The following is a 60,948-nucleotide window of genomic DNA, read 5'->3' as shown; positions in this document are numbered from 1 at the left end:
CCATGTTGCTTCAGTTACTGGTTACAGTTCCTCAAGAAAAAATCAAACACTAGCCATATCAGTCAGATAAGGAAAGCTTTAACTTGCAGATATTTTCATACAATTTGTAATTGTCTGATAAAATAATGGGACATGCCCACTTTTCTGCACCTTTGTTACACGAGAAGTTATTGAAGTGCCCTCAACGACCAGCAGATGGCAGTAAAGCAGCAGAGGCAAAATGACAACGATACTCTCGCGATACTTGCAACGTTACGTCATTCCATGATGGCTGAAGATCCTGGCGGAACATTTTTCAATTTCTCTCTCATTTTTCGTTCTTTCTCTCTACCTCAGCTTGCCATAGAGACATGGCAGGACCCACAGGCCAGTTAAGCGTCCGCAGATTATCAAGGTTGACATGCCCAAGAAAGGGAACCGAAAACGGCTGAAATTTAGGGCCGGAGACGTTTGTTCGGAATCAGGTAGGTCAGTTTTGCATTAGCTAGCAAGCTAACCCGCCCACTGTTAGCACGCCTCAGACCGCTGTAATTGAAATAGCTGCCCTCTTCACTTTACAACGTTGGGGTTAATTATATGACTGAAATGTTTTATTACATTATAGGCTAAGGTGAGGACTTAGTATTATAACCTTTAGTGTTTGCTTTCTGGTATTTGTAAGAGCCAAAGTGCAGATAAATCTAACGCTACCGCTAAAGTCAAATGAGAGAGGTGTTGTTTACCAGTGCTTATGGCTTGTTTTGCTGATATATGATCAAAGAAATATGACTTCTAAACAGTATAAGTATTAAAAAGTATATATGTCTGTTTTACCCAGTGACCGTTGCTGATTATGCTGATGCCGACCCAGCCGTTGTGAAGTCAGGGAGGCTGAAAAAGGCTGTTGCAAATGCAGTTGAAAAAGAAGGTAACTTGTGATCATATGCAGTCAGTCATGTCTGTTTATGAATGATTGCAGTGTCACATGGTCACGTCTGGACAGGTGATCCATGTGCTAAACTTAACACTGTGTTTTTCAGTAAAATTACTCTGCGGCCTGGAGGCATCTCAGGGTGCTGTAGAGGAAGTCCTCTCGTCTTCAGCGAGTGTCACAGCCGACGCTTTGGACAGCAGTGATGATGTAGACCCTGAAGAAGATGGAGAAAACGAAGCTAAAGGGACGCGCAAGAAGAAGAACAAAAGGAGAAAGGGTATTATTAGCAATCTGTTAAGGGGATGCACATAGAGGAATGAGTTGAAAATGTGCAGTGTTATCAGAGTGTTCTGTGATATTTGCATATTGTCTTGCAGAAAGCAGTGAGAGCAGTGATGGTGGGGAGTATCCAGTGGATATTTGGCTAGTGCTTGCCTCCTATATTCGGCCTGAGGATGTGTGCAGGTTCGCTCTAATCTGTAAGAATGCCTGGACGGTCACTTGCACTGCAGCGTTTTGGACCAGGCTCTATAGAAGGTGAGGAGGCTTTATTGATCAACTGTGTACAGTCAGGATTGAACAGTGCACAGGTTATTAACTTCTCATCAACCAGAGAGAACTTGAAGAGGCTGTCCACTCCTCAGGGTCCAATTTAAAACTGTGAACTGACAGCAATTGATGGGATTTTTGTTGATTGGTGTGTTATATGTAAAATGAATTTGCTGAGTCACTCAAGGGCCAGAGGCAGTATCAGTGCTGCTTGGAAAAACAGCTGTATCACTGCCTTCCATGCTTTCACTTTCCTTATTTTTTTAATCTAAGTAAAACAGAAACACATAAATTACCAGAATGACAATTAGCATACATGTAAAGTACATGATTTATGGTACTGTATCCATTATTAGTAGTGTGTAAGATGAGACAAATTTTCTTGAATGTGGTCCAATAAATTAGCAAAGTAATGGAGTAGATAGGCACTTTGTATAATAAACATGTTTCCTTTCTCAGGCACTACAAGATTGACACTGACCTGCCGTTCCGTCTCCAGCCTGACTCTATTGACAGGATGTGCTCTCTACGGGCCCGTGTGATTCGCTCCCTTTTCCATTTGTATGAGCCATTCAGCTTGCGTGTCTCGAAAATTCCTGCCCTGCCAGAATCCACGCCCACAACCTTGCTCAACTCTAAGGTAAATTATCTGCTGTGTAGTCAGATGTGGAACTAACATTTTTATTTTGTTTATGATTTGTTAGTATTGCATGTGATTAGCTTGTAGTTAAGAGTTTACCTTTTTCATGCTAATGCACGCATGGCTAGGTAGGAAAACTCTGGGCTAACTGAGCCTGTTTACCAAATTTGTGATATCTAGGCTATCCATGACCACTGATGTTAGATGTAGTGGAGCCAGGTAGCTCAAAGAGCCAGACTTTGTTGCTGTTGTTGTTGTTCTCTGCATGATAGGCAAGGCAAGGCAAGGCAAGTTTATTTGTAGAGCACAATTCATACACAAAGTAATTCAAAGTGCTTTACAGAACAAGAAAATGCATTAAAATCACAATACAAAAAGATAAAAACATAAATAATCATTATAAAATGAACTTTAAAAGAGAAGAGTGCAGATAAGACCCTTTCAGTCATATGCACAGTGAAATAGAGCTGTTTTGAGCCTAGATTTGAACATTGTCAGAGTAGAGGCCTGTCTCACATCTTCAGAAAGACTGTTCCAGATTTTAGGTGCATAAAACTGGAATCCTGATTCCCCATGTTTAGTCCTGACTCTGGGCACCAGCAGGAGGCCGGTCCCTGAGGTCCTCAGAGTCCGAGATGGTTCATATGGCACTAACATGTCAGAGATGTACTTTGGTGCTAGGCCGTGGAGAGACTTGTACACAAGCAGAGCTGCTTTAAAGTCTATTCTCTGAGCCACAGGAAGCCAGTGTAGAGACCTGAGCACAGGACTAATGTGCTCGTACTTCCTGGTTCTGGTCAGGACCCGAGCAGCAGCATTCTGGATGTACTGCAGCTGTCTTACGGCCCGTTTGGAGAGGCCAGTGAGCAGGCCGTTACAGTAGTCTAACCTACTAGAGACAAATGCATGGATCAGTCTCTCCAAGTCAGGTTTAGACACTATACCTTTGATTTTGGCAATGTTTTTTAGATGGTAAAAAGCTGTTATTGATTTGATGTGGCTGTTAAAGTTCAAGTCTGAGTCCATTATTACCCCGAGATTTCTAACCTGATTTGTAGGTTTTAGAGAGAGAGACTGAAGGTGACTGCTGACACTTTCTCTTTGTTTCTGTGGACCAAATACGATGACTTCAATCTTGTCTGAATTTAGCTGGAGAAAGTTGTTTTGCATCCACACACTGACCTGTTGGATGCAGTGACAGAGTGAATCCACTGGTCCATATTCACCTGCTGTCAGTGAGACATAGATCTGAGTGTCGTCTGCATAATTGTGGTAGGACACATTATTACTTTGTATTAACTGGCCTAAAGGCAGCATGTAGAGATTGAACAGAAGGGGTCCCAGGATTGAACCTTGGGGCACCCCACAGGTCAAGGCCATGTGGGCTGAGACACAGTTACCAATTTCAACAAAGTACTTCCTGTCTTCTAGATAGGACTTCAACCAATTTAGGGCAGTGCCAGAGATGCCCACCCAGTCCTCTAGTCTCTGTGAAAGGATCTCATGATCGACAGTGTCAAAAGCAGCACTCAGATCTAGCAGGACTAAAACTGAGACTTTGCCTGCGTCAGTGTTCAGGCGGATGTCATTTGTCACCTTAATAAGAGCGGTCTCAGTGCTGTGATGGGGTCTAAAACCTGACTGGAAAACATCAAAGGAGTTGTTCTTTAGGAGAAAGTCAGTAAGCTGTTGGTAAACAACTTTCTCAAGGACTTTGCCTAAAAACGGCAGATTTGAAATGGGCCGGTAGTTCTTCAGTACTGTGGCATCAAGACTGCTCTTCTTTAGGAGAGGCTTTATGACGGCAGTTTTCAAGGCCTTTGGGAATGTTCCAGATTATAGTGACATGTTAACTATGTGAGCGAGTCGTGGTAACAAACTGCTCAGCACAGACTTTAGAAATCTAGTGAGTAACACATCGAGGCAGCATGTAGACGAACTCAGACTGGTGATGATCTCTTGGACAGTTTTGTCAGTTACAGGTGCAAAATGAGTCAGCTCTAAGTGTCTAAGGGGCTGCAGGGTTGTTATTGGTGTTGTGGAATTGATGGCATTTTTAATGGTCTGAACCTTGTCGCGATAGGGGCTCCTTATTTAGTGTTTGGTTGGACTAAAAATTTTGACCTACATGGCACATGGTTTCACACCTCTGGGTCATGTATATGTATTAACTAAGTCTAATTTTGCATTTTTATTTTCAAAACAAGAAAAAAACCAGGAAGAAATACACGTATGCATGTACGTACAAACTTAAACAAACCTTTCACTCTGGAAATATTGATTTTCTTTTTGTGCTTTTAATGGTTCCTGTTGCAGTGTTTACTCTTCTGGGTCAGAAAGCTGCCAGGGACTCGGTCTGAGGCATTGTGGGAGTTTAACTTCAAGTTTCTAAAGCAGGTAAAAAAGGGTTGTTTAAAACCAACTACGCCCCTTTCCTAATATGATCATTTTTTACATAATCAGTAATAATCTGTGGTGTTGCTGCCTTTGTTTTTATTGTTATGTATTTCTGTGGTTATCTCCATCCAGCAGGGACACAATAAGAATGGTTGTGTCAAGTCTTTGCGGATGCCCACACAATACAAAGATGTCCACACGAACCCAGACTCTGACTGCTACATGCTTCAGGTCACCACCCTCAACTTCATCTTTACCCCTGTGGTTATGGGCATGACACTGTCCCTGGTTAGTAACTCTTGGGTTTTTTTGTATTTGGTAGAGAGCACAGACTGTTCTTTTAACTACTTGCACATGTTACCCTGTAGCTGACCTGTGCTGTGATGGTAGAAACAGGATATCAAAAAGAAGAATTTTAATGGCACCTAGGGAGCAGGACATCACTTTTTGCCAGTAGTCTGCATGAACTTTATTAACCTCTGCACCAAAGATTAAGATCCATTTTCGATCATGACCTGGTGCACCAAGTATCCTTCACTCCTCTCCTAATCCAAACTGGTCTGTCTCTGTCTTTCTCATAGTTCACAATCAACGTTAGCACAGACATGCGCCACCACCGTGTTCGTCTGGTCTTCCAGGACTCGCCGCTCCAGCGGGGCAAGAAGAGAGGGGATCAGGGCGGGACCCAGGTGGTGTTGGATCCTGTACACAGTGTAAAGCTCATGGACTGGTGGCACCCACAGTACCCCTCCTCACCCTACACATAGGAGACCTGCCCTGCAGAACGACACACCAAGAACCCTGCTGTTATCTAATCCCACTCACCAAACAGAAATATTATACTGGATGATTCTGCAGAACTCTGGATTATGATCATTCACATTTCCTAGACCCTATTAGATGTTAAAGGCAGAATGAGTAGGAAAAAAACGGTGTTTAGGTTTATAAAGAGTAACCTACATATCCTACTCATTTTGCCTTCAGAGAAGGCCTGAGATGGGATGCAAATTCCAACTGCCAGTGTCACATTCAAATATGTTGCATGCCCATCCACCACAACCGCCACACTCTACTTGTTTTTTAAACATCATAGGTCTTTGTGAATCTAAATGGTGCACTGCAGAATTGTCCAATATGAACATTATTCCTGGGAGACAGGGCTTGTTATGTGTGTTTTGAAATCTGCCATGTCCACATAGGAACATTGGAGTCCCTCTGCACTTTCAACACTCCTCGGCTCCAGCAGTTCCGTAGTCTTTCTGAAAACATGAAGAAGTAGGGCTGGGAAACCAGAAAACCATCATCTGAAATTAGTAACTGTTTTGATCAGGGATGTCCCGATCCGATTAAGGTATTTTTTAACCAATTGGGATCAAGAGCCCAATCCGATCCTTTGTTTTACATTGGCTTATCACATAGGTGTTTGTACTTGCTATGCTTTCATTCACAGCGATGCAACAACTCTTCATTGTCAGTTCTCCTCCACTTTTCTGAGCTCACGTGTGTGTGTGTGTGTGTGTGTGTGTGTGTGTGTGTGTGTGTGTGTGTGTGTGTGTGTGTGTGTGTGTGTGTGAGCTTTGGCTGAGCCCCGCCCACCACAAAACACTGCAGATCATAAAAGAAAATGCAGTATGTAACTGTTTAGTTACGTTATTCACTGAAGTTACGTGCACTCGTTTCATTTTAGCTCAGTGCTAGTATCTTAGCTTCGCTTTCAGCCATGACGCATAGTGTTTTACTGCTCTGCTCAACAAAAATAAACACTCGATTGAATACAGTTTATTCAGGTAACTCAGACACAGGCCTCACCAAAGCCACTGGAGTATAGTCTCTTGAAGGGACAGAGAAATTCATTCGACACAGCGACAAGGCAATAAAAGATAAAGAAAGGGGTTGTTATTTTATGCTTTGTAAAATAAGGCTAATTTTGCAAGAAGTGTGCACTGTGCAGCTGTATTATCAAAGCAAATGTATCAGATCGGGACTCTGTATCAATAGATAGTCAATATTAAATGATTAGATTGTGGGCGAAAAACTTCATCGGGGCATCCCTAGTTTTAGTATCTGTTTATATATGAAAAATTACGTCAAATTGTTTAGTAATTTCTCACTTTGGACAGCTGGTAGAACTTTAATTTGTTTTGCATTATTTCAGACAGAAGTGCATCATGTTTCACAATATAAAAAAAAAACTGTGATATGATCATAGTGATAGATGATGGATGATCAATATTGATATATTGCTCAGCCCTACAGACTTGCCAGAGGGGAATGTGTTCGCTATTATTTTACGTTAGACATGTTGCATGTTGAACCTACATGTGTAACATGTTTTCTAGATAAGTCTAAACCTCATGGATTAACAGGGTGGGACATTTTTGCTGTCCTCCCTTGGTTTGTTTTTATACTCACTTGAAAAGTTACTCAAAAATATCTTGATTATGTGCTGGTTTGAATTTGACAACGTTGCATCAACAGAATTGTATTCTTATTTTAAAATTTAAGAAACTTGACGTATTTAAAGTAGCCTCCCTTAGTGTTATGTAAATATTAATGACACTGCTCTTTACTGAAGGGGCCAAAGAGATGATTTACCTCAGACGTCAGCCACTCGCCTGCTGATTTAAGCATTATGTCTTTTCTTTCTAGTGTTTCATTGCTAAAAACATGTTGATTGTCTCATTGCTGGCTGTGTGAGCCGTGTACCCCACTGCCTCCTGTGGAATCTCATTCTCATATTTGAATGGCTCAAAGTGGTTTAAGTGGTCTGTCTTTCAAGTGTTGAATGTTAGTGGAATCATGCCAATCACATACTTGATTATGATGGGGAGAGAGCTACTGTTTACAGTGATTTATCAATCCATCAGACACCGTCAGAACCACTTAACTAGGATCATGAACATATACATATGTTGCAAATGAAAAAATAGATGAGCCGCAACAGTTTACACCTTCAGAAGTAAAAAGCAGAAGACAGCTGGATGTTCTGGTTGGCAGCAGTTAATTGTTTTAGTGGTTGGTCTAGTGTCAGATGAGAGTTACATTGATAAACTTACTGCACTGAAATAAAAACTGAAACTGCCCATTTTAAATGTCTCCATGTCTTTTGTCATGAGATGTCACAGTTTGCGCTATGATAGTGATTTTGCCTCCCTCTTGTTGTCACAGTGTGTACTACAGGTGTGATCCAACAGTCACTGGACAGCGCAAGTCTCTCCTTCACATCTTTCGGCATGTATAAATGCTTTACATGCTGTTGGTGCACTTGTAACCAGTCAACATGCCATATTCTTTTCAGACCAGTGAAACACAAACAACAAAAATATACTGACATTAGGTGGTCTTTAAAATCACACAGAAACATGCCTGTTGAAAAAAATGTCAATAGGCCAACATACAAACTTTAGAAATGTGAATTTGGGAGGTAAAAATTCATGACCAGTATGTTGATACTATGATTAACGGGGCTTCCCATATTATGAGGAACACTTATGGAATCTACATAATGGATACAGTCACTATTGTGGCCACTTTTCAGTGTCCACATTTTCATTTTAAGATTAAGAATTAAGATTTATTGTATTTCACAGGGTGTGAACCCAATCTCTGCATTTAACAGATACTTAACCCTGAAATGCAACTGGGACTAAACTAAATGCGTCATAAATATGAAACAAAATAAAAGCAGACTCGGGGAAGGCGGTAAAAACGATAAAGATGGAGCTGTCTCCCCTCAGTCGTGTTGGCTGTTGACTAAAGTTAGAGGACCTCTTAAAACTCCCCCTGTGCAGTTAACAGGCATCACGTCATCGCCTCAAAATACCAGCCAGTCGAAGACAGGAAAAAAGACTACATTTCCCACAAACCCTCCGCGCACTGCTATTGGTGGTGGTCACAGGTGACCGCAGACGCTCCGAGTTGTGACAACATCTCGACGGGCAAAACGAAAACAAATTAGCCTGTGAAGTGCGAGCGGTGGTCCACGCTGTAGCAGTGTGTGGGGATACGGAGACACCTGAGACTTTTAAGAGTGTTTTAAAGTTTAAACGCGACTTTTTCTCCCGGTAGAGCCCGGCAGGTTTGGTGTTGTCAGAGCGCACGAGAGAGGTGGGCACGCACTTTTCGTGAACCCGACTTCTTTACTTCGTTCTGTCTGACCTTCAGAGCGGGTAAGTGATACTTTACCTCCGCCACTGACATCTAGCTACTGCTACCACAACACTACCTCTGGAAACCTCGCGAGCTGTCATTTAAAGTGCGTATATCTCGGTTTACACGCAAAGTCTCGTGATTTAATGAGGTTAAAATTAAAAATAGCCAACTTAACATTTGTCCTTAGGAAATTAAAGGCATCCCCACCTTGTAATAGTCAGTTAAATGTTGCTAAATCATTACAAAATAGCTATTTCAGCATTGTAGACGAGACTTGTAGCTTCATACTTTAAGCTTTACTTTACCCTTAACATACAGGCTGCAAGCATCACAATTCACAGTGCATCATTTGTTAAGGCCATGTTTCCAGCTCATTATAATGTCATTATGAATCTGAACAGAATAATTATGGAAAGGTGTGGACACCCACCAGCACATAATAAATCATAAAGAACAAAATAGACATCCAAAACACTTCCACATGCTTTTACTCTATGTTTAGTACCCATTAAAGTTCATTTTCTATATTTCATACTAGATTAATTTTACAAAAATAGGGAATAATCATTAAATAAAATAGAATAGAACTGAAATTTAGCTTTTTGTTTTTTATGATGGGGACACTGATGCCACTTTGGGACCCACTTGGTTAGACCATAATGCACCACTTTCCCCTTTTTACTGTCATCACTGGAGAGCCTCCCCTCTTGCCATTTATAAGCCGGCCGGTATCAGTAACAACACCTCAGCCCCGGGGTATGCTGCTATGTATAAGCTGTGACTGTAAACTGTACAGACTAATACGCCGCTGCTTATTTAAGTACTTTGCTTGAACGTCCTGCATGGTGCAAACACAAAAATAATGGAGGCACTGCAGACCATTTATGCCCCCTGTGTGCCCTCTGCAGAGTGGGCTTTATTTACATAGTGGGTTTATTATTAGAGTGTGGAGGAGTGGAGGGTAAATTTTGTTCAGCCTTATGCTTTCCAGTAATGCAATGTCAATGTGTTATTCCAGCTATAATATCTGACATATACCTGTGATTTAGCTGTGATTTCAGAGAACACTATGTTTTGTTATTTTGCTGTAGGATATGTTCAAACACCTAGAAATAATTATGTTAGGTGTAGTCCTGATAAAGTATTTACCATGATAAATGAAGATTTGAGGATTTACTCCAGTTGCATGTCTCCTTAGAGTATGTGTGCCACCTTAACATCCCACCAACCAAGTGTTTGACATTACATCCCGGTCCATGACCGACAACCTCTCCACCTGGCTTCTGTGATCATCTATACCATTCTCCACAGAACACAATCAGGGTCAAAGGTCAGAGGTCAGCAGAAAGGTCTCCACAGGTCTGATAGCTTGTAACTGACGAGTTCCCCTCTGTTGAGGTTCTGCTTATGACCATGACTCCTCTGCTTTCGTTCTTAGAGTGCTTCGAAGAAATCTCCCTTTAAATGTCACCATATGCGTGATGATGTTGTGGTGACAGCTCATGAAGTGAGTTACCAGAAATAGAAAATCTGGAGCTCAGCAATCCCAATAAACTACATGCATGATTATGTATGACATAGACTGTGAAAGATGGATTTTAAGGAACTGCAGCCGCTGGAAACCACAGGAAAACCATATATAGAGCGATATTTAAACAATCAGCAATTAATAATCTTTTTAATGACTGTGGGTAGGTAGAAATATGTTTGTATGGTAAGGTGCTCTTTGTAATTTTGCTTTGCCCCCAATCACTTCCAGTAAAATAAGTTTTGCAGGGGAAGTTGCACAAGATGTCTGAGGTCACTCAACCACACTGACAATTTCTTGGTGGCACATGTATTTTCCGACATGTGTTTCGATAGAAATGTGATACCGAAGTACACGAGAACTTCCACCACTTTGTTGTTCACTGTTAATGAGACACACAGACACACACAGATGGGCATTCACATGCATGAGGGGCAGGTTCAGCTGCAGGTCTGAGGAAATAATCTGTGTGTTGATACATTAGGGCAGTTTGTTTGGCTCGGGCACAAACAGTATATTTGCATCAACATTTATGTATTTTAACACACACAAACATGGAGTGAATGTGTTGTTGATGTGCGTTTAGGATGCACCATGGGAGTATCTCTCCACATAACATTTATGCAGAGCTGTAGCATGCGAGTTAGTCAAACAGTTGTTATGTCATCACATGGTTAAACCTGAATTACCGTTCTCCTGGGAAGACAGAAAACCTTTCTCTCGCTATCTCTGTTTGGATTGTCTCTGTGTCTGTTTTTCTCTGTGTTTATCTGCCGCCTCCTCATTTTTATGAATTCATGAATGAATGAAAACATGTTCGTTGTGTAACCAGATCAGAAAGATAGATGTACTGTGCAGCAACACTGACGCACAGTTTAGGCGGCTGGGCACTAATGCAAAGCTACCACATATCAATAAACCAATTTAATTGGATTGTCTTATAATTTAATCATGTGCCTCTTGATGTGTTTATATAATGTTCCTAAGAATCCCTCTAACCTTCAAAATCATAGATGATTAATAACGTAATATCTGCCGCCTGCTACACAACACAGTATCAGAAAATCTTGATAAGACAAGAGTTGAGCATAAGAACCTGTTGTGTTAGAGGAAAATATATGCGAGGCTGTAAATGCCTTTACCTGCACTCACTCCCTCCCTCACTGCCAACACAAGTGTGTGTACGGTGTAGAAACACTATTAAGAATGGGACACATGCACATACTGTAGAGGAGTCAGTGGGGTTATTGAGTGCACACAGTGTGATGGGTCAAGGGTTAGTAAACACACTGAGCTGTGAGGTCAGCAAGGTCAGAGGTGAGCGGCCACTATGTAGAGCAGCGGTGACGCCTGACAGACTGATCGCACTCTCTCCAATAGGACAGCGACAACCTGCTCACATGGCCTGTTAAGGAAAACAGAGTCCAGTTCCAGACACTTAAACCTCACTGCAGCGAAGAGGTGAAGAGGTTTTTGACTAACTGGTCTAAATGATATCCTAAATTACCAACCTACTGGTTGCAGTGGAGCATTTCTCCTCCTGGGCTTGTGTTTATAGGTGTACAACACATATAATCTGATCACCTTGGCACAAATTAGCACAAGCTTTACATCCTGTGTGCATGGAAAAGTGTGTGTGTGTGTGTGTCATTTTCAGCCTCATTGGACTCATGTCCGCTTCTAAGTGTTGGAGATGGGGTTAATTTTCTTCAGGTAAACAGAGGCAGCACACACACACTTGCACACGGGGACACCGACAAGGCTCAATGGATGTACTCTAGTGTGAAAGAGCACAAGGTGTGTGTAAACACAGCCTCATCCATTTGCCATATGGACAGATCTCCCATGACTCGGACAGTGTTTTCGCCGCTTCGTGACTAGACCAGGAAAAGGTAAATGAGGAGGTGGCTTTATGGTGTTGTGGATTTACATTTAATTAAAAAAAAGACAAAAAGTCCAAATAAACTACCAAATGAGCTGGGACTTTTTAAACCACAGGAATGACAGCTTGGCATGTGCTCTGTGACAACATGACCCATGATCTATCAGAGGTGAGTGTGGGTGGGGCGTTTTCGGGCATGTGCTGAATGTGTGACTGCACTTCCTCATCTTATCTCCATTCCACTGTTTCATATCCTCTTTTGACTGACAGACAGTAGTGATAGTCTTACGCAGTCTGTCTTTTCTCTGTAAGAATGGCGTCTCAGCTGCATCTGTGAGCACACGCTGCAGCTGGCCTGTTGTGTACGTTCGGACAATTTGCTTGTTAGTATGAACTGCAGGGGTGTCGTTTGCAGTTTAGCTCTCTGAGAGGCCCACGACAGGTTTCAAAGAGTTATATTTTTATCTTCTTATAAAGATGTTCAGTCATCTCAGCATTGTTGTTGTTTTTTAAGACAAATTGAGACTTGGGGTTGATATTAGGGGGGCCTATAAAACTGTTCACTTAACAAATTCTGAAATCGCAGTGTAATTGTCTCAAAAGCTTTTCCTACAAATCAGTAAAAAAATATTAATAATATGAGGCAATCTCACTTGTTTCTCTTGCAGTTTCACTTCTTTAAATAAAATGGGTCTGTTGATGTGTATTGTGAAATCTCTTGAAATCATTTGCGGCTTTGCTTAAAGAAAATTAGATTTCAAGACTCAATACAGCATTGATGATTTTAAGAATAATATTTTGTCTCCTTTATATTTATATTATGGTCAGCATTGTTGTTGAAAGTCAACGTTCTCTCTCAACTACTAGAGACTCTGCGCTCCCTTAATAACATGCCCCCTGGGCTCCTCAAACAGGTTTTCCATTATGCAGTATTCTTTCCAGTGGTTTTAAGCTGATGGTAATAAAAACAGAAAGGCTGTTTCTCTCAACAATATTTTTGATCAATTTCAGTCTGGCTTCATATGAGGATGTTAAATGACCCACTGATGACTCATGACATGACTTTGCAAATATATTCATGTTGGTTCTCATGTCTGCCTTTTCATCTCTTATGTCAACCTTATCAGCCATGATAGAAAGTTGTAATATTGTCTTTTGCTTGTCGCTCCTTTGATCTCAAACATTGTAGGTCACACACTTTATATGTTTCCTCTTGATAATTAAGAAGTACAGTATTTCCTTGCACTTATGCTGATGACACTTGGCTCTCAGTTCAAAACCAAATGCAAGGTCTTACTGTTTGATTACAAGATTCTTAATAGCTTGGCTCCTTCCTATCTAACTAAAATGAAAGGGGTCTGTCTGTCCATCTGTTTGTCTGTCCTTTGATTTTCCCAATAACCATTTATCCAATCGACCTCACACTTGGCGGCTGTATTGCTCAGGACTCAAGTAAGCGCTGTGTCAATTGCTTGCTTTTGAGATCTACAAGATGTATTTATTTGCAGTGCAGTACTACTGCTAGAAGCACACACTGTGTAGTGTTTTGAGAGGGTACCCCTGTTTACTGTAACACCGCTGCTGCTGGGTATGGCTCGCTCTCTGTCACTCAGTTATAGTACACACTCAAGTATTTCTTAAGGATCAGTGATGTAACTTTAAGAATGAGGGCTTTTGTTCTCGGAAACAGTTTGGTTCCAAATAGAAAACGTGTGCTGTTAGCAAATGATGTATACTTTAGTATCGCAAAAGGATGCAACAATATTAATGATGTATTACTCAGGACCCAAGGAAGTGCTGTGGCGAGTGTGAAGTTGTTTGGGTTAACAATTCTCGAGAAGGCTGCAAGCAGTGATACAGTCTAAAGGGCCGTCCACACCAAGAAAGATAACTGTAACGTTAACTATAACGATAACAATGGCAGCATCCACACCAATGAACGATACCGTTGTGTTACTAGGTTACGCCAAACACACACTGCTCGGTGCGGTCGGCAGGGCAGGGATGAGTGCAGCAAATCTACCAGCCACTTGCATATTTCACCAGCATTCAGCTGGTAACGTTAAATGGTGCTAATTTTGGTCTGTGAATGGTGGTGATAATAATCATAAGGAGGCGAGACAGTTGTTGTCATTCATGTTTAGCTACGTGAGGTAATGGTAGTTAGCATAACAGCTAGCGTTGGCTATTCATAAATGTCTTATCTTTGTGAACAAAAACACTCACCACTTATGCCAAGGGTGCGCTCGATTGCGTCCCAGATGTCCCTCTTCTTGGTCGCATCTTTATAAAGTCGCTCACTTTTATCATAGAGGGGTGGATTTTTTTTGTACCTCGGTGATTAGCCTCTCTCCTACGCCGTCCGCCATGTTGAATGAGTCTGTGAGTGACGTAGTGACGTGATGAACGTCTCGACCTGTCATTTCGGATGGATTTTGATCGGCTGTAAGTGTTTCTATCGTTCATCAAATCGCTCTGAAAGTGATCCGAACGATATCGTCCACCGCTATTGTTGTCGTTATAGTTGTAGTGTGGACGCTGCCTTCCACTTGAGTTTAGAACGGTTTTTAAAACTGTATATTTATAGTTATATTTAAAGTTATAGTTCTTGGTGTGGACGGCCCTTAAGCGGAACGGACCAAGCAATTGGCCCATCTTATACACGGAAGTTTTGAGTGGGCACTCTGCCAGTGTCTCTAAAGTCACTAAGGTTTCCTCCATATGTAGTTTTACCTGAAACTGCTGGCTGTTTGTTTGCTGAAGATCAAACCTATGTTGTGGCCCACAGACTGTGAAACAGCCTCCGCTTTGAACATCAAATCTGCCTCCACTATTCACACTCTTAATCCAGTCTCTAAACCAGCCTTAATCTTTTAGATTGTTCACACTAATAAATTTGAAAATGCATCTTTCTGTGCTCTCATTACACCAAGCTGCCTCTTTCCAAGATTTTCACCTCATCAACTCTCCACAATGTTTCCAAAGCATGGAGATTATTTATATTTACAGAATCCAACTTTCTGTCACGTCCACCTTTCTCAGTGGTTGGTGTATTACACCACAAAGGTGTTTCAATTTCAGTGTTTCTGTTGCAATTTGATGTTATGCCAGGAGTAAAATTGTCTTGGTGGAGATTATATCTTATTCAAACCAGTGTGATTTCACTGCTCAGCTGGAGAACTGAACAGATGCTCCCTCTTTGATCGATAGCAGGCGCTCTTCTCATTTTAGAAGCGCTCTTATCTGCTGGGATTAGTAACGCTGAAAAGCACAGCAATTTTAGTAGCAGCACTGTACTCTGCCTGAGTTTATTGACATTTTTATTGGACAATCTCTTCCTCCTCTTTGTTAGTGTTAGCCATAGTCACTGGCAGAATCATCTGAAGTGGAAATGCAGCAGTCTACTGTATAAGGTTGTGCGTGTGTGTCTGTGTATAGAGACACAGCATTCCTTTGTCTGCGCTGCTTAATCAAAAACTGTCCCCATATTTGGTCAGAGGGCAAGAAATGGATGCTGATCCTGCACACACAAACACAAACACACACACGCACGCACGCACAGCAAAGCACAGAGGAAGTTCTCTTGTAAGCTTATCTTATTGGTTATCATCCTCGTGACCCCTCCTTGAACTCTTCCCGTGTTTTCAATTGTTTCTGTCCTCCTTTTCTTACCTTTTATGCACTCCCTCTGCAGTTCTTTCTCTCACTACCTCTTGAAAGTCTGAAGGGCTCAAAGGCTGCCACATTCTTCATACTAATGGTAATTAGTTTTCAACTTGTCAGTGTATTGTGGATGAAAATAGGAGAAAGGGGGTGGAAGAGGGACAATGAGAATTAGCGTTGGGCGTGTAAAGTTTTGTATAGAGCAGGTTTCGGTGTGTGACAGTCATAGTGAAATTAATTTGTGTGTGTGTGTGTGTACCTTATCTTACAACTCATCTAACCCTTTCACCAAATACCTTCCATTCCAACTCACCATACATGGAGACTCTCACCCATGCAAAAAGAAATGCTGTGTAGCTGGTTGGCTGGTTATTGCACTACTCTCTCTATCGCACACATAGATCCCAGCTTCTGTTTACTCCGTATTAATAATGATTAATTACCCTTCTCAAAATAGAAAAGCGTGCTCTAAAAATAAATGCCTCGTGGCTTACTGCACTGTGACTGAGACATCCAGCCATACAGTAGCAGCCCAACATGTATTTCTCAGTTTGTTTATGGAGCTACAACCAAGGGGTTAGGTCCAGGTCGGAAAAGTGAAGCCAGTTCTAAAGTGCCTTAAATTTGCATTTGCACGCCACAAAATTAGGCTTAATACTCATGCACACAACTTGAGATCACCTCTTGTTATATGATGTAGCACTTACTCAAAATGGTATGAGGATTTTTTTTTTCACAGCCATTTCATGACCAAGCATTGCTTAAAGTTATAGAACTTTAATTGAAAAGATACCAGATATTTAAGGCTTATGTAGACGATAATGTATGTAAAATGATGCATAATGTGTTAATAATGTTTCCTTTTGATGTGAAGCCATAAAAATAGCTTAATGTGTCTTTGTTTATTTCACTCCGCATCAGCATCATCATATTGCTCCAGAAAGAGAGTATTAACATGATGCTATCAGATGTTTATCATATAAGGCAAACATTTCATGTGCAAATCCATATATAAATGTCAAATTGTTGACCCATTGCGTGCAACCCTGGTTATAACTTGTCTGGCATATTGACAGCACTGTTTGTCCTACTTAACAGATAGCCCTAGGTAGGGTTAAACCTCACTCACACATCATTACAGCTGTTCAACACTTTAAAGAGAGCCAGAAGTATAGTAGTATTTGTTTGCAGCCTCTTTGCAGCCAAGGTAACCAAAAGAGTAAACAAAGGGAAACATGTCCTGTGAACGAGTGGATGAGGGTCTTAGGTGGTGTGTTTGTGTATGTGTACGTATGTGTGTGTGCATGCGTGTGTTTGGGTCCTGCCTCCTCCATAGGCCATTGTCAAAAGAGTACAAGGCTGTGTTGGTCAATGATTTCCCCTCCTACACATAAGCCCGATGATTGGCCAGACTCGACAGGAACGCAGCTTTCCCAACCAATAAGCTGAGGGCCTGGAGGGGTCCTGCCCCCGGACCAAAATAACCCAGTAAATACACTGCGGGCACTATGAGAACTGGAGCCGAATGCTTTGTGTACAAACAAGGGATGCTTGTCAGCCGGGTACTGCTGAACCATGCTGGCCAGTGTTCTCCGCTGGTGTGATAGGCACAACTAGCTGAGTGGCACTTTGATACCAGTGTTTGTGTTTCTGCATTCAGGGATACAGGACGGTGTAGGAGAGTTTGGATGGAGGGGTACTGATAGTTGGGTTACATACAGGGATGGAAGACATGCTTGAGACAGAGTTTAAGTAGCACAGAGGATCCATCAAACAAGCTGCTGGACACAATAGGCATTCTGCATGTGGCCTTTACAGTATGTTGAGGACATATGTGTTACAACCCAAGGCAGATGCAGATCAATTTGCTAATTGATTTTAAAGCTGGTCACTCTGTATTTTAGTTTAATGAGTTGAGCTTACAGTAAGGTCTAATGAGAAGGGAGGACTTCAGTGATACAATTTGGGGATTGTAGGAGTGCTGTCACCTTATAAAGGAGCATGACAGATATACAAACATTGAAATTGCTTTGTTCTGTCCTCTGAAACTTTTATTGTATTAGAAAACAAACATCCTCCTTATTTCCACATGTTCTGAAGTGCAAATATCCTGATATTACGCATGATTTCACCACTAGGAGGCTCCTTTAATTGTCCTATCAGCAACCTAGTTATCATTCTGTCTTTTATTGTTTGTTTTTTGTCTGTTGTTAGAGGGATGTGTTAATGTGTATCTGTTTGATTGAGAATGTCGAGAATGTTATAATACACATCTGTGTTTGTATGTGCTGTTGCTTGTGTTGACGTGAAAACAGCCACACTCTATCCCTAAGGGTAGAGGGAGGAGTGATTCAAGGTGTGACTACTGTTTCTTGTAAACAAATCTAACAGCACTTTTTTCCCAAGAAGATTGACTTCAGTCTGAACTCACTGGCCTGTCACGATTAAATCAATAAAGTTCAGTTTGTATGGGACTGACAGGAGAGTGTACACTTTTCACCTGTGATCATTGAAAGCATGTAGACTTCAAACCAGATGGCAGTAACCCACTTTTGATTGAACATCTATAGAAATGTGTGCCGCACTGTAGCATCTCAGATGTTTTTAAAACCAGATTCTTGTGCAGTCATCGGCCTAATGTCATCAGTTTTGTCATAAAAAAAATTATTAAGATCCATTTGCGTCAGTCGTAAGCTGTCTGCTGTGATTCAGTGCTCTGTGGTCGCTACACCTGTTGGTATTTTCTTGGAGCATGCTTTAACATTCTTACGCCCAATTAATAATCTTTTAAAAATAAAGTGACCATGACTTTCAGGAAATGATAACACGTGTATTTCGATGGAATGTTTCTTTTTATTTTGATAAGGCAAAAGTGTGTGATAACTGATTATCTATGACAATAAATATGGTGTTAATATATATTTCTTGTCCTCAGGATTGTGTATACACCTATCTGTTAAGCCTTATAACCATCTAAGCATGCAGGTTTGTATGTGCATTTGCGTGTGATAGGGTGACAGTCTGTGGGAGTGCAGTTAAAGAAGTAAATATGCTGATTCACTACCCTATAGTTCAGAAAAACACACACATAGTGACCTGCCAGACAAAATAAGGAATTGCTCTCAGGGTCTGTTTATGCGTGCACATGTGTAGGTGTTACTGTATGCAAATGCTGTACACTGCTTTAGGCAGGAGGCTGGACCGAAGGAGGAGTTTCACATTAGAGTGAAAGAGGGGAATAAACGATAGAGGGAGATGAGTTTACTGGACACAGGGCTGTCGTTGTTGTGGCCCCAGACTATGGCATTCAGGCTAATTTAGGGGAAGAGGAGGAGAGTGGGAGGAGGAGGAGGAGGAATAGGAAGCTGAGCGAGTGATTAGAGAGAGGGAGGAAGGTGACTAATAGTGACTGTCACTCAGCCTACTGTAGCTTGGCTGGAGGAGGGAGGAGTGCCGCCACAACCAGTGAACCGGCATATGAATGCACTAGTTGGTCGGGCCCAGCCAGTAAAGAACTGTCTGTCTCTGTCAGGGAGTGTGTGCATTAACACGTGGAGGAGCAGATCTCTCTTGGATACACTATGTTGTCTTTGGGATAGTTGGAGAGTTGCTGGTAAGGATCTAAGTTTATACAAACTCTGCTATACGAATCAGTGTTTCTCGCTGCCTGGCTGTTGGATACATCACTGTCAGTCTGAGCTCCATTCAGGCCGACATGCTGTTAAATCAGAAATGAAACTGTACATATCCTTTAAACTGGAACAGAAGCAGTAGTAGCAACAGAGGCAGCATTGGTTAAGTTCCTGTCGATTGTGAACTTATCGTTACACATTGCGTTTTGACCTTTCAAAAACAGAAATAGGATTTACAGATGTCGAGTCATCACTGCATTGATTAGCAATGTCATGATTGTTATTTGCAGCTTAGTGGAAGCAGAAAGTCAGAGTGATGGTACTGATTGTGTGAGACAATGAAAGTAACTTCATGAAGTACAACATCTCTCTGATGCTAACTTGTGTGACAGAATGCACCAATTTAAGAAATAACATAAGGTAAACTGAGGTCAGATTGTTGAGAGATGTTTTGCGTGTTTGGAGTGCTGCTATGCTAAGTTATTATTAGCACTACACCTGCACCACAACAGGCTGACGAAATGCGTTGTATATCCCATGATGTGAGTGTGAATACCATTATGTGCATTGTTCCTGTTGTCAAATATTCTATATGTGATTGGTCTGTGCAGATGCTCTGCACAGGGAATATCCTTATTGACTTAAGCCTGAACATTTGTTTTCCTTTTTAATTTTTAAGTGTATTTAAGTATTATATGAGAAGTGGCCATCGATATCAAAGCACTGCAAGCACAGATTTGCGTCTTGAGACATTGTGTCATGACAAACATCTTCGTTCTTTCCCTGGGTTTCCTGCAGAGGAAGTTGCTTCACCACTGACAAAACTAGGAGTTGTGAAAACTGATGGAAGGAAAGGGGAAGTGATGCACTGCGTTTATAATTAATGATGATGGTCTGTTGTCTTTCCTGTATTTCATGGTGTTGCACTGTTATTAGACATGGCCGAAAGTGTGTCCGTGCCGATAACCTATTGTTGTCCTTTTCCTCGCCACTTTCACATCACTCATTTCTCTGTGATCGGTGAAGCAGAGTGACCCGAGCGAGGTGGGACTGAGTTGACAGGGTCTGGACAAGGGTCTCTCTTGGTCAGCTATTTATAGTCTGTGTTTTCAAGGTGACAGGCATTGTGATTCACACTCAATGTTGATGAGTTACAGTGATTCATTCAGATGACCTTCAGAGAGTTGGTTACTGAGCAGAAATATTACGCTGTGGGCACGTTATGCCTGTAAATTACATTCAATTTAAGGACACTCACCATTTTATTAGCATTTGTTATGCAACCAGCCTTTCAACCCAACCATGCTTAAATATGTAACGAAAGAGGGTGTAATGTTTTGAATATTTTACTTGAGTGCACAAATCAGTTAACCTTTGTGTTATAGAAACTCTCCACAAGAACTCTACTCATTTGAAAAATGGAGGCGTTAAAACACCTTGAAACCAGACAGGAGAGTGCCAAAACCCCTCATAGCAAACTTGACACCATGATGGCCAAGAACCAGCTGCATAAGAGCTCCAACAATTTACTGTATGAGTAAACAGACATGAATGGCTGAATCAAAAATTTCTCCTGCAGCAGAATTACAGAATTAAGCCATAAATCAATAGAGAATATCCTCTCGTCATACCATTCAGCGCGTGTTAATACTCAGGTCTAACCATGGTCTGTTGCCTCCGATGTTTCCGCCGTGGAAATTCTTCTCTCTTCTGAAGTTCTTCAGTGTGTGTTGCACACCTGCTGCTTCCCCCCACTTCAACACTCCAGTGCCTCCTCTGTTTCTCATTCACACTCCAATCACAATCACATATTTCATGTGACAACTATTCATTCCATCTGTCCAGTTTGCAGTTTTTGCAGCTATAACCAACTATCTTTTTTCTTTTGTTTCTTTCTTCGTGTCTGTTTTAAGTTTGTATCTTTTTCATTTCACACCTCCATTGCTTTTCATCTCTCTCTGTTCCATGACTCCACCCCCCTGCAGATTGCCGTCAACTTTCTCCAGCATCCAGACATGTAGTGTGCAACACACGCGGAGCATATTCCTCCTTCTGAACTCTTTTTCCTCTCAAACAGGTAATTGCACATGTGTCTATACGTGTCAGTCTCTGTGTTTAAATGTGCCACTATATTATAGAAATCCGCCCATTCAGTTGTTGTGGAGCTACCCTGCATTAACACAGCAGGCAATCCTGACTTAAATGACTTAAATAGAAATAAGGGTCATTATTTCTAATGCATACACACCCCCTCTCTGCTGTAACTAAATCCCTAGTATGTGTTGTAATTAGTACAGATGTGAGGTGGTAACAGGAATATTTTTACATCAGAAACAGCAATTGACCCAACAGAATACCAGTCCTGAGTGTTTGAAAATGATCTGTCCGTCAGTCTGCCAGTCTGTCTGTCTGCATGTCCGAATAGTTCCGTGTGTTCTGTTGCTAAGGGATACAGCTGTTTGTGTGTGTGTGAGACCAAAGAGGAAGGGGTAAGGACCCCATACTTGCCATGCCAGCCATGTCACATAATCCTACCAGCCTTACCCTTTGAGCGTGTGCGGTGGTGGTGGTTAGGAATATTGACACTTTAGGTCTGTTTACACACTCTGAAAGACTCGGCTCAAAAGCAGACAAACGCTGTCGCGTGGTAATACGTGTGCACACTTACCCTTTATGTGCATGTCCCCCTCTCACCTCCATTTTGCCACAAGCAAACACACACACAGATGCGTGCAGATAGACACACACATGCACATGCACAAAACAACATGCATACACACAAAACAAAAAAACACACCATGGCTCAGGGGAACAGGGTGTTCCTGAAAAGGAGAACAGAGAGCAGAGGGGGTTATTTTAGTCATTAGAGCAGGCAGACAGATAGCTTAATGCGGAAAGGGTGTGTGTGTTTGTGTGAGTGCGCATGTGCAGCGATGGAAAGGCTGGTGAAGTGCACAGTGCAGTGTCACATTTGAAACCTTTGTGATATAAACAGGAAGTTTGACTAATGGTCCGATAACCTGAAACGTAGCATCAAAAGTGATTATCAACGGTTGCACAGAGGCTACAGAAGGATTTTTTTTTATTTTCCAAGGATGGCTTAAACTTGCACGTCTTAACAATGTCATGACTGAGGTTAAAGTTCTTGAACAGTATTTCTAATGTGATTGTACCAGATGTTTCAAGAGGTGTAAAGCATTTGCGTGACCTTGAGGAATTTCTTTATACTGTCACTCACCATGCCAAATTGCTGTGATCGTAATACAGAAATAGAGTTTGAATTTTGTGAAGCAGCTATGGCCACATACGTGTGAATGCACATGAGCACCTGAGTGTATGCGTGAATGTTCATATCCCACATTCAACTGCTCAATGTTGGCTGTTGAAAAGGCCTTTCTTGGCATGGCACAGTCAATTCTAAAAATACACACTCCACAAATTAACACCATGTCTCTGAGCACAGGTGCCATGGCCCCACACTGCCCCCAAGTGTGTGTGTACTTGTGTGTTTGTGGCAGTGGATGTGTATGTGTTACGCTTTGCACATGCATGTATGCATAGGAAGGAACTAAAGCTGTGTACAGCATGTTTAATGTATTCAATATTTTCCATTGTGTGCATATCGTTGGCATGTATGTTTGTGACTAATCTGTGGCACAATCCAGAGTTGACCTCTGACCCAGGCTTCCTCCACTCTACATCCTCCCACTGGCTGTCAGTGTTTGAAGTGAAGGGCCCGTGACATCACAGCGTTGGACGCACAATGATCGCTGTGTGCTCTTACTGCGTCACAGATGCCTGCTTACCCCAGTGGATGCCAGGCAATGGGAAGGCCCATGTGGGAGATCATGCTGCCTGGTAGCAGTGTGTCACCATACGATATCAGGAAGTGATATCCTGTCAGTGTGTATGCATGCCTTAAAGGGTATATTATGTGTCATAGCTTCACCACGGTTGGAGGGTCTATGATTTACAAATAGCTGCATATAGCTTTGCATATGTTGGAAAGTTTGGTAGTGTTGTGTAAACCCTGTAGCCACAACAAGTGGTGTCATAAGTAGTTTCATTTGCATAACTTCTTAACCAAAACTGATGGATTTGGAACTTCTCACTTATACATGAGGGATTCATCACTGTGTCTGAGAGTCAAACCGTGCCGGTGCCGCATATTGTATGTGTGTTCTCCTACAAATAGCACATAACATTGTGTCCCTGTTTTATGTGTTGCTCAATGATGTTGTCTTAAGGTGTAATAGCTATGGATAAGTTGGAGAGGTGTTGAAACATCTGTATCCCATGTTAAAGAGGACCTATTCTATTAGGTTTATGCTTGTATTTAAGGTTTCTACTAAAACATGTTTACGTGCTTTATTGGTCGAAAAACACTTTAGTTTCCTCATACTGCCTGTCTATTCAAGCCCTGCCTCTGAAAAAGAACAATCTGCTTTGATTGGTTAATATTTCCACATCTCTGTCTCTATACCATTACTGCAGCCGGGTAGTATCTGGAACTGAGCATAGCAGCACTTTCTATCATGAAAAATCACCAATAAAGGCCTCTAAACCAAAATCTTCACAACTGGACATGTTCCAGCAGGAATATGATCCGAAATCGGGGAGATATTAATAAGATTGGCAACCAAGATTCACAGTCTATAAAGAATACATATCTATCCATAGATAATGTATAGATATCTATCCATAGACTCTCAAGGCCTGGAGTGCATCTGGCTGGCATGCCCACCTTGCCAATTGAGTTTGGAGATGTAATCACCCCATTGGCCAGACTCTATAAATACACTGTGCAGCATTCCACCACTCTGTGTATATGTGCGAACACACTTTGTTTGTTTGTCACTGCAAGTAGGCACCTTTAAAGACACAGTTTCCACTACAGGAGGGCCTCTGTGAAGCCCCACATGTCAGCAGTAGGTACTGAAGTTCGTCCAACAGCATCAGTTGCTCTAGGAAAATCTGTGTCTGTGATTAGCGTACTTTTTGTTTGAGTTTTTTTTTTAGCAGTTTGGAGCTGCTGGTGTGGAGTTGGCTGGTCCTCAGGTCCAAGTTCTGGTACATGTTTGTGTTGGAATGCTTGTGTTTCAATGTGCATCTCTGCATGGGTGTGTGTTTTTCATGTGGGCCATCCAATGGGCACAAAGCGGGCAGTGTGTGCCCCCTCGGGTGCTGAAATGTACACTTCGGACAACAGGCGGCTTCAGTCCTCAATAGGAGCTGCCCTTCTTATTGTACCTCACGCACAATGAGCTTTTCTCTCTCTCTGTCTGTCTTTCTCTCTGTGTCTTTCTCTCTTTATGACCATATACAGACAGTGTTTCTGATGAGAGACTGGAGGAACCAGATTCTGATTGGTTGTGTCGACCCTAATGTCCTTGTCACTGCTCTTCTGTATATAGTTGTCTCACAACACCCAAATATCAGCAGAGACATTAAAATACAGTAGAATCATGGCCCTTCATAGGTTTTATTACACCTTTGTGACTCCAGACGAGGTTAGTCATTCAGGGGATGAACACAAGTCATTGCAGAAGGGGAACTATCAGTCCTGGGACTCCCCACTGAGTGTGTGCGTGTATACATATTTGTGAGTGTGTATGCATGAGAGAACAAAGCAAGGGGTGCTGTAAGGGGTTTATGGGTGTTCCCCATCATCCTTCTGCTCACATGATCACCCAAAAACAACAAGACCACATGAGTCCCACATGACCTCTCCAAAGTCGAGGAAGTGCCTTGCAATTTACTCTTTTTTTCTGAAGGGACAGAGTTGGGGGGGGGCAGAGAGTGTTCCTGCTTACTTATCTTCATCCAATTCCTTCTCTCAAACATGAGAGTAGATATGAAACCTCAGACCTACACAGAGAGTGTAGAGATGTTAGTCTGGAGATGTGCTTTGCTTTGCTTGGTTGGCCCAGTACATTGCTCATACATTGCACAGTCAGTCATACTAACTGGTGTGAGTTAGAGTGAGATCCTTTTTGTCTTGCCAGAAACGGCCCCGAAATTGCTATGGCCAAACACGCCAGACTTTATTTAAAGAAACAGTTGTTTTAGAGTGTATAAAGCCAGCATATTTTCACATCTAACTGGGTGATTTAAGGGTTTCTTTTAACCAAAGCAGAGTTGGTATTTGAGCAATGGAAAATTTTGTTTCTGTTGACTTTGAATGAAGTGTGTTTTACAAGGATAAAATTCCTGTGTATTTAAATGGAGTCTGGGAGTTTTGGCGATGGCGATTTCGAGGCTGTGTCTGGTTAAACAAAAAAGATCTTACTCTTGAACAAAAACGTCTATCTCTGTAGGGATCCTTTCCATGATGTTGCCAGACACTTAAAATAACAATCTGTTCATGTCAGTGGCAAAAACAGTCACGTTTAGTTAATGTAAATTAATAGTGCTCAGTTGTCTGCAGGGTCTACAATGGAGCCTGTCTCTATCACTATACTGGACTAATTTCTTGAATTGCAAAAACTGGGCAAAAAGAGTCAAAGTTTAAGTTACCAAAGTAAGATTGACAAAGGAACGATTACCAGATATAGCTATATAGATGAATAATAGTTTTTTAGTTTACTTCTTCCTCTGGTTGGTGTACTGTATTTGATATAGGCAGCATTCTTTATTGTTTATAGACAATACCTTTCAGAATCTGGGCTTATTTTGCTGATTAAAAAATGTTGATTAATATGTTAAAACATTGCAAATGATTGTGACACCAAGACATGAAAAGCCTGTTTTTTATATATTAATGTACAAGACAGACATCGCACGAGTACCCTGCACATCTGTTAAACAGCATAGTGGGAGTTATTTGAGGCGTCATACAGACAGAAAAAGACACGGCAGCAGGGAATTCTCAAATGCATAGGTAAATAGAATTAGGTGGCCTGACAGCCTGTCTTCTAACAACTTGCTAAAAGTTGACCGGGTGCCTTTGATTCAGTTGGAACATAGAGTGCATGTTAGTGGAAGACAGGCGGTTGATCCAGGTTGCCAAGCATCAACGTGCATACCTATGGAGCAGCACCAGTGGAAAAGTCCGAAGTCCCAGAGCTGACAGGTTTCTGGTAAAGGAACAATTAGAGGTTTTGGAAACAGTTTTGAAAATGTGTTTGCTGGCTTACCCGGAGTTGGATGAGAATCAGTTTCAGACAATGACACATCCAGGATGTATTTGGCCCAGCTTGAAAGGACATAGCAGTGTCACGGTCAACTTGACCCAAGGTTATCTTTTGTGATAATCTTTAGATAGGAAAGGGGATGCTTAAATTACAGTTTAAAATCAAATCACCGTCACACAAGCGCAGACAAAGCTGACGCATAAGACAAGTATAAGGTAAAGAACACCTAACCACAAAGAAATGGCTCAGTTAACATATAAAAAGAACAACATTGCACACTTCCTCTTCTCCTCTCACATCTCTCATCACCCTGTTACACACTATATCAAACTTCTCTACTGAATATGTCAGTTAAAGTAGAAGCGTCTGCACAGCATCCACTCTTGTTTAAGAATCACAGCAAACCTTTTATTCCTTTGTTTTCTCCCCCTGGCTCAACTGTCACTCTTTCTACTTTCCTTTTCTCCCTCACAGTTTCCTTTACTTCTCGGGCTGGACTGTGGTGCATTGACGTCGGCTCGCCCTCCCCTGCCCCCTCGCCCCCCAGCAATGGCCTCGCGCATCGGCCTGCGGATGCAGGTACAACACAACCACTCTCCACCGTCCAATATGCAGCACATTCAAGCCTTTTATTAGCTGTGGATATCAATGTCTGTTTGTAGTGTTGTTTGATTGAGTTGACACTGGGGAAGAGGATATTCTGCTCAATGTCAGAGCTTTGTGTGTGTGCCAATTATTTGAAGGGCATCTGCATACAGCAACCACTGATAAATTTGACCGTGCTATTTGGCCCTTGTATATTTTAATACAGTTACTGTACATACTTTTCATACAGGGTGATTTAATAGATGTGTGAATCACCAGTTGTACCCTCTGAACAGTTCTTCGTGTCCACTCTTAAATAAGGGAGGGGGCAGAGAAGTGGCGAAAGCAGCATCACCCATCACACTCCGTTTATAGGTCACAATGCTTTAATGAGCATTCCTGTGATATAAATGTGTGTGTGTGTGTGTGTGTGTGTGTGTGTGTTTCCATTCAGCTGATGCGAGACCAGCTGCAGCAAGAGGAGCAGCGTGAGAGGCAGCAGATACAGCAGCATCAGCAGCAGAATGCAGCACTGCAATACATGCAGCATCGCATGGCTGGGCCACCTGCACCCACCCCAGCCATTAGCACCCCACAGCATTACCAAAGCATGCAGGTCCCTGTGGAGGTTCTTAAGGTCAGTATGGCTGCAACAAAAGATTATATTCATTTTCAATTAATGTCTTTATTTTGCTTATAGTGATTTCAAATAAGTTGCTCAATTTGCCAATAAAAGTTCAGAAACTTATAAAAATCACAATCACAATTTCCAGTGGTTCACAGAGTTCAGAGTGATAACTTAAGGTTACTTATTTGTCTTTGTTTGGCAGAAAGCCAAAGATATGAATTTACAATGACATGAAAACAAAAAGCAACAAATCCTCACCTTTGAAAAGCTGAAACCAGCAAATGTTTGGCATTTATGAGCGATAAATGACTTGAAAAATGCTGGAACAATTGATTTTTATGTTTTTATACAAATTAATAATTTTCAGTGATCAATAATTTTTTTTCTCAGCTTAGTGTGTGAGTGCAGTCTATGCTTTAATTATGACTGGAGGAAGTATGTAGAGGTATGTTAACTAATATAAGCATTTGTGGTTCGATCCATTGTTCATTGAAGACAGATCTATCCCTCTAAATACTCTCTTTTTCAGACTCAGACTGGACCACCGTACAGTCTTTGGTAATAAAATAATGAGTATAGTAAAATCTCTATTCCGGTCAAAATGCAAATGACCAGAAAAGCCAAGACAAAGCGTTTAATGGATCTTGTTGAGTGGTTTGGTAGAAAAGAGAAAATATGTCGGTTAACCTCTTTCACTCGCCCCCTCTCTACCATTGATACATCCAAGTGGTAAACATCGTCTGAAAGCTGGGAACCTGAGAATTAATTTAAAGGGATAGTGCACCCAAAAATGAAAATTCAGCCATCATCTACTCACCCATATGCCAAGGGAGGCTCAGGTGAAGTTTTTGAGTCCTCACAACACTTGCGGAGATCCAAGGGGAGAGGGGGTAGCAACACAACTCCACCTAATGGAGGCTTACGGTGCCCCAGATTCAAACGTCCAAAAACACATAATTGAAACCACAAAATATCTCCATACTGCTCATCCGTAGTGATCCAAGTGTCCTGAAGCCCCGACATAAAAATGTGTTTGGAAAAATGTCATTTGAACTCTGTTTTTAGCCTCATTGTAGCCTGCAGCTCTAACTACCTCTCTGTGCACCACGCTCACGTGTGTGCGCTTGCACGAGACCGTGAGACATGGGCACCGCATTCATGTGTGTTCACGTGCTTTCGCTGGTCTCGCGCGCAAGCGGCAGTTAGAGCTGCAGGCTACACTGAGGCTACAAACAGAGTTCAAATGACGTTTTTCCAAACAACTTTTTATGTCGGGGCTTCAGGACTTGGATCACTACGGACGAGCAGTATGGCGATATTTTGTGGTTTCAATTATTTGTTTTTGGACGTTTGAATCTGGGGCGCCGTAAGCCTCCATTAGGTGGAGTTGTGTTGCTACCCCCTCTCCCCTTGGATCTCTGCAAGTGTTGTTAGGACTCTAAAACTTCACCTGAGCCTCCCTCAGCATATGGGTGAATAGATAATGGCTGAATTTTCATTTTTGGGTGCACTATCCCTTTAAGATGCAGTTCAGCACTGGCTGTCAAGTTTTTCTTGTCATAAATATGTAATAAGCATTAGGGGTGAGTCCGTGTACACGTGTTTGAGATCATAAACGGTTACGAAAAATTAGTACACAAAAAACTTTTTTTTTTTTTTAGGGGGGAGGGGGGTGATACTAATTTTTGACTAACTGTGATAGACTGTGTTACCTTCTCCAGTCTGGCGCTCCAAAGCACATTTATTTCTCCCCTACAGCAGGAAAACATAACATAACACAGGGCATTCTCACAGAGACTATGCTGTAACTGGAGCCTATCTAAACACTGTAAACAGACTGCAACCACCCATAGCACGAACAGTACTATTTTCACAGTGCATTCCCATCCGTACACTCTATACGCTGCTTTACTTCCCACAACATCTACTACGTCACACCCACACGGCCACCGTCTTAAAGCAAAGGGCTGGCCGGTAACAACTGTGAATATGACAAGAAATGGTGTGAGACCGGGTTTGGCAACAGGTCAGTAACCTATGTGCTCCGTTGTATTAAAACGGTGCGTTGGTTAAATGGCCTGTTCGGTTGGTATTTGGATAACTGGGGCTTTACTGGTATAATGCAATAGTATCACCCAGCGGTGAAACCCGTGTACAGGTTTACATGAAAAAAATTACCCACTCTAAACGTTTAGAGATTTTTGTACATGAACTCACCCCTAATAAGCATTGTGTTTTGGTTAAATACCTATTTGAACTTTTAAAGTTTAGAGTGTATGGAGGCTTTAAGCACTATGATGGAAGTATATGATGACCTTTCCCATGCTCAGTTATGTCTCATAAGTTGTTACCATTAATAGCATTTGTTGCACGGATTTGGTGCCAAATTTATGCTTTTTTTTCTTTTTCTTTTTGGTCAAAAATCTCTTCCAAATACCACATAAACACACTATAGGAAAATGCATGCTGTGATTTGGTATCAGAAACATTTTTGAAATTTCTGTAATGTAAGACAATTGGATAGCGAGCATTTCTGCTCTGGAAACTGCTAAGAAACCCTTCTGATACACCTATGAAGGCCAAATATTTTCTGAATGCCCAAGGTTTCTAGTTTGTGGTTGTAAAGTTTCATGAGGCTGTGATTATCCTGGAGGTCACAATAGGTCATTTTATACAGTGAGGCCCATTTAAAAAATGGTCTCACTACAATAAAATGGCAACTATGGGGGTTGACATTATCACACATGAAATTTGGCTCGCTGAATCCGCATAAGTCTCAGCTTTCCAGTCAAACCCAATTTATGTAATTCCAAGACTGTTTAGGGACCTCAGTGTGCAGAAATATTCATACACGATAGGTGGGAATAACACATTTTACTACATGAGAAAAACAGCATGTTTTTTGTCCCAAACTGTAAGGGATTAGCGTTAAGTGGACATGTCAGGAAAATGGAGACTCGTGGGTATCATTACAACCCATTTTCATTCAGATATCTTGAGGTGAGAGGTCAGGGGGCTCCTGTGATGATGGTCATGTCAGTTTTTCCCTCACTAAACCTTAGCCTGACTTTGGAGCATTATCTAGTCCCCACCCCGAGGAGCTAACATGATTGGTACTGATGGATTCCCTCGGTTTTCTAGTTTCATTTGATACCAGTATCTTCACTCTAGCTCTAAAACTCAGCCCATTACGGTCTCTGAAAGACAGTAATGTCAGCTGAGGATGCACATGTCCTCACGTAGTGGAAGAGGGGGGTTATAAAAGGACAGGGGGCTGTGGCACTTTCATTAGTCCACTCACATGTTGCCGAGCAGGAGACCTGGCAGCAGGGCGCAGTGGAGGCAGTCAGGACTCTACTGGGCGTTGTGGCCTCTCGCAGCAGCACTGCCACAGGGGAAAATCAGGGACAGATTTGAAGCAAAGGCAGACAGAGAGAAAAATGCGGTGGAGCAGCAAACAGGTAGGGAGACAGAGGAGGGAGGAGGACATGCAGATAAGAGAGGTTTGACATGTTTTGCGATAGGACAGACAGGAGCGATGCAGATAGCCTGAGTCAGACAGGGACTGATAAAGCTAAAGTGACATTTTGCCCGATTCCAAACATGCTTGTGTGTCCTTATCTTTGATGGTGTGTGTTTGTGTGTGTGTGTATATGGGTTTGCGCAATACTCCATTATGTGTGTGTGTGTGGCTTTATGGTATTTTGAACTGTAACTGAACAGTTTGTATGCACCAGTAACTGTATGGGGCAATTTGCTGTATCGACAGTTTACTCTGTGTGCATGCATGCGTGCGTGTGTGTGTGTGTGTGTGTGTGTGGAATGGTGATTATGAAATCTCAGTGCTTAGAGTTGTCGGTGTCTCTCTTTTCATTTTGGAGATAAGGTGAGTTGTCTGTCCATCAGTCTCACCGAGCCTGTCAGAGCTCCTGTGTTTCTTTGGAGTTCATCTGTGCTGACAGCGCTGGTGCAAATAGGTCGAATAGTTACGACTGAATAGTTGCTCATGAGACTCTTTCAAGGCTGACAGCCAATCTTGTGTATTCATCTAGTGTGTCAAGATTTGCTGCAAAATACACACAAATTAGGATGGAGGTGTAAAAACATGTATTTACTGAAAAGTTTCTGGTTCATTTGATATAATCCTGCTGTTGGTTATAAAACAGAGGGGGGGTTGGAGGGCTGAGGGGTTGAGTCTCTTTCTGTAGTAATGGGGAGCGGGCCTGCTCTCTACTGAGCTTTACTCTTTGATGTGAAGGAATGAGGCCAGCCCACTGCTTCATGTAGCCACACCAGAGGATTTAGTGGCTTTACTCCTGTAGGCTTTACTACTGCCTTAGTGCTCCCATGTCCTCGTGCCGTCACAGTGTTACGGGACAGGGATAATGAGGTGCACATCTGAAGCACCTACTCAGTGTTGTGTGTTATGTGTTTTAATGTTAGTGTTAAACCCTGCTGAGCTTATTTAACATACTAAACATGTTTGTATTAATTAAAATGTAATTCTGATGGTGAGTATTTGAGTGTTACCACTGTTTGTTTTTGTTTTCATGTGGCGCTTGAGCCGAAATGTGTGGGTGTATTTTATAGGTGGATCACAATGGCAAAATTCAATAATTGCAGTGGAAATACTGATATGGTCACATAAAAATGTGCTGTTGACTAATACTTAGAGATGCATCAATTTGATTTTCTTGGCCAATTATAATTTTCTCTCTTTCTGAGAACTCTAATTGACAGCATACACAAACATTCATGCAACTTTTCTTTGATGAAAATTCAATTGTTTGTTCATAATTTAATATTAAATAGCTTAATTATAAGAACAGATTATGGGACCTTCTCTCGCTTTCACTCAAACAAATCTCAAAATTAAAAAAGTGCTCCAGGCCACTGGACAGAGCTTTTTTATACAAATAAAATGTGACTGAAAATGAAACAGCTGCATCCCTTTAAGGCAGGGGTAGACAACCTGCTGCTCTGAAGCCACATGTGGCTCTTTAGACCTTCTCTATTGGCTCCCTGTGGCTTTGACATAGAATTATATGGGACTTAATAATGGTTATTTTTTTTAAACATACAGATTTTCATTTGTCATTGTTGTAAGCCTAAAGTGATTATTGCATTCCATGACTGTAAAAATGTGTAGCCTATACATCACATTAAAAAAATGTTTTTTAATATTTCATCGACTAAAATGTGCACGACCTGGTGCCTTTTCCTCCAAATTTTGTTGAACTATGGATTCTAAATCTAAAACAAGAAAAGTCTTGGAGGAAAATAAATGATTTAATATTGTGTGGACAAATTAATTTGCTTTCACCACCAACGTTGCAAAGTGTAAGTACCAAATAATTATAAATAGCCCAGTGCAGAGTAGCCACCTTGTAGTAAGTCATATTAATAAATGCTCATTCAGACCCGTTAGTAATATTGATGAGCTAGTTTAGACTTGATAGGCTGTTATTTTTATTCAAATATATTTTGTGGCTCCAGAAAGATGAAAAAAAAATTGGCCAATAATTGCTCTTTTATTAGTAAAGGTTGCCATCCCCTGCTTTAAGCTAATACAAGTGCATTTTTTACCCAAGGGACAAGTGGTGATGATTAAACTGGCAGGTGAAAATTATATTTTCATCCAATAAGAACACAACGTTTTTCAGAAGCCAATTCTGTCATTTTTGACCATATAAATTCTAGCTTATTGTTTAGTATTCATTATTATTCAAAGGTCTAGTGTACAGGATTTAGCACCATTTATTGGTAAAACTGTATATAGTATTCACAAGTATGTTTTCATTAGTATATAATCACCTGAAAATAAAATTAGTTGTGTTTTCATAACCTTAGAATGAGCCATTTATACCTACATACGGTACAGATCCTCTTCCTCAAAGTCACCAGTGTTGTTCTACAGTAGCCCAGGATGGACAAACCAAACACTGGCTCTAGATAGGGCCTTCGCATTTTTGCATTTTCATGTCAGCCAATGTAGTTGTTGAACACACATGGCACATGGAAGACGTTTCAGCCCTGCAACCTCACTGCTAGATGCCACTAAATCCTACACACTGGACCTTTAAAGAGTTGTCAGTCACTTTGGGAGTGAGAGCAGCTTTTAGCCCTTTGTGTTTATGTTTGGATCACAGGTAACTTACCATACATCCTGTAAAGACTGTTTCCACCAAAACTCTGTCCAAAAGGAATAATTAATAGGATCAACAAAGAAATGAATCAGTGTGCAAAATAAAAATCAAACAATCATCATTTTCTTATTCATCCCTAATACAGGTACAGACCCACCTCGAGAATCCTACAGACTACCACATCCGTCAGTCTCGGAGGCAACAGGTGAAAGAATACCTGTCCACCACCTATGCCACCAAACAGGTACCTTTCTGTATGCCTGTACTCTGTAGTGTATATCTGTCTGTCTCCCATTAGACATTATATCATTAACCATTGTCTAGGTTGTCCAACAGTCCATGTGATATTGCAGTACATTTATCTCAGTCATGAACACCATCATCATCCTCTTTTCTCTCTCTTTCCATAGACGGTCCACGCAGTAGCAGGGCCGGTGCAACCCTCTCCTCCGACAAATATGGTACCTACGGGGGGTTCAGCGTCTGCCCCCCCACCCCTTCACTCCCCACACATGCGTACCGAGCAGCTCATGTCTGGAAACAGCGCCCCAAACAGCCCCATGGCCATGCTCAACATCGGCTCCAGCCATGAGACAGAGGTAGACGCCCAGAAGCGTGGGCAGGAAGTGCCATGATGAACATTAATTCCTGGTGTCATGTTTTATATATAGTTTACAGCAACCAGATTGAACAACTATCTCTAAAATATGACTTCATTACACTCCTGTATAAGATTACGAGGATTGAATATTGCCCCCGAAGTGACATTATCTTCACATTTCATGAAAGCATCATAATGATTTAATTGGTCTTTGGTAAGCGGGAGCAGCTTTTGTGAGTGCACTGGTGTCACTGTGTCGTGCATACAGTTGGCGTGTGGATGAATGTGTTGGCTAACTGGCAATAACTAGAACTGGATATCATGGGAGTTTAAATGCTCCATTATGGCCTTGCAACAGTAATTACAGCTTAACAAGTGACAGGAGAACAGCAGAAAGTAAGGCCCTTTGAACCTGGCAGACTTTGACCAACTCTCCTCCTCCTCCTTCCTCCAACTCTTGACCCCTCTTCTTGTCGTCTCCCTGACAGAAATAGTCTCACCATTTAGCCTCAGTGAAACAGAAGTTATCTGTAAAGTCTTGAGTGAGACATGCACCTGCAGGCAAGTTCACCTAAAGGCCTGCGTTCCAGCAGTAGTGACAGTTGTCTCTGAATGAGATTTGCTAGAAATGCAAATGAAGATTAGTTGCAGTTTTTCTCTTAAAGTTAGACGTGATAGGTCTTTAAACTTGTCATAATCACACAAGTAACACCCCTGTTTTTTTTCCCTTCAGATGGATGTCATTGATGACATCATCAACATGCAGTCCACTTACGACGATATTCAAGCATACATTGACCCTGTCCAGATGCCAAACACAGTAAGTAGAACGAACCCACCCACAGTAATGTGTCATTTCAGGAATTCTTCATTTTTATTTCTTATATGACTAATGTGCTTTACAACCAACTGACCCCAGTTACATAGTCTACAGTTACATATTCTAAGTTACATTATTACCAACAATTTCCTACATGTTTCAGGAAAGTTGAAGGGTTTTTTTGGGGGGAGTTTTTCCTAATTTTTCTAATTTGAATCGAAGGTCTAAGGATAGAGGATCTCACATGACGTACACATTGTAAAGTCCTTTGAGGAAAATTTGTAATTTGCCATATAAAGGAAAATTGACTTGACTTGACATGGATTCTTTGTAGCAACTTATCTTTTCCTTACAACAAAAGCAACATGCAGTATTCCTTAAAAAAACTAGAGCGCTCAGAGAGCGCAGACCTCCACCAAGCAGCTCGGATTTCCCGTCATTTTATTATTTTATCCACTTCGCTTCAACCGATCACCACCAAAATTTTATAATTTGTTCAAAATCAGTTCAGAACTTCTCGAGTTATTTTGCAGACAAACAGACCAATGCCAGCAAAAACATAACCTCCTTGGCGGAGGTAAAAAACCAAATAAGTTAAGTAAAATCTCTATAAAATAGTGTTTCAATACCCTGAGATGATTTCAGTGTCTGACACAATTCAACTGTGTGAGTGAAGTCTTGATTGGAGCCTGTATTTTATATCATTTCTTAATTATTGAAAACTATACTAAACGGACCAATTAGCAGCTAATTAAACTTTTTTTAAAGGTTCAGTTGGCAACTTTCATGAAAATAACTTTGTAGCGTATTTTTTGAAACTATTACTATATCCAGACAGTAGTACATGAGACAGACAATCTCTGGCTGCTACTAGTGTTTCTCATGGCATTTGCAAGAGTCCACTGCTCCAGAATGAAAACAGCCAATCAGAGCCATGAAGTTTTTAACACAGTGTCAATCACTACTCAGAAGAAGACCCATGACGAAAAGCAAGCTTGCGTTACGTCTTCTTTTGTTTATTTGTCTTTGATATGTACACTGTTGTTGGCAAAGGAGGGACGGGTAATTTTTTTCATTGCTGGTGGTTGATTGTGTTTGCAGTTTCTTGGAGGAGCCATGTTAGAGACTCTTCCTGGCTCTGATTACTTGTCTTTATTCAGAGGCGGTGGATTCCATCAGATGCAATATATGAGCATTAGGAGGAGGCAGAGGAACCAGATTTTTTTGCAGATTATCTGTCCTGTTTACCACTGTCAGGATAAAGTAACAGTTGCAGCAGTCTTTTTTCTTTTATAAAAGCTGCCTACTGAATCTTTAGGGGAAATACATTTTTCAGTAGACCTAAAAAAGACCCTTTGTGCTTTAGACAGAGTACATTTGCAATGCAACATACTATATCCATGTTTTGGGTTGGTTCGCATGGGTCAAACACCTTGAATGCATCACCTTTAAAAAACAGCACATACATTCTCTAATGTTGTATTTAGGGAATATGTAGTATTGTTAGGCCGTCATCCATTTCAGGTTGTATTTTGGGCCCAGTCTGCCCTAAATGAGTCATAGGGTTGAATCTGCAGAGTCATCAGTACTCAGATGTTGGAGTTTCCAGTAGTTTCTGTCATCGCTGTTCCTGCATCTGTTCAGTCTTTCTCTGTCTTTATCATGCCTGTTGGTGTTACTAGGGATACTGAGTATACTGTATATTTAGTGTTGCGAGGCAACCATTGTGATTTTGCTCTAAGCCTGCTTTCCTGGTTGCCAGTCTGTTCCTGCATGTCCTCATATGTCTTTATGTACCTTCACACACATACACAAACTCACAAACATGCAGGAGTGTATAATTGACTTAAACACTAAACATTCCACCCTAAAACTTTGCTGGACATAGTTAGCATCTGTAGAGAAGCAAGTCGGACGAGGACTGTACAGTGCTTTGTGTCTGAGGGAGCAAACTCAGAAAATTAACAATTAAACTGCCAGCAGTTAGAGTTCAACTTGTTTACAAGATATTCGGAGAGAGAGGGAGTTGGAGAAGGAGAGGGGGAGGAAAAGAAGGGAGGAGGGAGAGGGGGATGAGGGCAATTTGTGCAAGGGAAAAACAGGCTGAAAGTCCAGTTAGGGGAAAGTTCACTCCTGTTTGGTGGGGAGCGGAGGTAGAAGAAAGACAGGATCGGTGCCGGCGAGGTCAGTCTCCCAGGACAGGGGCAGCGGTGGCAGAGAGAGCTGTGCATGCTGCTGGTGTCTGAGAGAGAGAGAGAGAAAGGAAGACCGCTGTCCTAGTGAGGGAAGGAGTAGAGGATGAAGGAGATGAGTAAGACCTATGCCATTGTGGAAGTTATTGAAGGAGAACAGATTCAGCTGGTAAGCCACTGAAACACTGTTTGTCAAACTGTTGTGTGAGTTGTAGGACTTTCGCTCAGAGTGAACCACAGAGATGCCTCTAACTCCCAGCCTTGGGTCCCTGATTATAGAATGAGCCACAGCATTGGAGGTTGGGTGGGTGAGGTTTTTCGATCTGTATTTTCTTTATGCACATGATGGGGGGTTCTGCAGGACTGTAACAAGAGTTCTTGCATGTTTGAGTTGATAATGAGAGTCATATTTAGAATCACCATGCAATTGAAGTATGAATATAAGCAGGTTCATCCAGTACAGACTCAGCTCACTGTGTGGTCGTCCATCTGACTCACTGCTTCCCAGCTGTGTGTGTATGAGAGAGAGAGGGTCACCCCAACAGCCTCCTGCAGATTTATCCGATAGTATGTCCTCTGTGGTTGATGTGTTCAATCAACGTGAGTGTGTCTGCATGTGTTTGAATGTGTGTGTACTTCTCAGTGATTGATTAGATTAGACGATTGATCAACCCTGAGGATGATCAGTATGTGAAGCTAGCACAATAAAGCAACTGAGAAAGAGAGGAGATCATTACGTTTATTGTGCTGCATTTTCAGAACTTATTACCAATGCTGTGTAAAGTCATGTGTATTAAAACACTGGAAACAAAACGCAAAGCCTTATTGGTGACTGACAGACCAGTGAGCAGGACTCACCTACTAATCCTGATGGGGATTAAAGTAGCAAACTCCATGGAATTCTTGGAATCTCGAAGTTTAGCAAAAGCCGGGAACACCACTGAATACCAGGCACAAGTCAACAGTTCAATGCTTAAGTGTGCACGAGTGTGTGTGGATGGTTACACTGAGCCACACTCAGTCCCAGTCACGCTTGCTTGTTCAATTGAATTAGATGGGCTCTTATTTGAGGGGGGCATTGTGAGAGGTGGGCTGCCTGGCCGTGGAGGAGGCTGGGAGTAAAAGTTAATTTATGTCATGTGTTTTTTAGCAGAATACATAATAGGGTCAGGCATTGTAAACTGATTTTATGTAGGATTTAGTCACTTATGTTGATACACAGGTTTGTTTTTAAAACTTACATTAGAAAGCAGTTAATGTCAGTTTTTTTCCAGCTGTATTATGTTGTCGAATGTGTTGAAGATCAGCTATAAAATTTAAGACGTGATTTTCCAAATCTTAACAGCTTAACATGCAATTACAATTTGCAAAGTTGTAAACCATGGCAATAACGTTTCCTCCTCACTAGTAAAGATGCATACGTAAGCATATTCCATTCACTTACATTTATTCATACATTCACAACTTGAACTTGTTTATTTAATAACAACATAATAATCACATGGGCAAATGTGAAATCAAATGGGCAGATTTTTTTCTCAAGTTAATGCATTATGCCTCTGTAGATTTATACTTAATCTCTGCATTCTTTCGTGAGATTTTTATACAGAGCATACCATTTGCATACAGAAGTAAACCTAGGGATGTGTGTGTGTGTTGTGTGTTTATGCATGTGAATGTGTTTGATCTCACAGCTCACACAGTAGCCAACAGATAACATATCTTTTCCTTTAAGTTCTTTATCTCTCAGGCCTCATTAGCAGCGTCATATTTGCCCTCGCCTCAGGGAGTCAGATGCAATTTTGTAACGAGGCATAAAAAGTGCGCCGCGCTCAAGCTATACAGTACAATTAAACGGAAATCACGTCTCTTTAGGAGTCCATAGAAAGGTAAATCACAGATTTTGCGCAACGTCTAAAGTGCAGGAGAGCACTCGGCAAGTTTGAGTTCAGGAGCTGAGAGAATCAAGCCATAAAGAGAGATAAGGTCGATAGGATGATAGTCAATCATTGCTGTGTGTTTGGCAGGCTCTACAAGGTGTGATATTACTGCATTATCTTCTGCTATCTGTTCTTTACAGCCCACTAAACACGTATGCTGACTTTATAAAGATACTTACCAAGGTGTATGGAGCTGTAAATGGGTAGTCTGGGGGACAGAGAAAAATGATCTAGATTTAACAGCAGTGTTTTATGCAGCACTATTTTCTGTTTTAATTACTTCTTAAAAATGTGATTAAGTTCAACATTCAGTCCTTTCATATCCTAGTGAAATCACAATACAGCTTATTTCTTATGATGTGACATCATGTTTAACTCATTGAATAACTGAGGGCTTTTGAAGAGTTTCATTTACAACCACTCTGTTCATGGACAACAAAGATTTGCAAAGAGAAAGACATGAATGCTTTTTTTTTCATTTTACTTGCTTCTTTCTGCTCACATAATAAAGGCATTTTTAAAAAGAAAATTGAAAGTGATGATTGTTGGTTTGCTAAACATGCATATTCATTATGTGTATGTGTGACTGTGTGTGTGTGTGTGTGTGTGTGTGTGTGTGTGTATGTCCTCCCCAGCTCCCCCTGTCCAGCAGTCACCTGGATGTGTATACAGGTCCGGGGATGAAAGGGCCAGCCATTGCAATGACCAGTAACTCCTGTCCCGCCAATCTGACCATCAAACGAGAACTGTCAGGTGCGAAAGTCGGAGTAGTGCACTTCACAAATCATATAAACTTGTGCCTCGTCCTGTAATTCATGTTACGGTTTTTGTTGACACCACTGATAAGTGGCACAATGGCACACAGTTTCAGCCGCATGTTAATCACCTTTGTTTTTGCAAAGGCACAGAAGCCCGTGCGCTGGCCAAGGAGAGACAGAAGAAAGACAACCACAATATGAGTAAGTCTTTCCCTTATCAGGCTCTGTACCCAAATCCCAAATAGTGTACTTCTTTTTCTACTTTCTCATGACAATACCCACACACACACACACACACATACACACACACACACACCATAATCTGTCTCTTGCAAAAACAGTTTTATATAGCCTTGTGCTGAATTAGCTGACATAGTGCAACTAGTGGGTGGATGGTTAACCTGGTAATTTCTGCTGTCCTTGCACTTAAGTGTAATTGCCTGTGACTGTGTGTGTATGTGTGTGTGTGTGTGTGTGTGTGTGCGTGCCCTAACATTCGTCCCTTTTTATGTCCTTCACCATGTATATCTAGTATGCACTGATCTATACTGTACTTTCATATGCACTATAATACCAGCCCTGTGTCATGTGCACTGTGTGTGGATGCAATACATGCTTAATATCTGACTTTTGTAACACCAAAGGCAGTTCTTTTTGTTTCATGTTTCATGCCTTTGATTTCTCCGCTTTATTATCCTCATTAAGTATATTCCTCTGTCTCCCCTTTGTCTTCTGTTTCCTCCTCATCAGTTGAAAGGAGGAGGAGATTCAACATCAATGATCGTATCAAAGAGCTGGGCACCATGATTCCCAAAACCAATGACCTGTGAGTTGCATTATAATGCTGTATTTTCAGTGTGGATAAAATATTTGAATGAATTCTGTTGCCACCAGTTACTTATCTGTGGAAATGGCCTGTGTATACTTATTGTGTGCACAGTGATGTGCGCTGGAACAAAGGCACCATACTGCGGGCGTCTGTAGAGTACATCAGACGCATGCAGAAGGATGCTCATAGGTCCAGAGAGGTGGAGAATAACTTTAAAAGGATGGAGATGGCCAACAAACAACTGATGCTACGCATCCAGGTAACACACCTATATGACACACACACACACACACACACACACACACAATTAGACAATTACAGCAAATACACAGACTAGTGTTAATGTTAATGTTAATATTAATATTAATAGTCCTGTGTCAAATATCCTCATTAGTTTTCATCGTATTTAGTCAACCTCATGCCTTTTTTTTTTTTTTTTTTTTCTTATTTTTTTTCTTTTTTAGCTTATTTCACAGAAGATTTTATCTTATCATCATCTGATGGAAAAAACACAGGTTGAATGAATACTTCCACCGCAACCCCAAATTGGTCTCTCCTGAGTTAACCCCAGACACACCAAACTGACATTAGAGAACAAGAAGCGATGAGAGCCCCCTGCTGGGTCACCTCATTTCGCTGTGCCAAAAAGTTGCACATGAACACATCAAACTGTTGACCAACAAGCACGTGGTCTGTGCCTGTGTGAGAGAACATGTCCCTCCACACCAGCAGACGGCAGTCGTCTGTAATTGCCATTCAAAAAGGGAAACTGTCTTGATGCTAGTTAAGTTCCAGGAAGGGGGGTGCTGGCTTTTTTTTTTCTTGCCTGTGTGTCCTTGTGTTTCAGTCTGCGTCCCCTCTCTAAATTCATAGTCTTTTTCCGGGTCTAGGAATGCACTGAGGCAGAACTCTTCTGTTTTTTCTTCAGTAGTGGAGTTTGTGGAGTTTTGAGTAGGGGGGTGGATAATTGATTAGTCGATCCGATCAGAGCTGATCTGATCTCATCAGATTGATGGATAAGAGCAGCAGCAGTTTGCTTTAAGTGAAAGCAAACTTTTAGACCCAGCACAATCAAAGGTTAGGTTTTACTGTCACTGCGCTTGAGATTAAGCACTCTGGGCATAGAGTACGCTCTGCACTCCGAGAACAAGGTTCAATGAATAAGCAAACGGTATACATATTCTAGTAGCGCCCCTGATGAACACCAGGGCAGCTACAAATAAATAAATGTGTGTAAAACCCTGTATTTATATATTTAGGTGCACTTTAAACTGTTAAAAGTTAAGATAGTGTTCAATTTCACATTCAAATTAGTCTTTGCAATAAAAAACATGCCATTGACACTCACTCTCTGTGCTTTTTTTTCTCTGCATAACTGACCACTTAATGATTACTTATTGCATGCTAATATAGTCCCAGCCGGGATGTAATGACGTTAGTGCTATCTTGTCATCGTCTTGTCTTAGTCATGGAAAAACAAATAATTTTATTTAGTCATACATTTTGTTAATTACATTAACACTAATCGAGACTGATGATGTTTCCCTCTGCCCACTGTCTACAGGAGTTGGAGATGCAGGCTCGTTTACATGGCCTGCCGAGCAGTAACTCCCCCTCCACCCTGAACTCCGCTGACCTGATGGCTTCTTATATAAAGCAAGAGACCAGCCCAGAGGAGAACCTCTCCCACCCCCAAGCACAAGTCCACCCCCAGCCCCAGCACCTACCCCAGAATCAGGCTCATCCCCAGGCCCAGCAGCACCATTTCCTCCCACAAACCCACCTCCACCACCAGGGCCAGGTTCAGCAACAGCCCAGGCAGCTGCCACCGCTCCACCAACACCTGCAGCAGCAGCAGCAGCAGCAGCAGCAGCAGCAGCAGCAGCAGCCGCCCATCCAGTTCCCAGCTGTAGGCAGCTCCCAGCCTTTTGACTTTAACCAGGCGCTGGACTTGTGTGATGGGATACCCGGCTTCTCAGACGGCATGTCTGGGCTGGGTGACCTGGGCGGGCTGGACGTCCAGGGGAGGAGAGGTGAGCTGGGCTTTCTGATGATTGACGAGCCCTTGTCCCCTATGGGAGGAGACCCGCTGCTCTCTGCCATGTCGCCTGAAGCCTCGGTCGACTCCAGCCGCAGATCCAGCTTCAGCATAGAGGATGGAGACGTACTGTAGACACATGCGTACACATTCACTCACACACACACAAGCACATGGAGAGGTTTGCGGTAAAAACGGTGTAAAAATGTGATGGTACATGAACGCAACACAACACGTATACAGCACACACAGCAGAAAGGAATCAGCCACCAGACTTCATTCACCCATCACACACTCACACACATCACACAGTTTGAACATACAACGATGACACTCATTCGTGTCATGATTATCTCCCTGTAACGGCGCGATCAAAAGAAGGTACACAGCCCTCACACATCTGAAACTATTCCATATAGTTGCACACTCACACACACACACACAGGTTGCACACACAAGTGCATGTGAGATAAACTGAGCAGCTTGAAACTTTGCCCAACAGAGCATTTACTAGAGGTGAACCAACAGCGCCAGGTCAGGAGTTATATAGCACACTTGGCCTTGTTTCCATAAAGGTGGCTCTGAATCATAATTGAACAAGGGACAAAACCAGCAGTTAATTAGATTGAAGTTATCAGATACAAGGACAACCAAGCGCATTGTCTCACTTGATAGAGGACAAGTTATTTTCTCCTTACATCAACCTCTTTTAGTAACCATAAATGATTGAATGAACGATAGAGAATAAAATGGAAATAGCTTCATGGTCCTGCATGCATAATTTATCTTAAAGGGGATGCAGTCCAGTCACATTGTTCTCTTCCTCAGTCTGTTATTCCAGCGTTGGCTTGTGCCTCTAGCACCAGCTGTGTGTCGTTTGACAAAGATCTGTGTTAGCCTGCTAAGCTGAAGTATGTTTCTCAAGTGTCCGTGTTTTAGGAAACATTTTAAATCTCAGACAGATAATCCATCTTAAATTATTGCATCCACCCTACTTTTAGCTATAATTGTTGTCTTCATGCAAACACACACTGCTGTCCCCCAGTTTTTACCCCTACAGACACTTCACACTGTCACGACCTTGTGTGTCGTCAAAATACAACTTGTCGTCCAAAACTGTGAGGTGTCAAAATACTCAGGTACTGTAACAGAATACATGAGGCGGATCATTTTTAAGCGGTAGCAGATGTTAACCTGGACTGTGTCCAGCTCATAACCTCTATCAATGTGCCTTTTCATTTTCGCAGCTGCCGTGTTTCAAAGGCATGTTTTTATAGGTTAGCGATCCTGACCAGGGTTTAGATTTAATATCAACTTCAATTATGCCTGTAAATGCTTTAGAGTTTGCTTCTATACCATCTATACCTTTGTTGTTTCGGGAGATAAAGGTTTTATTTTTCTTGCTCCCATTAACTGGCTTTGTCAGGCCCGGCTTTGCATGAAAGAGATACAGTGACAGGGTTTAACACTGGAGAGAGGAACACAGAGAGTTTGTGTCAGCTGACAGCAGACGCAGTGTAATCTTTATTGTTTCAGCACAGCTTCAGCATACACTCGCATGCATTCATGTTCTCACCCGGTTCACAAACAGGCACTGAAACATGCAGATGCTCACCTTGCACACACACACATGCAGTATAGTGCTCACATACATACAGTGCAGCCTTAAGGCTGTTTTCAAATCAGCATGTTAAGTCTCCTGCGCTTCAGTCTCGCCCCGGATGGGTCGAGTGAAGCCGCCGGCTGCAGAGGTCAAATTCAGGGTCAAACTAAAGAGAATCTGGCTACAGTGGACATAGTGACGGTTGAGGTGGACCTGAGTTGTATCTCTGCGGCGGCAGACCTGGGGCTTGGCTTTGATTTGATATAGCTTATGATCAGTACTGATAAAGGTAGAAAAAAACTTTGATGGTGATTTCTTTTTTTTTTCTTTTTTGATTAAAAGTGTTTGTTTTCTTTATTATAGTTTGTTGTTTATTTTATCTCCCAAAGCACTGGAAACTATATTATTGTTTTGACTTTGTACATGGAAGAATTATGGAAGAAGATTTATTTCAGATGTTATATACCACTAAGCCACTTAAATGTGTTTTATTTGTATTTGTTGTTTTAGTTTTAATTCAATTTTATTCCAAACTACCCTTTCTTCTCAGAGCCATTTTTAAGTAAGCACACTGTAAAGGCACACGAGCCACCGATGTTTTATTGGGGAAGGAGTGGGGCCTGTTTGTAAACTTCCAGATTTCAACTGACTTTAGAGAGATAAATAGATTGTGTACATTTATGATGCCATTTTTATATGATTGGGTTTTTATTTTTCTCTCTATTTTAACTTTGAATTTTGGAGCCAGTCAGAAACTTGATTATTCGATTTGATTAAATTCAAATTGCTCATTTTATGAATGTAAAATTTACCAGAGGTTTTGGTCAGACCGAAGCACGTGGCGTTTTCGCCATGCCTTTTCCCTCCCTGACTTTGGTTTCCATGGAGACTGGAAGACGACTGACTTCACATAAACTCTGAGCCGAGGACTTGTGGTTGCCATGGCGTGGTGTCACTGACTCTGTGTTGGTCTCTGTCTGTCTGCCAGAGTTGTGCCTTTTCCCCATCAGCCACAGTTTGACTGTTGTTGTACTTTTCACCCAGCCAACACTCCAAAGAGCTGCTCAGGCCTCCTCTACTCTTCCACTAGAGGGCGCTCTGCAGAGCAAACTACACAGGGAAAAGTGGTTCTGATTTTACTGAGAATATAAAATGTTTTACCAGAATCCATCCACTGGGTTTGAGTGTTTTTTTTAATAAATCAGACTTCAGAAGTGTGTGTGTGTGTGTGTGTGTGTGTGTGTGTGTTTGTGTGTGTGCGTGCGTGCGTGCGTGCGTGCGTGTTTGTGTGACATAGGTTATCATCAGGAACAAATGTAAGACTTAAAGCACAGTTGACTGTGGACGGCTTGTCCAACTGGGGACAACAGCAGTGTTCTCAATTGTTAGGAGCTGATTTTGGGCTAGTGGATAAGGTAAGGCTGGGTTAGGGGTTAGTCTTCAGGAAATAAATGTAAGGCTATATAATTTTCCCAAAACCCAATTAAGTTAACAAGTGTGTATGCACTTTTATTAATTGGGTTTGGGAAAAAACTCACATTGTGGGGACTCGCCTTCTTTCTGGGGACAAATATCTGGCCCCAGTTGTTGTGTACTATGTGGCGTACACAAGTGTGATGTGGGAATTCGAAGCTGTCAGTGCACATATGTTGAGATATTATATACATATATTTGCATATTCTTAGATTCTGTTTTTTTTTATGAGGAATAAGGATTGAATTTAATTTTAAGGCTGTTATAACTAGTTTATGGATTTATAAAATTATTCTTTATTTTTTATTATTTCATCATTTTTATTTTTTATTTATATGTAATTTTTATTACTATTTCAGGCACAAATTACTACTGAATTTATTATATATTCTTTATCTTATCCTTCTTATCATTATTATTATTATTATCATTATGATATATTTGCCTGGAAACATGTCACCTTTTATGATTCAATTTTAGGCTTTATAGGGTGTTAAGGTAAGAGTAAGTCTCCTGCAAATGAGTGCAAGTCAATGCAATATCCTTCTAAAGTGAAAGGATTTTACAAGAAAATTTGGTGAATTGCACATGCATCTAAATAATGTGTATATTTCTCTTCTGCATTTAGAAATATGTCAAACACGAATGAAATTGGAGAAAAAAACTCTGGGAAATATGGCTGATCTGAGATATAGATTTTGTTACAGTGTAGATATGTACTGTCATTAGTCAAATGAAGGATGATAAATATAAGTGATGTTTTTTTTTTGAGCATAACTTGTTTATGTTAATGTTTGTGTCTGACTGTCTGAGATTTTTGGCATGTATAAGCAGATGACAGATTTATTAAAGTTGTTACATGATCTATCCACCAGGGAGCACCAGAGGTCTGTATTGTAGAAGACTGTCTCCTTGAACTCTCTTCTATGATATCATTCTCAGTCACAGAAAGGACTGAGCTGCAATTAACCTTTTTAAATACTACTTAAGAACCCAATCTAATTTCAGCTTGTTCACAGATGGCAGGTGGAGTTGGGTGATGCACGGTATGTTTTTATGCAGCAGCAACTGTTAGAGCTATTACCTGCATTTTTTTAGTTTAAACCCTTTCATTGAATCCCAGTATAGCAGCACAGCACTCCCAGTATGCACCTTCAACAAGGAGAAATGTTAAAAAATCAAATTTATTGGCGCCAATTTAGTAAGATCAGCCTATTTGCTTGGAGGTGGCGGCCTTCACGTTTCACCTGCCTCCTTTCTTTTGGCCTCTTCCCTCCTCTTTTGCAGCTCTTTCCATCATTTCCTGATGTATTAGTCCAGGGCTGCTTCAGGATGATCCATAAAACCATTTAACAGCCTTTCTTAAGTTAAATCGCGGTAATCTTATTCCTCGTCCACACACATACACACACACACACTAGCTGATGCCGCAGAGCATGTTAAAGTGTAGTGGTGGTGTCTGCAGCCCATCCACAGGCCCATTCTCCCGGGTCTTTATGATGCTAATGTACTCCCCAGTCTAATAAATCCCTGTAGAGCTGCAAAGAGGAGATCTTATGGCTCACTCCGATCGCCACCTTTTCGCCCAGCTCCCTCTCCAACACACATACACACGCTGCTATTACCGCAGCAGAAGTGCCTGCCTTGCACTTCCACAGATACTTGGGTGGCTGTTTAGTAAGAGGGAAAGAGGGGAAGGGTTGAGACAAATCAAACATGAAGGTGCAATTTAAGAGACGTTGGCACGGGAGCACAGAGTTCGGCCCTGGCGTACAGTAGTGTGCTGCTTGTGGAGTGAGGGGTAACACACTGAGAAACACTCATCATTTCTTTTTCTGACGGTCGAGCCTCTTGAAGTGGGTTTGGCACAGCACCTTGAGCACTGCCGTGACCTACAGAGGGTTGAGGAAGAGGGAGAAGTAAAATAATCACTGAGGTTTCTCTTAATGTTCAACAAGGAGCTCCATTCAGAGCCCAGGATGGATTCTTTATCGGAGTAGGGAGAGATGACGCCTCATTCTCTCCTCCAACCAATCCTCCTTTTCATCCTTCCTCCTCCTCACCCCAACGTCTCCATCTACCTGCCCCACCACCCTCCCTCCCTCCCTGCCTCCCTCCATAGTCTTCTTCTGGCTGCTGGGCTTGGTGTGTGTGTGTGTGTGTGTGTGTATGAGTCCTCCCTCTCTCCCAGGGGAGCAGTGTGTCACTCAGCTTGAAGCCCACAGAAGAGAGGTGAAAGGGGGCTGATTGAGCTAATTTAGCCCCTGGATGTGAGAGCAGGAAAGGCCTCACCCTCTGCTAATAGACAGACATCAAAATGGAGATGAGGGGGGAATGTAAGGAGGGAAAGAAGAGAGGAGGGTGGGAGGACCATAAAACTGAGACGACTTTTTGATGGATTTATCTCTTTTTGTCCGAGGGGATGTGGAGAAAACTTTTATGAACACTGAGTGACATTGCGAAGTTGGTAAAGGTTTATGTGTGTTGCCTTGAATTAAAACCTGCTGATATTACTTATTGATCCGTCCTCCTCCATTAAGATACCGTCAATCACAGTCTACTTTATGATCTCTCCTGCTCGGGCCACTCGCCGTACATTCTCCCTGACAGGCAGACTGGAAGTCACACCAATAATACCGGCTTTTACCACACAGATGGAGATTGGAGGCACTTTTTATAGCCTCTGCGGGCATACGTACTCCTGTAGGACGCGATGGCCCGCTATCAAAAAGCCTCTAATGATGATGGCACGATGACACAACATTGATTTTAGCCCCATAATTCATCAGCACTGCAGATTCAAGTTTGTTCTGAAGTTTTTGGGGCACCTCTGAAACTCTTTCTTTAAATCTGTTTCCAAAGTTATTCAATGTTTTAAGCAGATTTAGGCTGTACACAGAATGTGTGTTTACATACATGGGTTCACAGTTCAGAACATGTATGCTTTTATCCAGGGGCAAGAAAATGTTGAGCATCAAAAGAACAATTTCTTGCATTCTGGTGAAATTTCATGCAGCATTTTTTTTATTGCAGGGGATAAATGCACATATTCTAAATATTGAGGGGTATATGTCGCCTGCACCCCCCCAAGTCCACACCTATGATTTTATCCATACTGGATCTCAGCCGAGTGTTAAAAGGGTTAAATAAAGGCAGTCACACATTGCAAAAGTGGTGTCAAACCCCATAGCTCACAAACACCCATCACACAGGCAAGGTGACTAATCCTTCTCCTTCCTTCTTCTTTCCCTCACATTCCCTCACTAACCACCTCGGCCTCGGTGCTGACGCCACGCACCCCCCCCCCCCCCCCCCTGTCCTTCATTCCCACCTCTCCTGCCCCTCTTTATTCTGCCGCACCTTTGTCCATCTTCCTCTACATATTTAATACTCCTCGCTGACTCCCTTCAACCCCTCATGCCTCCATTCCTGAAAGAAAAGGAGCTCAAATTGGCTGGAGAGATGAATAATGTCCCCGCCATTAACAGTGGCGTGGAAGGATCAGCCTTTTCATGTGTGCAGAAGTGAAGAGATGAGTTGCAGGAGAGGTGGTGGTGGTGGTGGTAGGCCGTGGTCTGGGTCTCTGCTGTTCTTTTTAACTTTTGCTCAGACTGCAGCAGAGGAAGACGCAGGAGGGAGAGGAGGATTTACTGTGCTGCATGTAGCCTGCACAGAGTGGGATAGTTGTGGAGAAAAGTGCATGAACTGAGAGTCAGGTACTGCAGCAAATTCAGTTTAAAATCTAAAAACTAATCCATAACTAAATAGTTGAGTCTTTAACTTTTGACTCCTCTGAAACAGGCATAAAAAGAAACAGCTGTGAGAACTTTGATTGATTTTTTTTCCCCGCAACATCATGAAAAATAAATTAGAAATAATTCCATCGTCGCTTCTTTATTGATGAAATTCAATTTTGCACCAAAATGAAGTCCATGTATCCTGGGCTCTCCTCAGATGCTATTAAAAAAGTGTCTCACCTCCTAAATGGCCAGTAGGGGGAGTGAGTGGTCCACAGCACAGTGAATGCAGACATAGACAAGGCCTGACTGACATTTCTTAGCACTGAAAATGAATATGTTGTTTGGAATTGCGGTGAATGTCATCCACTGACAGAAAGAGCATCTGGTGCAACCTCTGTAAAATTAAGACATGGTGTTGTCTCTAAATTCCAGCGGCAGGCTGCCCGGGAACATAATGGGCAAACTGTTGTGGGGCTGTTTGAATGATCCAAGATGGAATATAAATACTGTAACATCTCTTAGTTTTGTGGGCTGGGTGCAGAGCTGCTAAATTAAGCTTATCAGTATTAAGATAAATAATGCGTCTGACACAGAATTTGTCACATTTTGAAGGTTAACCGCTCCATCCTCTCCTCTGGCAGCTGATGGAGTGCCTGTGAGAGTGATGAATCCTGCATCATGTCTTCATTGCAGGTTTCTTCCCCCCCCCAGACAAGGAATTCATCTCGTCAAATGATGGACAATATCATCGTCCTTGACAACCCAAAACCATGAAGATTAACTAATGGTCTGACGCACAGGATTCATTCAAACATAAGCTCCTGACATCTATTTGTTCTTTTGCCGTGTTTGTTTCTCTATCTGCCAATCCATCCACCCAGCCATCCACTCATCCATTCATCCATCCACCTCGCAAATCCTCTTCCATTTGGTGTTGTTGTGAGCGAGAAGCTGTTTCGCTGAACTTAAAATCTGAAGGTCGCAAAGATTTTTTTTCTCCCCTCTCTCCATACCTCCCTGAAAAGCAGCGTAGATTATACAGCCTACAGCTGTTATCACATTTATGCCCTTCTTCAAGCTTCTTTTTATTCTCATCCTCTCTTCTCCCGCCTTTCAGAGACCTGAAGATAACGGCACGCCACATGACGCCATTGTCCTCCCAGTCTCTCTCCCTCTCTCTCGTAGGTGGAGATTTAAAGTTCTGTTTTAAAACTGCCACTGTTCCAATCCTACTTAACCCCCTCCTCCTCCTCCCCCTCTTGTCTCTCCCCCTTCCTCCTGAGTATACTACCTAACCCCTCTGAACTTCAGTCAGAGTTACTGAAGACCCAGAGTACACTGGGGAGTCAGCTACACCGCTGAGAGAGAGACAGAGATAGACAGAGACTTAGCTGCCTGCTATTCTACCACTCTCTCCGGTAATAAGAAAAGTTTCTGTTCTTTTCTCTGTTGCAGCGGGGAGATAAAACTAGGGATCACTCGCACTCACATGCACTTTTGCTGCACACACACCTACACTTGTATACACGCTCAGAAACGCACACAATCTTGGAGAGGCACACAGCAAATTCAGAGATATTTGAGACACAAAATGGAGGCACAATGCAGAGACAAACTTGTACCCCCGCACACACACAAACCTCACCCTCCGAGCTCTTCTGACTCTGTTGTACAAACTCGTCCGAACAAAGAGAACCAAACGGTGGGAGAAAAAGAAAAAGAAACAAGTTTAGGCTGTAAGCGGCTCGAAAACCTGATTCGAATTAGAGGGCGATTTTCACAAAGGTCAATGTATTCAGCTGATATCCTAAGAGGGAGGAAATTTAATACCCCTCTTTGGTTGAATTAATTAATTATAATATTAGGCTAGCTCTAGGGGCCCTTTTCTTCAGTGATTAAGTGAGCACATATCTTTAAAAGACTGTGTTGGTCTCTGGGGCCCTGGGCTTCTGAACCTTGGGGTGAAACAGAGAGAGATGTATTATACATGAGAGGACGGAGAAACACAGACCAGTCTGCTCACCTCTGTGGCAAGACACACCGTGTTCCTTATTTAGACCTTCGGTGGCACTCGTCTTTCTTTGCAGAGGCGCTTCTCTGTCACCCCCCTGCCCTGCTCTGGTCCCCTCAGTGTTCGGCTCAGTGGGGATCGAGTTTAAATTCTTCAAAAACAGGTTAGCACTCCCCTGTACCTGGTCTGCATCTTTGCATCTATGTCTGCAAAGGGAAAATAGGAACACCACCAAGTACTCAGATCCTTTACTTAAGGAAAAGTACCAGTACTACACTGTAGAAATACTTTGTTACAAGTAAAAGTCCTGCATTGGAAAAGTTACTTAAATAAAACCACTTAAAAGTAAAAGTGCTCAATGCAAAAAAACTACTATCAGTCTGTTACATTATTATTACTCATGCGTTAATGTAGAAGCAGGATTTACAGGTGGAGCTCATTTAAACTATTAATAAATGATTGTTTTCATTATGGGTTCATTTGCTGATAATTCTCTCAATTGATCAATTAATTGTTTGGTTTGTAAAAATTCAGAAAACAGTGAGAAATACTGTCACAATTACCCAGAGCCCAAAGGGACACCTTCACTATGTTTGTTTTGTCAGCCCAAACTTTTGCAACATTTCTAATATAATATAATTATCAAGATAAGAAAAAGAAAAAGCAGCAAATCCTCATATTTGTGAAGCTGTAACCATGAAATGTTTTTGCTCTTCATATGTTTTGTACTCACAGATCTTAATTTGTAAAGTAACTACTAACATAAGCTGTCAGACAAATGTAGCCTTGTGGAGTAAAGTATAATATTTCTCTCTGAATATAGTGGAGCAGAAATATAAAGGATAGCATGGAAGAAAATACTGCAGTAAAGTACAAGTACCTCAAATTTGTAGTTAGGTTAAGCACTCGATTAAATGTACTTAGTTACAATCCACCACTTCCCATAATGTAAAAACACTGCATTATGAGAAAAAAAGTCTTAAAAACAAGGAAACATCAGCATTAAAGTCTGTCAGAAGTAAAAGTACTCATTATGCAGACAGGTCTCTTTCAGAGTGTTACATTATTGATGCATTAACGTGTAAGCAGCATTTTAATGTTGCAGGTTATCCAGGTGGTGTTAAGATTAAATACATAGTAATGGACATATTTAAATCGTATTTCTTATTGTTGGTGCACATTAGTTACCCATTGTTTTAATGTTTCTTAATATTTTTTTCAGTGGTGGAATGCAACTATGTACATTTACTCTAGTGCTGTAGTGAAGTACAGTCATCAGTACTTTACTTGAGTAATGATGCATCTGATCCACTATGGAGAAATTTTGACTCCACTACATTTATACTACCTACAGTTTCTACCTACTTCAGATTAACATTTTGCACACACACAAAAATACATCTAATAAAATATGCATTGCTATAGATTATTAGACTATCGAACAGTGTATAGAGTTGGTCAAATTAGCTCCACCTTGCCATTATTAAAATACTAATAATATTAGAATAATTAATAAATACAACAAATCTTACTGATTTGTCAGTCACCTGTGAAACACTTTAGGCTGTAAGATTGATTTGATACAGTTCTTTTTACTTTAATTATAGTCTGCATGTAAACGTATTATGTAGCGTCAGCTCTAAGACAAATACAGGGTAACACTTTATTTGAATAGAGTATTTGTAACATTTCAACAGCCTATTAGTTGGGATTCAACAATTCAACAATTTGGCTTTATTCTGTAGATGCTTAACAGATTATCTATAGAGTATATGTGACAGTTCATGAACATATCAACATATTTTCAGAATAATTTAGCTGAACTTGTACTATTTGCTTTACATGTGCATAGATTCTAAATAGAGTGAAGTAAACAGTATGGTATTATTTACCTCTGAAATGTAGCGCTGTAAAAGCATAAAACTGCACAAAGTGAACATACATACAAAAATAAAGTACCAGTAGGCCTATTTCAAGATTTTATTAGACTCTAGTAAATCTGCTTGGTTACTATTCACCTCTGTATACATGTATGCAGGTATGGTATGTGTCACCCTGAGCATGTGCTAACCCCGATGCTGACCCAGCTGGGAGCCTCTCACCTGTCAATCATGTCGAGCGTGTGTGTGTGTGTGTGTGTGTGTGTGTGCGTGTGTGTGTGTGTGTGTGTGTGAGAGAGTGACAGGTCTTTGACATCACGTCTAAATCATGGTTACTTAATGGCTGTTCGTCTCTCCAACACAGGTTGATGATAGAGACAAAGAGGAAGGACATGGACAACAAGAAGGTGATGACAGGGTGGCAGAGAAAATGATGGGATGCTGCCAGAGGGGTGTGTGTGTGTGTGTGTGTGTGTGTGTGTGTGTGTGTTATAAACATACATACATGTGGAATAAAGTGGCTCTGGCTGTCTGCATACCGCATTCACCTCCACACAAAGATGTTGTGGTGCAAAGCCAATGAGTGCTTGTAACTAACACTCTCCCTCCTCAGTACACACACACACACACACACACACACAGGACCGTAGGCATCCTGCCCCCACTGCCTGACCCCACTAAACATTCAGGTACAATTAATTATTCCTTCCTGATCTAACGAACGCAATGCACTGATTGGACACCCTGAGGGTACAAGGGCACTATTTTAAAAACACTTTCTGGTCATGAATTTTAATCACTTCAAATGTATTGATAAATTATTAATTAAGTGACTTTAAGTGATGCCAGGTGGGCATAATTTCAGGAGTAGTAAAATGCTTTTGGGGCTGAAGTGCTGTGATGTGAAAGCAGAGCGCGGGAGCTTGTTATTTTTCTCTTAAAGCAGCTGTTTTATTTAAAGGGATTTCTCACAAAGCGTTCAACAGTCTACAGGGCTTATTTGGTCAGGCGGAGAGGATCCACCATTTTGCAAAAATTAAGGCCATTTTTCATTCTTTGTTTTATTCCAGCTGTAGGGCTCCAGTAGTAGTAGAAGTCGTAGTAGTAGTAGTTTTCACTGAATCAGATTTTTTGCTGCATTGAACTTCTTCTGTTTGGTTAGCGTGGCCTGGATCCTTAAGGGGTCACATGGTACATACTTTTTTGGAATTAACATACAACACATCAGCATTTTCAGCTCATGTATGCGAAGTTTCGGAAGAACAAATACAGCTATGGTTTAAAGCTGGAAGAGGCACACTTTTTCAGGGGGTGACATTCAGCATAAAATCCTAATAATACTGCTATAATATTAGGTTAACGTTCAAAAACTGAGACTGAATATGTACATGACTCCTGCTGGCACCTGGCAGGTTCGGAGTAAAAATACAGTATGTTTAAGTGTGGGTTCCAGTGTGTCTGTGCCGGTGTCTGTTCCGTATGTGCCTCCCTGTTCTATAGGTTAACCTGCCGAACAAGACCCGAGCGGGAACAGCGCAAATTACAAATTACCTCCCTTATTAGGCCTGACCCCAAATTTCCTTTCATGAATATTCATTATGGTGGCCGCTCGGCGCGACAAGAAATGAATTTGCCCTCTCCTCGGAGTGGACTGTGAATAAGGAATGATTAATGGAATTCTGCGTGGTATGAATCCATCATTCCTAGGATGGAGGCTGGCCTGGTAATAAGGATCCAATTAGAGCCACAGTGGGTGGGACACAGCAGGAGCCACAGCACAAGACAGACCCTCACACACACACACACACACACACACACACACACACCCACACACACACACACACACTTCCCAACACACTCACTTTTTGCATTTTTCATCTCCAAATTTCATTACAGGAAATTGAGTATAAATGTACAAATCTACTACAAGCAGAGCTAACTTTTCTCCCACCTCCCTTCCTCTGCTCTCCTCTTCTCTCTTGCTCTGCAGCAGAGTTTTGGGTGGCCCCCGCCCCTCCACCTCTTCCTCCCAGTACACCTCTCCTCTCAGCAGGGGCTGCTTTAGCTCTTGCTGGCACCTCCACCTTTCCTGGTTAATTTCATGTTCCGGTGCGTCCTGAGACAGCTCATCCTGCTGCCAAATATTTGTGTTGAGAGAGCAGCTAATCTGGAGCTGGTTACATGCTCCTATCCACATGCACACACTCACACACGCAGGGTTATCAGTGCACAAGTTGGTTTTTGTGTGCTGGTGTGTGCATTTGTGTATGTGAATGATTGCGGCGCTGCTGATACCAGTGTGTGTCTTCCGCCCTCTTGACCAGCGTATCGACCATTTGGCCAAGTTACAGGAGATTAAAGGCACAGCCGTGTTTACTGCTGAAGTGCAACTGCTGTGTTTACAGATGAACGGATGAGTGAAGAGATGAAGGGAACTGAAAGGAAGAGATTCCCACTTCCTGTCTATCTTTCGAAAACTGGCTGAGTTAGCCCTGACTTACATCAGGGTTTGTGCAAATGAAATTTATTGTTCTGCTAAGTCCGTCTTAATTGAAAATAACCCATGTTTCACCTGTGGCCAATGTAAATTCCACTTCCTGGAACATCTTTATTGTCCCTTCATCTATTTCCCTGTGTCCTCTCTCCTCTCTCTGGCTTTAATGAGGTGTTCTGTTCCTCTGCCTCATAAACTAAAACCTTTTAGATGAATTACATCCCCTTAAGATTCATCTCCAGCACCGTGGCTTCTTTCCCCCTTTTATGATTGTATTTAATCCACATCACATCTTTATTCAGAACAAATACCCCCTGTATGACACCTCGCCGCCGAGCTCAGGCGAGGAAGAGGAATGTTTCGGTGAAGGTATGGAGATGTGCCAGCGCAGCTCAGCCCGCTCTCTGATGATATCCTCGATAAGACTTTTAGCTAATTACTGACTGCTGCCTCTGAATGCAGCTTCAGTGAAGAGAAAGGCAATGAACCTGCCTGCTAGCTCAATAGAGAGGCAGCAAGAAAAAAGAAAGGGGACGCGGCTGTTGAAAGAGACAGATTAACATTTGTTCTTTTACATGCCTCCCTCTGCCACACACACAATAACTTTGCTTATACTAATTAACAATTAGCAAAGACTGGTTGGCTAATTGTGTTATTGCTCCTAATCAAGAGGCTAATTACCAGAATGTCAATTTAGATTTAATTACTAAGTGCTTTGTTAATTCCCACTGAGCATAAGTTACCCTTTCTCTCTCTCCCTGTTTTCTCTCCCTCCCCTTCCTCCCCACCTCCCTCTCCCTCGCTCCTTCGCCCCCCCCCCCCCCCCCCCCCCCCCCCCCATTCCACGTTGAACCTTTGGTGTGTTCCGAGGTCCTGTGTTGGGATTGGGGGGGGGGAGTGGGTAAATACAGAGATAAATGAGGCAAGGTGTTTGAGCAGGGGGACCAAGAGGCAGAGGCATTAATGAACAGCTTTTACCGCCGGGCCTCCAATTAGCCAACTCTCTCCCGCCAACATCACAGAGAGGAGAGATCCACTAAGATCCACTCAGCCAGCACCCCCCCCCCCCCCCCCCCCCCTCCTCCCACCACCACCTCCCACCGGCCCCTCGCAGCTGTCCCCGGCTCTCCACACACATCTACTGCACTGAACCTAACTGTATGTGTTGACCTGGCTGATAAGCTGCTGTATACATTTGCCGTTATTGGGATAAATACAGAGGTATTGAACTTACTTGACCTGAGGCAAGAATAACACAATATGATATAGTCTTGCTCTATCACAGTGAAATAAGATATTTGCAACAACAACAATTATCATCATCATCATCATCATCATCATCCTACGAAGAACAAGAAAAGGGTCACAAACTGATGCAAACAGCAATAAGACCAATCATGATAACTGTTTTTATTTTTTATTTTTTATCTATTATTTTTTATGAATAAACTGGCATGCAAATTATTGATTTTTATTTTATTATTTTAATTTAATCAAACAACACTACCCTTTTCCTTCTTAATTTAATTTCTTAATTTATCAGAACATGTCTTTGATTTTAATAGTTGTAATAATAAAGGTGTAACTTGTATTTAAGTAGTCTTTATATTTGTTTTTTGTTTGTTTATTAAAATGGTTTAAAATTATTCTAAATTTAAAAAAAAATGTCTTGCTCTTCTTTTTAAAAAATAAAAATACATCATGATTATGATGAATTTTTTTTTTTTAATTTAATGTATTTTTACTTGGCAACGTTTCATTCTTGCCAATGGGCACCTTTCCCCCCGTTTCTTTCCTAATTCTCCCCTCTGATCTATGAGGCTTGTCCTGACAGCTCTGAGCCTCTAACATGGCTTTAATGGTCATTGCCTGTCTCTCTGCCTCAGGCAAAGCAAGCAAACCACAATACATCATTCACATGTACATGCTTAATCACTTTCCAATGTACACTACATTTGTTCTGTTAAAGAAAACCACCTCTGTTTATTTATTTATTTATTATAAATTTAATTCACTCAGTACCTTCAAACACACGCACAGTGTTCAGTGTGTCTGAGCATCACCTTGTTGAACACACACAGATGTTGTGAATGCTCTTTATCTGATGCCTGTCTCTTTATGCAGGCATCTTGTTCAGCCACTGTTTGGTGCTGTTGTCTTACAATTATTCATCCCCTGGACCACTGCTGAAGATGGGGGGTGAACACATACATGCGTGTGTGCACGCACACAAACACACACATGCACATCTCTGTCTCAAAAAGAGCAAGCGCTTTCACTCTCCTCTCTAACTGCCTGGCTCCTCATACTCCTGCCAAAATACCATAAGACAGGGTATAATATATATAATTATCCCCACTTACATTAGCCATTATGCCAGTGGAGCATTGCCTGCAGAATGACACACGACCTGTCAAGACTTCATTCACGCCATTAATAAGCGTCATTAGTGTCTGCTTTGAATACCCCTCTTGCACACTGCAGTCATTTCAACATGTCATAGATTTTAATTTGAGGGTAAAAATAGCTGTGAGGATATTATGCACTCTCCCAGCCAGTCTCTGTAGTCTTCTGATGGGGAGGAAGTTCACAGTGTGACCTTGGATTTTCTCTTTATTGGAATTAGAACCATTACTGTTCTTTAGTGCTGTGGGCCAGCTACTTGTACCGAGGCTGCTATGCTTAGTGTGCTCCTTCCTTTGTCGTGTCCATCAACAGCATTCAGAATCAAAAAATTTTAAACCATTAGTTCGTCACAAATGTCGCTGAGGCAATTGACCAGCATCTTATGCAGTTTTATACAAAGTGGGTTAACGGCCCTAAATTATTTCAAAAGCAGAATGCACTTAAGGAACTAATGCCGTGGTGGCCTACTGAGAAACGTCAAATGCTTATCAACTGTTCCCACCACTATATAATGAGCACCTTATGAAAGATGGGGTTGTGATCTAATAGTCAGTTTCTCTACAAACAGGATGAAAAACATAGAAAGCATGTTTTCTGCATATCAGTCCTTTTTCAGTTGACTCAAAATGATGGCATCTATGAAAAATCACTGAAGTTATTTAGTTTGTGTAATTTGTGTGTCGTCCCACATACAGACGCCACTGTGATATCAAAGATATAACAGGACATAAAACAAAAAGGGTGGCATTAGTGATAACACTAGTCTATATGTTCTTAAGTACATTTTAAAATAACGTCTGTGTAAAACTTCAAGTTGTAGGCTACATTAAATAGCAAAAGACAAAAGAAATGCCAGAAGCCTAAAGTTTATCCTGATAAAGGGCTTAGTTTTCTCAAAGTAACAATGTGACACTCAAAAAATGTATCATAGACATCTCTTGTGCTTTGTAAGTCAATGGGAAAAGTGTACTTACACTGTTTGACCACTAAGAAGCCTGGTGCACTTCCTGGTAGGCTTGAGTTAGCTTAGCTTATCACAAACACTGGAAACAGGAGAAATAGCTAGCTTGGCTCTATCCAAAAAGCTCACTATTTAAACATTGTATCTGGTTTGTTTAATCCTTAAAACCCTAATCATAAAAACAGTTGTCAGACACACGCTTGCTTTTTTTTTTTTTTTTTTTCATTTAACTAGCATAGGCTAACTGGTTCCCCCATTTCCAGTCTCTGTGCAAAGCTACTGTAAGCTAACCTGCTGCTGGTTGTAGTTGCACAGCCTATTTATCGTACAGATATGAGAGTGGAATCAATACTCACGTTAAACTCTTGGCAATAAAAAACAAATAAATGTATTCTTTAACTGTCAAATTGTTCTTTGAAATATTTTGTAGCCAACTCAGCCTTTGTGCATCATCCATTTAAGGTCTAGTTAGTAGCATTTAGAGGCACTGAGCAGTGAGGATGCTAATTGAAACAAAATGAAACTTATTCCGTGTGCTGAGAGTGTAGAAGAACTGACGTGGCTGACGTGAAAACATGAGAATACAAATGGCTCCATCTAGAGCCAGTGTTTGGTTTGTCCATTCTGAGCTACTGTAGGCCTAAAACAACATGGCGGACTCCGTGGAAGAGGACCCGCTCCATATATATTTATAAATGGCATTCTAAGGTAAGGTAAATGCAACAATTCATATTTTCAGGTGATTATAAACTAATGAAAACATAGTTGGGAATATTAAATTCCATTCCTGCCAATATATCCCTCTAAGAAAATAAATCTCTGTTTTTGTCCTAATAAACAAAAATGTGCGATTGATTGTAAAAAGGACTGTTTTTAGAAACTGTTCAGTTTCAACATTTGGTGGTAAAATCAGGAAGTGCTCCAGGCTTTGAGGCCAATTTTCATCATGGAATAACGACTTCCTGGTCTGTTACGTGATAGCCAGTGGCCAGAAAGGACTTAGAGGCGAAAGATCCGAGCCTCCTGACCTGTAAATCAGTGGATTCATTTTTTTGAGCGTCACAAATCCTGCAAAATGACTCGTCTTACTATCAAGATTTAATCCAGTAGGTCCGATAACATTTGGAAAGTCTAGAAGAGCTGTAAGATTAAATCATATCATTAATAACTCCATTCAAGTTAACGGAGTGCTAAACAGGAAGTAAGGGGCTCGGCCAGCGGGAGTCTCTAGTGTGCCTACTTTACGGGCCCAATCATGCACAAGCAGTGAGAATCATGCAGGTAATTTCATACCACAGAAATGGAGCTTTTTTTGCTTCATGCACCACTGAGCAACTTTCAAAGGAATGAAAGC

General features: G+C 41.6%; 2 protein-coding genes across 10 annotated transcripts; both read left to right on the top strand.

The window, feature by feature from the left end:
* The first annotated feature begins 259 nt into the window (after nt 1-259).
* tmem183a (transmembrane protein 183A) lies at nt 260-7,591 on the top strand. Of its 2 annotated transcripts, none has more exons than XM_033627753.2 (8): nt 260-464; nt 818-907; nt 1,020-1,190; nt 1,291-1,450; nt 1,922-2,102; nt 4,419-4,499; nt 4,635-4,787; nt 5,081-7,591. In XM_033627753.2, exons 1-8 carry the CDS (start codon nt 401-403, stop codon nt 5,264-5,266), a joined length of 1,086 nt encoding a protein of 361 aa, XP_033483644.2. In that variant the 5' UTR covers nt 260-400; the 3' UTR covers nt 5,267-7,591. The 2 variants fall into 2 exon arrangements, with proteins under 2 accessions (XP_033483644.2, XP_033483643.2); XM_033627752.2 differs by having other exon boundaries at nt 4,632-4,787.
* Nucleotides 7,592-8,419: 828 nt separating this feature from the next.
* On the top strand, nt 8,420-45,799 carry tfeb (transcription factor EB). Of its 8 annotated transcripts, none has more exons than XM_033627265.2 (12): nt 8,420-8,668; nt 21,342-21,433; nt 26,964-27,068; nt 27,529-27,711; nt 33,994-34,092; nt 34,259-34,447; nt 35,183-35,269; nt 40,037-40,154; nt 40,310-40,360; nt 40,910-40,985; nt 41,100-41,247; nt 42,553-45,799. In XM_033627265.2, the coding sequence occupies exons 3-12, from the start codon at nt 27,039-27,041 to the stop codon at nt 43,159-43,161; spliced, it is 1,590 nt and encodes a 529-aa protein (XP_033483156.2). In that variant the 5' UTR covers nt 8,420-8,668; nt 21,342-21,433; nt 26,964-27,038; the 3' UTR covers nt 43,162-45,799. The 8 variants fall into 8 exon arrangements, with proteins under 8 accessions (XP_033483156.2, XP_033483150.2, XP_033483152.2 ...); XM_033627259.2 differs by having other exon boundaries at nt 40,304-40,360; nt 41,091-41,247; XM_078166253.1 differs by lacking the exon at nt 8,420-8,668 and adding an exon at nt 18,973-19,337 and having other exon boundaries at nt 40,304-40,360.
* The last annotated feature ends 15,149 nt before the right edge of the window (nt 45,800-60,948 follow it).

Source organism: Epinephelus lanceolatus, chromosome 1, assembly GCF_041903045.1.
Source record: "Epinephelus lanceolatus isolate andai-2023 chromosome 1, ASM4190304v1, whole genome shotgun sequence".
NCBI lineage: Eukaryota > Metazoa > Chordata > Actinopteri > Perciformes > Serranidae > Epinephelus > Epinephelus lanceolatus.
Note: the sequence above shows the minus strand (reverse complement) of the source record. Positions and strands in the feature narration are given on the sequence as shown.

What these genes read in the sequence shown, in the direction of transcription:
- tmem183a (XM_033627752.2), top strand. Translation starts at nt 401, where the DNA reads ATGCCCAAGAAAGGGAACCGAAAACGGCTGAAATTTAGGGCCGGAGAC. An exon ending in AAATGCAGTTGAAAAAGAAG is followed by an intron (nt 908 to 1,019) that starts GTAACTTGTGAT and finishes TGTGTTTTTCAG; the next exon opens with TAAAATTACTCTGCGGCCTG. An exon ending in GAAGAACAAAAGGAGAAAGG is followed by an intron (nt 1,191 to 1,290) that starts GTATTATTAGCA and finishes ATTGTCTTGCAG; the next exon opens with AAAGCAGTGAGAGCAGTGAT.
- tfeb (XM_033627259.2), top strand. Translation starts at nt 27,039, where the DNA reads ATGGCCTCGCGCATCGGCCTGCGGATGCAG. An exon ending in TCCCTGTGGAGGTTCTTAAG is followed by an intron (nt 27,712 to 33,993) that starts GTCAGTATGGCT and finishes TCCCTAATACAG; the next exon opens with GTACAGACCCACCTCGAGAA. An exon ending in CTGTCCAGATGCCAAACACA is followed by an intron (nt 35,270 to 40,036) that starts GTAAGTAGAACG and finishes TGTCCTCCCCAG; the next exon opens with CTCCCCCTGTCCAGCAGTCA.